Source organism: Strongylocentrotus purpuratus, unplaced genomic scaffold (genome assembly GCF_000002235.5).
Source record: "Strongylocentrotus purpuratus isolate Spur 01 unplaced genomic scaffold, Spur_5.0 spur5_scaffold_21, whole genome shotgun sequence".
Classification (NCBI taxonomy): Eukaryota; Metazoa; Echinodermata; class Echinoidea; order Camarodonta; family Strongylocentrotidae; genus Strongylocentrotus; species Strongylocentrotus purpuratus.
The window spans coordinates 31,809,836-31,881,924 of NW_022145607.1; the positions used below are offsets into that span (position 1 = coordinate 31,809,836).

Consider the following 72,089-nt stretch of genomic DNA (forward strand, 5'->3'; position numbering starts at 1 on the left):
ATAAAGTTATGTATGGGTTTCCACTCATCACTGTGAACTTCGATTAAATGTAACTTTTATTTACCTCCTGCCACAATCGTTTAACTCCATGACAATCTAAAAATAAATGTTGGTATGTCTCTACTTCTTGTCTCGAAAAGGAACAAAAATGGTCTGACCCAAAACCAAATTTAAAGAGCTCTCTTTTCGTACAAACAGCCTCTTGTAATTATTGTTTGTATTGAAACTCTCTTTTTTATTACATAACATTGCACATTTTATCCTTCAGAATGTATCTTTCAATTCCCTCAATCCAAGATTATGTTCACAGTAACTGTAACATGTGATGTGTTATCTTTTGGAAATTATTCAATAAAGTAATCATATTACTGAAATTTATATGAACGTCCAAACATCATCAATTCTATTTCAAAGTTTTCATAAAATCACTTTGTATCCATTCTTCTCTGATTGCTGAAAAGATCTTTTGAATTCAGCCTTTCAGTTGCAAAACCCAAATTATAAAAATGTAAGATTGGTTTTAAATGACCTCTGACGATTACATCTGATGCTTGAAGTATACCTTTCTGGAAAAAAATCTACATCGAAAAATGTTTTATTGCTGAGACATAGGCCTATACACTTATTATTAAAAAAATAAATATATTATTATTTTCTCCAAAATATCCGCACTTATCTAATTTGTGTAAGGCTTTCAACATGTCTTTATAAAACAATGGTAATCCATCCATTCAAGTCCATTTTATTTATATCATAATTGCAAAGAAATATTATTCTAAAAATGTTATTATTATCATTATTATTATTATTATCATTATTATTATTATTTTTATCATAACATTAACTTTGATTACTGTTATTATGATAATTGTTATAATAATCATCAAAATAATACTAGCACATTTTTGACGTTTGAATATGAAACCTTAACTTTTGGTTTCCTTACTAAATTCCTTGACAAGATTTGTCCTAGGATTTGAGAATATCGTTTACCATTATTCAAAACTGTATACCTATTGCGCTCAACTGCAGTACTCCCTATAGGTAAATTCCTGGGTAAAATGCATAGAAATTGCGTTTTTGATGGTTACATATACATGGAAAAAAAACCGCTCGGTCGCTTTTCTCCCTTGTTATTAACGTAGATATAATTCGAGGAGGGGGGGGGGGGGGGGTAATTCTAGCTTTCTTTTCCCCGGGTGCCTATATCGGGGGAGGGAGAGAGGGCGCGCCGCTCCGATGATGTGGTGACCCCGCCCCCCCCCCCCCAACTCCGAGAACGGACGCGTGTTACCAAAATGTCCTTTAACAAAAGAAAAGGGTCGACCCGTATTGACTTTACACATCGGACTTTTGCTGAAAGGGGGGGGGGGGGGGGGGGGAGGTGCTGAAAAAGGCTCGTATATAACAAAAGAAAAAGGTCGACCCGTATTGACCTTACACACGGGACTTTTGCTGAAAGGGGGGGGGGGGGGTCGCTTGGAACACGCATATGTACCCTAAATAACACTGAGTGGGTGGGGGGCGGGGTCGACCAGGGATTTTATACCTCTCATCTGTCACAGTGAAGGTTATTTGTGTTTCACTAGCTGATGATAACTTAACAAATAGATAAATTTTCGATTTTTGATTGGATATCAAACTTTCATTAATTTATTTAATATCTCTCTTTTATCCTGCTTTTATTATAGGTCATGAGAGGGTCATGATGTAGACAGAACGATCGAGCCCTCTATGAAAAATGGGCGCAAGCGCAGAACAGCATAGTGGGTTTTCCCCACTCCCTGGTTTTTCCCATTGAATGTTGAACACCAGCAATTCAAGTATGTGATCTCGCGCTCGCCCGCGCCGCCTGCATATCATCTGGACGAATGAAAGAGAGAGGGAAACAAGAGAAGAACGGAAACCATCCAGCCTTAAAGGAGAACAGTCCGAGAACGGTAAAACAGACATACATGAATTTAAAAACGAATTGATGTTGATTTTACTTAAGAAATTAGATGTATACATGCAGATCGATATAGAGTCTACTTGCAAAAGAGTGGCATCCATCCATTCATTGGATCTACAGACTACTAGGTACATGTAGTATGTACGCACACGTTGCAGAGAGTCGATATAGTCGATCTACATGTAGGTTGGAGACAATTTGGGAAATTTTGGACAGTAAAGTGAGTGAGACTGTCAGAGTTGTGGAACTGCATGATCAGCACAGTCTGGAGAGAGAGAGAGAGAGGAATATTTTGAATCTGAAAGTAATCTTTAAAAAATGTATGGGCCATGGCTCCTAGCTTGACTTTCAAATTGTAATTGTGTACGTTTGATTAATTTGATTAATTTGATTTGTTTGTTTCGTGCGTTGGACATAGTCATGTACTCACTGAAGAGTGAAGGAAACCGTCCATTATAGACGCGTCTTCTCATTCATTTTAGATATATAAAAATGACTGTTTTCCTGTTGTTAGTTTGCATATGACAAGTTTATTTCATTTCCAAGATTAGAACTTGTCACTCAAACATACTTCAAAATTCATTTGGACTTTCCTGTACTGTAGTGACCTTTGACCAACAGCCACACCAATGGACTTGTTTCGGGCTCGGCTCATTCCTGCATGCATGTACAATATTGTACAATATTTTGAGCTGTTTAAGTCTAAAATCTCTCAAGCAATTTGCAATTGTTTTTAAGAGAATCATACTTTAGAATCATTATATTCATTTTATCTTTGTGTAATATCTTCTTCTTCTTTAGTCAGGTGGTGCTAGCTGCGCTGCTGTGGCTACAAGTTTACGCCATCCTTCTCTGTCAGCTGTTGCTCTCGTTGCCTCTGACAGCTTTGAACCAGGAAATAGCAGGTCTGCCTCTTCTTCGCTTGGCTTCTACTGTTCCTGTTATAAGGGAATTTCCAAGACCGTCTCTCCTTACTACATGGCCAAAAAACTGCAGTTTCCTTCTGGCAATACTCTTTCTGAGCAACATCTGTGTATCCAGCTTGTCCAGTACCCATCGGTTTGTTCTTCTGTCTGTCCATGGAACCCTGTGTGTTCGCCGATACACCCACATTTCAAACGCGTCTACTCTCTTTTCATCTCTTTGGTCATGGCCCATGTCTCGCTTCCGTATGTAGCAATGGGAAATATAGATGTCAGTGCTATCTTTAACTTTAAACTGTTATTTATTCCCCGGCTTCTCCAGATCTTTACCATTTTCTGAGTTGCATTCCTTGCTATAGCTAATCTCCTTTTGATTTCTTTCTCACTTGATCCTTTAGCGCTAACAAGTGATCCCAGGTATATGAAATCCTGGACTTCAGCAATTTTTTCTCCATCCAAAATTAAATCATCAAAATCTCTTCGATTCCCGTCTATTACTAGTATCTTTGTCTTTTGTGTGTTTAAGAGGAGATTCTTTTCATAACTGGCCTGTTTTGTTCTTCTCAGCATGTCCAGCAGCTCTGGAGCCTTCATAATATATCAATTCTCATGCATCGTATTGACCTTACACACCAGATCGAGGTATGGGGGTGGTTTCAAAGGAAGGGAACATGCATACCCGTCCCCTAAATAACACGGAGGGGGGGGGGGGGTGGTGGGATTGATGCGAATGTGTCATGAGAGAGGCCATTATTGTATAGTACTGCTCTCGCTGCTCAATCTTTTTTTATATGATCATTTTTTCAACAGGAACTCATTGTTTTAATTCATTCTAAATGGGCGGTAACGTAAACAAAGACACTGTACACCAAATTTTGTCTCTGTTACCAGGGCTGAGAGGGGGGGGTAAGCATGCCCCCCCCCTTTTACCCCTCCCCCCCCAAAAAAAAAAAAAAAAAAAAAATCACAATTTTTTAAAAAAAATATTCACCTTCCAAAAACAAACAAAATTCACATAATGTTCAATTTACTCATTAAGAAATGCCTCAAAATGTACCATAGAGCATCTTAAGGTTAAGGGCCCCGGACATATCCCCATGTCGTAGAGGCTTAGCGCTTCCAGCTTGCAATTTCAGTTCCACTTCCAGTAAATAATAGGAAGAGCGGTCATGCGCTAAAGGGTTACTTTCATGAGCCCAATAGTTGACACAATTGACCTTCCTGTGACTTTCTTTTTTTATCTATTAACCTTTGCAGAGCTCTAACAATTGCCACTTGAGCCATCAAGGCAGCCTTTGTTTCAAGTGCGTCATCAATGGATACTTCAATTACCAAGAGTCTAGGAATTCAGGAAGCAAAGGTTTAGCGTGTATTCCTGAAGATTCAAAGTGATCACATTCCATGTGGTCACCATGCCTAAGAAGAGGGTTCCACACAAGAACAAGAAAGGGGAACAGTTATCAGCAAAGGACAGCCCAAGAAACACCAAAGATGAGAATTCAAAAGAACCCAGTACCGATCCCCAAGGGACACCAGGAGACGAAGAGAAAGCACGGCCCATGATGGATGGAGCCACAGGTTAGTTTCAATCGAGATGACATTTAATTTTCAGGCAAACATTCAGTCCTGTGACCCATATATGAGAATGTGGATCCACTTTTTCCTTTAAATGATTTTCGTTTACTCTTGTATTGTGAGATGAAGTCAATTGACATAATTAGCAGAAAACTTCAAACTATTGGCAAATCGGTTGTCGAAGAGGTTGGATGGTATCTGAAAAGTGTGGTATTTTAAACTGAGAGCGTAGGGGAGGGTCAATGTCGCTATTCATAAGGTCCGCTATTCATAAGGTCCGCTATTCATAAGGTCCGTTATTCATAAGGACCGCTATTCATAAGGACCGCTTTTCATAATTGGAGAAAAGGGTCATTATTCGTAAGGTTCATTATTCATAAGGGTCGCTATTCATAATAGGAGAAGAGGGTCGCTATTCATAATACGAAATGAGGTTCGCTATTCATAATAGGATAAGAGGGTCGCTATTCATAATACGAAATGAGGTTCGCTATTCATAATAGGAGAAGAGGGTCGCTATTCATAATAGGAGAAGAGGGTCGCTATTCATAATAGGAGAAGAGGGTCGCTATTCATAATACGAAATGAGGTTCGCTATTCATAATAGGAGAAGAGGGTCGCTATTCATAATAGGAGAAGAGGGTCGCTATTCATAATATGAAATGAGGTTCGCTATTCATAATAGGAGAAGAGGGTCGCTATTCATAATACGAAATGAGGGTCGCTATTCATAATAGGAGAAGAGGGTCGCTATTCATAATAGGAGAAGAGGGTCGCTATTCATAATACGAAATGAGGGTCGCTATTCATAATAGGAGAAGAGGGTCGCTATTCATAATAGGAGTAGAGGGTCGCTGTTCATAATACGAATGAGGGTCGCTATTCATAATATAGAGTTAGGGTCGCTATTCATAATACGGGATGAGGGTTGTTATTCATAAAATGAAATAGGCCTAAGCAATATCCAAAATGCTCATAACAAATGGAAATATTGGACGGATGACACCCCCAAGGCGACACATGGCCCTGAATATTTGTCTTGTTTTTAAGTAGGTTTGACATTTGTGATGACGACTCAGACATTCAGGTAGCGGACCTTAATATTTATTTTCGGGGGGGGGGGGGGGTGGGCTGAGGTGGTTTCCTTATAATATATATGGTCTTGTCACCAAAGTAAATTTTCTTAAGTTTGACTATCAGTTGAGGGGAGGGGGGAGGGGGAGGGTTCGCACAAGGGGGACAAATTACGATAGGATTATGTGTGTGTTATGTTTCCCTTTTTTGTCACCACTGGAGCGGGGGAAATGTATTAGCTAGATTAGGGGAATGTATTTTTATATAATTATCAAAGCTTAAAAGAAAATATAGACCTACTTTTAAAAAAAAAACATCATAAAGGGGACGCCACCGTTTGCTTAATGCTTTACGGTCGCAAAATCGTATCTTATTTGACTTTAAATCTTGAAAATCTTACTTCCTTACTTATGAGGAGAACAAAAATAAATTGGTATTCTTGCTCGATCTTCGTATACTATATTTATGTAGAAGTTTGAAGTCGGTGAGATGTATTATGTCGGTAATTTTTTTTTCCCCTACGAAGTGTGACTTTTTATCGAATAAAGAAACCTTTTTGAGAATTCAGACAATGATTAAGAGTCGCCCGAATCGTTCGAATCGTCTTCTTTGTCTAATATTTTAATGAAACGTTAAAGCTTCCGCGCTTTAACGGGTTATTTTCGTGTGTTTTTTCCTTCATTTTCTGAATGCATTTCATGAACTGAAATGTAGATGAAATGAAATGTAGATGAAATTAAATGAATGAATGTTGATGATGCAGATGAAAATGAAATGAATGAATGTTGATGATGTGGGAGGAAAAAGGAGTTACCTAAATGTAGATGAAATGAAATGAATGAATGTTGATGATGTAGATGAAATGAAATGAATGAATGTTGATGATGTGGGAGGAAAAAGGAGTTACCTAAAAGTCATTTCGAATATACTGAAATAACTTTCCATCTATCACTGTACGTCCCATATAATGTACACTAAACACTCATTACATGCCGTGGGAAGTTTAAAAAAAAAAGTAGAGCAGCAAGCCACATTCCCCAATACACGCATACCTCCTAGTTAATTTCAAACAGCTCATCAATATGTAAGACCTGAAATGACCTCAATGCAAGCAAGCACATGCATCTTACTAGGTAAACCATTTGCAATTAAAGCATTATACAATGTACTAGGTCATCATGGAAGTTCTAGAAAACAACAGGGGAGGGATCAAAATAAGCTTTGAAGGGCACTTATACGGGGGAAAATGAATTCAGACAAGGATTAAGAGTAGTGAACGGTACAACGAATCGTCTTCTTTCTCTAATATTTTAATGGAACGTCGAAGCTTCCGCGCTTCGCACGGGAAGGGGGGGGGGTGAAAATAATTTAGCTTCTGGCCCCGGATTTATAGGGTTAAATTTGTAGACATTGGGACATTGGCATTAACATAATATGTTAATATATAATTGGTAGCTATTTTTGTCGGTATTCGGTGGCCTCTTCACCCCCCCCCCCCCTCAAACTGAAAAAGGTCTAGCGACGCCCCTGCCTACAACCCCCTTTTTGTCGCTTCCATCCTTTGCTGAAGGTAAGGGACATGATAGATCAACCCCTTGATGGCAACACTGCTACACCCCAACCGCACCCCTCCCCCCCCCCCCCCCCCCGTAAAACACAAACAGTCTACGCCATCTATGAACTAATTGGACGAGAATTGTCAGTAATACGTACTTGTACCACGAAAATACTGCAGGGAGGGTAGGCTGAATGGTCGGACTGATGGGGGGGGGGCACGCCTTTTTCTTTTCTTTTGTACAGAAATGTTTTCAATATGTTTTCAATAAATGTTTCTACAAATATTCGGGGCCATGTGGCCCCCTCCCGCCAACGCTATAGCCGTGGGGTATCCCCTATCCATTATTTCGCCTACTGATGTTTATTGCTTATTTAATTTACATTTTTTTTATGAATAGCAACCCTTATACCGTATTATGAATAGCGACCCTCATTTCGTATTATGAATAGCGAACCTCATCTCCTATTATGAATAGCGACCCTCATTTCGTATTATGAATAGCGACCCTCTTCTCCTATTATGAATAGCGAACCTCATTTCGTACTATGAATAGCGACCCTCTTCCCCTATTATGAATAGCGACCCTCTTCTCCTATTATGAATAGCGACCCTCTTCTATTATGAATAGCGACCCTCATTTCGTATTATGAATAGCGACCCTCTTCCGTGTTATGAATAGCGACCCTTATAAGTAATGAACCTTATTTCGTATTATGAATAGCGACCCTCTTCTATTATGAATAGCGAACCTCATTTCGTATTATGAATAGCGACCCTCTTCTCCTATTATGAATAGCGACCCTCTTCTATTATGAATAGAGACCCTCATTTCGTATTATGAATAGCGACCCTCTTCTCCTATTATGAATAGCGACCCTCTTCTATTATTATGAATAGCGACCCTCTTCTATTATGAATAGAGACCCTCATTTCGTATTATGAATAGCGACCCTTATAAGTAATGAACCTTATTTCGTATTATGAATAGCGACCCTCTTCTCCTATTATGAATAGCGAACCTCATTTCGTATTATGAATAGCGACCCTCTTCTAATATGAATAGCGACCCTCTTCTATCATGAATAGCGACCCTCATTTTGTATTATGAATAGCGACCCTCTTCTCCTATTATGAATAGCGACCCTCTTCTCCTATTATGAATAGCGACCCTCATTTTGTATTATGAATAGCGACCCTCTTCTCCTGTTATGAATAGCGACCCTCTTCTCCTATTATGAATAGCGACCCTCATTTCGTATTATGAATAGCGACCCTTATAAGTAATGAACCTTATTTCGTATTATGAATAGCGACCCTCTTCTCCTATTATGAATAGCGAACCTCATTTCATATTATGAATAGCGACCCTCTTCTCCTATTATGAATAGCGACCCTCTTCTCCTATCATGAATAGCGACCCTCATTTTGTATTATGAATAGCGACCCTCTTCTCCTATTATGAATAGCGACCCTCTTCTCCTATTATGAATAGCGACCCTCATTTCGTATTATGAATAGCGACCCTCTTCTCCTGTTATGAATAGCGACCCTCTTCTCCTACTATGAATAGCGACCCTCATTTCGTATTATGAATAGCGACCCTTATAAGTAAAGAACCTTATTTCGTATTATGAATAGCGACCCTCTTCTCCTATTATGAATAGCGAACCTCATTTCGTATTATGAATAGCGACCCTCTTCTCCTGTTATGAATAGCGACCCTCTTCTATTATGAATAGAGACCCTCATTTCGTATTATGAATAGCGACCCTTATAAGTAATGAACCTTATTTCGTATTATGAATAGCGACCCTCTTCTCCTATTATGAATAGCGACCCTGATTTCATATTATGAATAGCGGTCCTTATGATTAATGACCCTTAATATGAATTATGAATAGCGACCCTCATCTCACGTTATGAATAGCGGTCTTTATGATTAACGAACCTTATTTCGTTATGAATAGTGACCCTCTTTTGCCATTATGAATAGCGGACCAGGAAGTACGGGAATTTACACGTTATGAATAACGGTCCTTATGAATAGCGGACCTTATGAATAGCGGTCCTTATGAATAGCGAATAGACCCCGTAGGCCTACTAATGAGCAAAAAAAGGATGATCTACAAAAAAAAGTCCCAGAATATCACTCATTTCAGCAGCGTTTGTAATTAAATCTTGGTCAAATCTACTCATCTTTGGTGTTTGGTGATGCTGCTACCTGTGTACTTCTGTTATGGGGTCAAAGGTCATATTTTGGTGAGTACATGTCTAGCTAGGTGTGTGCTCTGCAGGTCATATTTCACGACAGATATCTTACAAATTTTGTATGGAGATGTATCTTGGTACAATCTACACATCTTCACTCTTGGGCGATGCTGCCCTCATTGTTCCGTCCTTAATAGGGTCAAAGGTCATTTGTATCTCATGCGCTCATCCATAGATTTCTTTCAAATTTTCTACAGAGATGCATTATAGTCTAATGTACACACACATTGTTTTGGTGATGCTGCTCCTAGTGTTGACAACAGTCCGACTCACTATAGGCGATCTCAAAGTCTTCCTTTTGTTTCAGGGAGGGGAGAGAGGATCTTTCTCCCTCCTTTGAACATAAGGATGACACAAAAATCGCTGCAAGTGCCGGGGCATACATATTGCGATATTTCTAGTTATTATACTGTGAGGTTTTGGAATTGTAAAGAAATTGACCCGGTCTTGCTGAAAGTCGCACCACCCCAAGACGAAAATCCAATTGAAACCAATTGAACACCAATTGAATTTTCAATTGGTTTCAATTGGTCTCAATAGGTTTTAACAGGTTTCAATGGGACTTTAATGACTTCAGATGGTTTCAATTGGTCCAGATTGTCCCTAATTGGACCAATTAGACCCATTGGCTCCATTGGCCTAGGCCCCATTAGACTTTAATGGGTCCCCAATTGGTTTCAATTGGACCAATTGGCCTGAAGTTGGACTTCAATTGGTCCAATTGAAACCAATTTAAAACCTTTTAAAGTCTTATGGAGCCGATTGGTCCAATTAAAATCCCATTAAATTCTAATAGGGTCAATTGAAACCAATTAAAACCAATAGGACCAATAGAAACCAATTGGAAAAATAGAAACCAATAGGACCAATAAGACCAATAGAAACCAATAGGACCAATAGAAAGCAATAGAAACCAACAGATCTATGCATCTCATGCATATTCATTATTACTTTACACGTGTGACAGAAAAATACATTTATCATGATTTGTTAAGCAAATTAAGACAATGCACATCATTTTTGTTATTTCTATTTCCTTCACTATTAACCAATAGATTATTTTGTCTGATCATGTTACAATTACATTCACGTTTTAGCAATAGATATATTGATTATATGATTACTAACCAAGAAACAATATACAGTGTACATATTTAAAAATTATTTAGTATATATATGTGTACGAGCCTGTATGTTTCTCTTGAATACACTTCAATTGATCTATGTGATGAAGTTAATACAATTGAGAATAGAATATACCTAATTGGTGGACAGTTGCCAATATCGATTATGAAGTATTAGTTTATCACTGAATCGATTTACCAATTGAATCCCCATTGATGCCCCCATTGAATCCCAATTATAATAATCCCTGCATCTGCTGCATCTACATGTAATAAAGCATTAACAGAATTTCTTCTTACTGGGTATCTCTCCTGGTTGGAGATTGGCAGAAGGAGTTTGAAGGGGGTGTAGCATGGCAAATTCTGGTTAACACCACCTCCAACTTCTTTTGGACGACTGCATGTAAATGAATGGACTTAATTAACGGTCAGCGCGCACTAGCGTTCGCTAAACAGACTAAAATTCTCCTCACGCTTAGGCTTTGCGTATTTTTCGCGCACGTGAATACTGCGGCCGCGTCGTCCGTAGTCGTATGATACCCGATTGGTCCCGAGTTGGGCGACGGGAAAACAAGTAGTCTCGTCATGCTACACCCCCTTTAATGTCTTGCCAAACCCTGTCCTACTTGAATCATTAGTTCATTACACCTCTAATAAAAAGGTGATCTGTATCATATAGTTAGTGAAAATTTGGGTAGTTTTCCGTAATTGCCATGCCGAGTCATTATTTTCATCTCTTTTTTTTAAATCTTTCTTCAAAGCAATAGCTGCAATGCGACTTGAAGAGGAAGACGTTCAACGAGACAGCATGGCTCTACTCCAAAACAGCAGCCGACTGGTTGACCAACCTTCATGCGATGTGGAAGTACAAGAGAACTTGCTAGAGAATCTGCCAGGTATATCCTTGATTAAGTTATCGTTTTTAATTATGTCACACAGATTATCTCCCTGTCCAACATTGTATTTATCATAGGATAGATACAGTATATGCGAAGGCTACAAGACTATCTAACTGTTTCCAGTGAAAGATTAATCTATACCTGTGTTTAAAAGGCAATCATGGATCTAACCAAGACTGGTATGTGTTTTTGGTGTATAAAGCCAATGTGTTGACATCTGTAATAACTTTTTTTTTTTTTTTAACTTGGTGGATCCATAAGGGTTGAAACGACACCATGCAATTTTCAGGAGGCCCACTGTAAGTGAAGAAATAACTTCAAACCCAAAGAGAAGACTATCTTGAAACCTGTTTCAGCTTAATATGAATAAAAGACAAAAAATTGATTGAAATCCGAAAAGGTCAATTTTTTGCAGTCACAAAGATGATTACAAGTATCATCAGTTCTGTATCTTATTTTCCTTTTGAGCTACACTTTCCTTTCATTTTTAAACATCCTTCAGAGCTCACCGAACTCACTCTGTGGAAGGTCAGTGAGGTCATTTCACCGCACAGATTCATGCCATTGGGACTGAAGCTTGGTCTACCTCAGATAAAGCTGAAGATCCTGCTTGATGAAAGAAGCCCCATGTGCCAACAGGAAGAGAAAACCTTCATGATGCTCTACCAGTGGTACAATGACCAAGGAGGTGACCTGTCCAAGTTCTTCTTCAAGGTTCTGACAACAGATGAGGGTCTAGACCAGGAACAAGTCTTCAAATTGTGTAAGTCCAAGCTTGGTAGTGCTACAATACTGTAAAAAATAGATGTAGAGCTAAACAGGAAATGGGGGTAACAAGTTTCTCTTCAGGGCATTGAATGGTGTTCCTAGACTGTAAAGAAGGTATGTAAAACCAACCTTGCTAAATATGAGAATGGGTGATGGTGATCCTGATGACCGATGAGGACCTAGACTGGAAACAAGTCCTCAAATTGTGTAAGTCAAAGGGTAACTAGATTATTTAGGAAGCATTTCTGAAAGACTGTAACGCTGTGATGATTGACCAAACATGGAACATGAGAATGAGGATGACTTTTTGTTAAAAATGTCATGTTAAATATACGCAAACAATGCTCCCTGCTTTGGTATTTAGATTGAAAGTGAAACATAATCCATTGTGTTTTGGTTTCTTTCAGTTTTTGAGCAGCAGCACACATGCAACAGCTTTTTTGGAAGATCTTTCCAGGATTTGCAGCTGTGGGATATAGCAGAGGAACTCCATGTGGCTAAGTTGATCCCATTGAGTCTTCGACTAGGTCTGACCTATGCGAGGATCTGCAGTATTCGAGAGGACAGCAACAGTCATTCTGTAGATGTTCGCTACAACGTCATGGTGAAGTGGCAAAAGGAACAAACAGCTCAGATCGACCAGGTCGAAACTCTCGCCAGGATTCTGGAGGCATGCCGTGAGAGAAGAATAGCATATAAGATCCGTAAGTTTTCAGTACATTCATGTTCTTCAGATGTTTCCTTTCTTTCTTTTTTCAGAAGTGCAACGTCAAGAACACAGATGTAATTCATGTTTTCATTTGAGACTTGATCAAAATATCTCAGAGAATCTACATTTCACTTTAGGTAGCTATTTTGTTTGGACCAACGTAGACAGAAAAAGAACAAACATGTTCCTCTCATCATAGTGGACAGAGTAATTGTAGAATTAGACTGAGCAAAACAGGAAATAGATAATGCAGGAGATGGAAATTGTATTGGCATCTACTGTACCTGAAACTAATTCAAAGCTTTTTCTTGTAATAACCAGGCCAGAATCACTTGGGTGTCACCAATGAGGGGAAGACTTTGCTTATCAGTGAAGACCAGCCTATGGAGGGAGTGGCAGGTATGATATTTTACATTCACGCTTTCTTTGGAGTACGAAATTTGCTCCTGGAACAATAATTACTCAGCATCACTGACCAAATTTTTACTTTCATCCCTGGACCCAACATGATATACCTGTCCCTAATCCTAGAACCCAAAACCTAACTTAAAGTAAAAACCCGCTTAAAACCCTAATGCTGTAAATGTGATGAAGTAAAATCCAGTGCAATTTTAGCGGGTTACCATCACCAAAGATGGGAAGACATCGCCAATGTATGAATATCAGCCGATGAAACGTGATGCAGGTATGACATTCTATATTCACCAACACTTCAGAGACGATTCCAAGTCAGGATGTGATTCTTAGATGTTTAGTTCACCTAGCAGGATTGTTGTTGCTTCTGTTGCATGTCCGATAAGATATACATTAGTCCTCAAAGCTTTTTAATAACTCCCATCAATGTTCTAGTTTTTGTGTCGGTCTCTGTTTTGGGGCCGTAGCTTTCTTCTTTTCTTTTTTGTGGAGAAGAACAAAGCAATGTCCTCTTACAACTAAGCTTATTTTTATACCTTGTTCTTGTTCATGAATGGTTCATGTTGTCTCTTGTTTCCACAGAAGTTCAGCTCAATGTCACCCATTCCAACCAGTTGGTAAGGGAAGAAGCACAAGGTAAAATAAAAGCTCTCCTAGATGCCAGTTCCTCAGAGGTCAGTCTAGTCCCATCCACAGGAGTAGCAGCAGATTTTCTAGAGGGGCTGAAGACATTCAGCAACTTGTGCAAGCGTCACACAGACTTGGTGAAGTGCTTGGAGAGGAGCATAGGGAGGGATGGATTCTACAAGCTCATTGGATTGACTCATGATTCCATTCATTTCCATGTGAAGGTGTACACCATTGAAGGGCTACGTTGGCTTCAAAGTGATGTCCAAAGCGGCCGCATCGGACATCAGCTTGGAAAGGTGCTCGTCTCTGAAAAAAACAAGCAGCTAGTTCTAGAGGACATCGTTCTAGATGTTGCGCCTGAAGGAAGTGGTGCTTGGGATCTACTTTCACATGCAGTCATTGACCCAATCCTTCCAAGCACTAGTCTGTCAATAGATTTTGAGAATAGGGAAGCGTTGAATGAAGACAGAACATCATCGTCAGATCTCATGGCCCACCAAGGACACCCAGTTGTCCCGGAATCCACAGTCAGACAGCAGATAGTCACTCATGAGGAAGAAAATTCTGGTCACCTAGCTGGTAGTTCTTCTCTGGCAACACCTGGAGAAGTTGCTTCATTGGCATCACATGTATCAATGAGCCAGGAGAAATGTAGGCCAGACGATGCTGTGGACAAAGAAAAAGATTCTGCAACAAGCACAGAGAAAGCACATCCAGGTAAGAACAATTATATTTACATTGAGCTACTTGTACTTCTATATCTCAAAGATTTGTCCTGATGAATTTTTCCTGGCTAAATGAAATTATTAATATTGCATTATTACCAAAAGAACAATGTATATTTCTGAGACAGCATTGTTGATTATGTGAACAAATGTCTAGTAAAAGTGAATATGTATTTTTTTGTTATATATATATATATATATATATGATAATATTTAGGACTTTCTAAATTTGACACTTTTTTTCTTAAATATTTCAGGTGAAGCATCAAAAAAGATGATGGACTGGACAGAAGAAGAGGTGGCCATCTGGCTGAAAAGTAACGTACATCTCTCTGATGAACTTGTCAGTAAGTTGAAAGGGGTGGATGGTTTCATGTTGGTAAGGTATACAAAAGCTGAACTGATAGAAGATTTCGAACTCTCTGCAACATATTGCAGAAGGTTGATGTTAAGGAGGGAGCATTACCTTGAAAAAGAACGAATGGGCATGGTGGCAACTCAAGAATCTGAATCATCTGACAGAAGGGATGGAAATTCCAAGGTAAGTGCAATGGAGAGTGTGAATACACCCAGTCAAGAGCCTACCCCACCACCAGCAACATCAGCAGATGCAGATGAACCTGTAACACAGGTAGAAAGTATGCAAAATACCTCATCTTCTTCACCTATGGGTAACATCCAATTAGACTCTAGAGGTGTAGAGGCTTCAGGTAAAAAACAAACTACAAGAGCTCCTTCTCTAAGCGAAGTTCCTGTTACATCGCTGGAGATGGAAAAGGACACTGTTGAATCTACTATAGACAGGGAGACAGGATACGGGTCATCCTATACTTCTGCCACACCAAATCCCTCTGAAGTGGATTTAATATTGCCTCCGTTTGATCATCCAGAAAGGCAAAAATCACTGTATCAGGGATCTGGGATTGGAGGTATGGACAGTGACTCACATACAGAAAGGAAGCTTACTAATCTTCTTCTTGGGTCTGACAAAGGTGAGCTTGATTCATCATATTACCCAGTTCTGGTTGTCAACACACCCGCTCAACAGTTGAGTTCTGCAGAGTTGGAGGAACGGTTTGGTTTCATGTCTTCTGTCAGTTGGAATGTTGTCTTTGACTGCAATGCAGATTCCAACAAGACAGGGCTCTGTCAGTATGTGAATCAGAGGAAATCAATCAAGATCTTGAGTGCAGATACATTCACAGTCGAGACTGAGGATGTAAATGCCCTTAGAGAAGGAATTTACTTTCCAGAGATTCCTGTTTGGGTGTTCCCTAATGGTCGGAATGATGTGAATCTGAAAGGAAAGGACAAGATGTCAGATATGGACTGGATGAGAGAGCGCTCACATGCAGTCTTGAACACTGTCCGGTTCTTCTCTCACCCTGGTGTCATTCCGCCAGGCAGAGCAGTCGTTGTGTTGTTCCTGCTTTCATATTCAGATATCATGGTCATGACTCAGTTGTTCAGGGAGTTCTACACTTCCAAATCGTTTCAGGATCTGAAACGTTTCACTGTCATCGCAGAGAATCAAGGTATACTGCACAAATGGATACAGCATCTTGAAAGTCAAAGCATCGTTTCAAGCAAGGATATGAAAGATAGATGTCTTGGAGGAGTGCCATGGCAGGATATCAACACATACATGTTGAGACTTCTAGGGTCCTGTGAGACACGTTTGCCAGTACTTCCTGTGGCTCCTAAAGGACAGTGTGACCTAATGAAGAAACACCAGAGTCAGTGGACAGACATATCCATCCTAGCAAAGAATGAGTGTGAAAACACTTCTATGGATGAGAGTAACCCCAAATTCTTGGACTTTGTTCAAGAGAACGAGCTACGATACTATCAAGGTCATGGAGTTGACTGGTGGAATTTCTATCTGTCAGAAGAGAGGTTGAATGGAGGCAAGGGCTACAATCATGTTCTGAAGCGTCAGAACTACAAAAGGCTCTATTCTGATGTTCATAAAGTACTCACCTCTCAAGGCAAGAAGGTCCGCCACATTTCCATGGCAACTGTCTTTCATGTAGCAGGTTCAGGAGGCACAACGGTAGCAAAGAACCTGTTGTGGGACTTGCACCGCCAATACAGATGTGCAGTTGTCAATAGGGTTACTAATGACACTGTGAGTCAGCTTGTTGCCTTGCACAAGTATGGCTATGAGGAAGGACAAAAGCCAGGGCCAGTTGTCCTCCTCTTGGAAAACCTGGATTCTGAGACCATGCGATCATTTCTAATAAGCCTTGAAAGAGAAACCAGGTACTTAGAAAACAATGGATTGGCTTTTGTTCTTATCCATTGCAAAAGAACCTCAGAGCCGGAACGTCATCAGCAGAAGGAAGAATCAAAGCCAAGCATTTGTGTTGAACATACACTAACAGAAGAAGAGAATCAGTGGTTCACAAAGAAGACCAAAGATCTTGAGCAGAGAAATGTGTTCAATGAAAAGGAGTCTCCCGAGCTCCTTCTTGCTTTCATGGTAATGAAAAAAGAGTGTAATCCTGAATACCTGAAAAATGTTGTGAAAGGCATTCTTCCACCAGTTGACAAAGAACCCAAGAAGGCACTCCTGAATGCAGTCAATCTATTGAAGTATATCGCTGTAGTGCAGATGTACAATCCTGGATTTGCAATGCCTGTTTCTGCCTGTGATGGTTTTATGCAAAAACAACATAGAGTGATGTTGAGTGGTCGCCAACAGACATTTGGACCCTGGGAGAAAGATAGGCAGCCATTTCTAAACCTACTTCTCCTTGAAGAATTCATTCAAGATATTGATGGCTGTGTGAAAGGCCTTGCAATCGTCCATCCTGTTATTGCAACAGAGATTGTAGATCAGCTTGGTGAAGTCTTTCAACAAAAACCTGCTGATATGATCCTTGAACTTCTTGAGAAGTCAACAATTCTGGACACCTTGTCTTACAGCAAAGGCTACATTCAGAAGGTTTGCAGAGATTTGATGGTAAGGAGACTGAAGAAAGAGTACGGAGATGATAGAGAAACTGACTTTGCCCCTTTCATTGAAGATGTATATGCAGAGGATAGGGCAAAGGCATACAAGATCATGGAAGTTGGCATCAAGAAATTTCAAGATCCATACATAGCACAACAGAAGGCTCGACTTCACAGCAAGGGAGAAGATGATTTTAATAATGCAGAACAAGCTATCAATATAGCACTTGGCATTGTTAACAACAACTCATACTTGTGGGACACAAGAGGAATCATCCTTCGACAGAAGATGATGACACTGTATGGGGGCAGGGTAGACCAAGAAGTTACCAGTGACAGTGAAATGAAGGAGTTGTTGGACACCTTCCGTGAATCTTGCGCAGCATTTCAAAATGCTCAGAAGGCTATGGTAGAAGAAACAAGAAAAAGGAATTATGCTGGCTTTGTGGGTGAAATCATCACAATTGGTAAATTCCTGGAAATTGTACAGAAGAGAGTGAGACCTTTCCGTTACAGGAATGAAGGATTGGAGACTTTGAGGAAGTATCTAATGACAGATTATATTCCTCCTGAAATCACCCTACCTTCACTCCTTGAATTCAGTGATACCATGAAATCATTGTCAGAGAGGGTTGATGAAGTACTTGGGCGTTTCACTGACTATCTTGTTCACTGTGCACAGCAACGATTTGGTGGAGCCTCGTACAGAATCTATGATGACAAATTGGAGAAGATCTACACTGCCAGACAACGCTTCTTCGCCTTGTCATCTCCACCGCTTGGAAAGTACCCAGTGGAAACTGCTTATGCAATGAGACGATCTGAAGTGAAAATGCTGAATGCGGATGGATACCAACAGATCTTTGACATGGTTTCAAAGACAAAAGTGGCTGATCTCAAACACGTTCAATCTTTGCTCAGGCAAAACCTTGGTAGTCCAAGTCTTTTTGACATCAGGAACTTTGTGTTTACCCTCTTTGCCTTGTCAGTCTGTTCCGATGAAGGATTAGATGAGGAAAAGGCCAGAAAGTCAGTGAACACCTTGAAGATGATGGAGGAAAAAGACAATGGGTTCTATGGCTTGTTCTTTGAGATGCTGTTGAATTGGCCCGATGGCACACCCAAAGAAGGAAGCACACCAATCGGAGAGACAATTAGGCAACTGAAGGCTAAGTGGGATAGTAAATACCGCAATAAGGTGTATGCAGAGTCTCGACACGACCTGACCAAACGATCCAAAATTCGTCAACATTTCAGCCCCATGAAGCCTTCCACAGAGTTCTATCTTGGATTTCAGAGTAAGAAATCTCCATTTGTCCATCGGAAGTCCATTGGACGAGTCACGTATGACATATGGAAAGAAGACTCCATCAAGAAGAGACTCAGGCGGTTGAATGGTGTCCTAGACAGCAAGCACTTTGTCTCGTATAACCCTGATGGAGAAGAACCAGTTAAGATCACTCTGTCTCTTCCCATCAAGGGTCTACCTAGCCAGGAACCTGTTCAGTTCTACCTAGGGTTCTCATTTGCTGGCCCTCTTGCATATGATGTAGTCTACAAGGACAACAGAGGAGAGACCCCCTTCATTGCAAAAGAAAGTTCTACAAACTACCCTTCCTATGTCAATGAAATTGATGATATTGATGAGCTATTGATGTAAGCTATGACTTCTAAAATGCTATGGAACATCACGAAGCTAGTTTCTACAGATTACGGTGCTTAGCAAATACATACATGCAGGTGTCCTTAGTTATATGGATAAAGTTTGTTCAGAGTGCTCCATTTCGATCCCATTAATCATCAGACTAGCAAGTTTGTTTCTTGAGAATAGTGAATATTCTTGGAATTCCAACGGGAATAATTGTATTGTTTTCTGATGAATTCCTGAATGCTTGCCAAGTACAATAGAAGGAAGTCTAAACACTTACACTTGAAATTATTTCTCTTAAATATTTGTAGCTGTCAGACATAAATTCAAGAGATCTTTATTTCAAAGTATGCTTGTCATCATAAAGCGGGACTGCACTACTTGTAGCTACTCCCTCTATATACATGTAGCAAACAATGCCTTAGCGGTACACATTGGTCCCCCATAATTTCCTCTTTCTTATGTTAATTGAGAGCCGATTTGATGAGATAACCAGATAATGAGATAATTAAAGGCTGTGTATATCTTGGCAAATACTGGTTAACGCAAGTCTTTGTGTTTGGCCAACTGCACGTAAACGAATGGGAGTCGGCAACTTAATCTCTACATGGTCAGCGTTCGCGAAAACAGACCAAAGTTCTCCTCACGCTTCGCTTTCGCGTATGTTGCACGCACGTGATTGCTGCAGTTGCGTCGTTCGTAGTCGTATTATACCCGATTGGCCCCGAGTCAGGTCACAGGAAAGACACGTAGTCTTGTTAATCTACACTCCCTTTTAGCAGGTGCATTACTTTTTTAGTGTTATGTAGCTGTGTTATAAGAGCGGCCAAATTTTATCTATGCGAATTGATTATATGACGGAAAGTGGATGTTCCATCTTTAAAAAGTTCTGTGAAATAGTCACACATGTTTGTCGCAAATAATAATATTTTCCTGCATTCATTCATGTTAAAATAATGTATTAAACTTACATGTATCTGATGTTAAAACTGCTAAAGTTAGTATCATATGATCATTTTTTTTCTTTACAATGAGATGTAACCATGTTCATTTAGAAGTAGATTTATATATGACGTTCAAACATGATTTTCTTTTAAAATCGTTGCCATAGATGTTCCATTTTTCAACTTGAATTACAGTTATTGTTCAGTGGTGCAGGAAAGGTATTGTTTGTACTTTGCTTCGCTTAGCAGTATATAATCATTTTTTTATGAATAATGTCACCAAGGATTTGCGTGTGCTGAGGTTGCAAGGCAATCTTGTTTAGAGAGAAAATCGCTCAGTGAGAGACTTTGAGCAAGCGTAAGATTATTTGCCATGATATGTCTTTGGGATGTTGATTATCAGTCAGTGTTTTCCATATGCTCAGGTTGTATGTTTTTTGCTTTGTACTATATTCCCCCAAATAATATATGAATCAATATTTTGAAATACCGGTACAATCTTTCTTTGGAGTAAAGGAGAATGAGGTTGTTAATATGAGGTCTCTTATGCGTAGGCAGAATACCATTGCTGTTGATTTGCCATTGTGGCCTTGTTTACACAATGCAGATCAAATTGTATCTGCTTTCAACTATGTAGCTATGTATGATAACACACTGTTCTGTATCACTTAGGGAAAAGGAGCATGATTTGCTGTTATATACTTGTATTACTCGTGTTATTTTCATAGAAGCTGTAAATAAAAAGCAATTTCAATGTTTGTGTATCATAGGACATAATTCATATATTCTTGTTACTGTTGAAATATTTGATTTTGGTGTGTTTCCTACTGCAATTGACACGATGACTCAACATTTTCTGTGATTTTTGCTATTTCCGCTCATGTATGGTGTGATTTCTGTTAAATAAGTTTAACAATCAGTAGAATAGCATGGGCAATTTCAGGTGGAAACTTTGAGACTTTTGTAAAGTAAATTTGTTACCCTCTCTTGTTAATTATTATACTCTGATTGTACATGATAGTTTGTTTATTTTCTTCTTCCTGTATGCGTGTGTTTAGGGATAGGCTTTCACATAACATAAGGAATCCTTCCTTTCTGCCTATCCCAAATGCTTTCAAAAAGTGCCATTGCAATTTTTATCATTATCTTTTTTTTATTTTATCATTCTACCCTGTATTTGTGTGTTTTTATGAAGACTGTTTGATAAACTTTGAATTTGAATTTATGTGTAATTCCCAGCATTCTGGACCAAAAGATATTGCATAAAAAGTCGCTAAAACGAGACACAGTATATGCTAGCTATGGTAATGAGTTTGTGATAACCACGTCCTTTATATCGAGGTTTCACTGTATTGTTTTGTTTTCCCCGTATGATATATCAAGGAATTGTCTCCTCTTTTAATGTGTTTTGGCATCATTGCAGTGCCTAACGTATTTTAGATATGAGCTCTATTCATGTCTCCTAATGTAATATATTGTTATATTCCTGAAATCTCATTGAGATGCCTCTTCTTGGTATACAGTACAGTAGGAAATGTACATTCCAATGTAGGAAGTGGTGTAATGTTAAGATGTAACGGTGAGATGGTAGAAGTGTGTACTATCAACTTGAACTTTAGACTTCATATATTTTAATGAATTTTTAAAGAATTATACCGTTATTTTGACTCTGTATTAGTGTCACTTGTTTTCATCGTATTTGAACTGATTTATATGATATCTAATAATTATCTCGTTCAAAATTTGTTTCCACATTGATAATGAAACGAAACGGTGTAAACGATATTTCATTGATGCATAATTCATATAAAGATGTCATGATTTTGAATGAACAAAACTATCATCAACCATGTATATAAGATGTTTTCTAAATGCACTTATATGTTATAGATTTTAACATCATGGAAAACTTATTTTATGTACTATGGGCAGGCACTTATGCCCTGCTGCTCAACATCCATGGATTTTATAATTGAAAAATGCAGCTATTCCTTTCAAGTGGCTCGCATTTCACTTTCCTCTCAACTAGTGTTATTTAATATTTGAATATCATTCCAGATACATTTACATGTACAGTGTACACAGTACTAATACACATTACATTCTTTCTGACAGCTATGCGACCAGGCATCACAACCGTCTACATTTATATATGTTTATGGGATTGTAAAATGTATAATAGTTTATTTGCGCAGTTCAAATTGGTATTTTACCAAGAAGGTAATCGCAGAATAAATGTATTTTAAGCTTTATCTACGCAAGGTGTGTTGATTTAAGGGTGTTGTTGTTGTTGTTATGATAGAAATGGTCTACATGAAGACTAGCTTGTACACTTTCAGAAAATAATGTAGAATTTCTTTTAATAAAGAATTTGATACCAGATTTCCTTGTGATTTTGTTTATTTTAAAGTTCAATTTTAACTGCTTTGGATGTGTTGCAAACAAAGGCATCATCAGGATCTCAAACTTGGAGGGTGGGGGGTAATAAGTGGGATAGGGGACGGCTTTCAAATTACAAGTGTTAAAAGACATTTTGATATTTAGTTAGGTATTAAAAAAAGAAGAATGCCTTTAACATTTTGAGGACTGATGATATGATGTCCCCCTAATTTTGGTTGGGATAAGGGGGTATATTCCCCTCTCCACTGCTTGTGATCAGAATTTACATTTTAAAATACCAATAAACTTCAGCTACTCGAATCTGCGTGGGATATACATTGTTTCTTCAAGTTAGAGCGTATGTGTTGGTTCAAGTACAAAGTCAATGAGTTATTGTTCTATAAAAGAAAGCAGAAAATCAGACGTGCAGATTGGTGGATGTGAACCTAAGAGAGCAAACAAAAAGAGAGTTGTAGATATAATCACCATACATAATATGGGAATTAAAATATAACACATCGATATTCTTCGAATTTGACAAGTCAAGGTGATTCATAAAGATGAAATATAATGCGCAGAGGGTCAGGCACGTAGCCACGGGGGGGGGGGGGGGGCACGTGCCCCCCCCCCAAATTTCCAAGATCGGTTGAACATTTTTTAACCTCGATCGATTACATGTATGTGCCCCCCCCAAAAAAAAAACAACACAACAACAACAATAACAACAACAACATCAAACTCTGGCTACGTGCCTGCAGAGGGTAGGGCCTAACTATGTATTTTACAATTTCAGCTGCAATATTTTGGTTGCTGTTGTTGTTTTTGTTTGCCTTTTTTTTCCCTATAATGTAAATCTTTAATCATATTATTGTTAGGCCAACATGGCCATTGTGGTAAGTGGTTTTGTAACGTACAATGCTACCCTGTACAAATAAAACTACAAATAATCAATTAATAAAAAATGTATTGTGATGACAACAGAGATTGAGTTTCATCCCTATACAAATAGCCCCCCCCCCCCCCCCCCCCCACGCTCTACTTACAGCATCCCCATTTATTTTTCTTCAATGTCAAGAACCAATCCTTCTAGTTCTATACAGTGCGTTTTAAAAACAAAGTGTACCCAACTGTGAAATCTTCTTATCACAGAATTATAACTTATGTGACCTTTAATCATATTTAATTTTAAAGAAGAACTAAGAACATGTCTATAATGATACCATTTTCATACCATAATGCTGCCAAGGATGACTCAACAGCAGGCTTAATTTTTAAAAAGTATTGTCAAAATCCGCTTGTACCAAGGTTTTGGGTAAAGGAATGAATGTGGGTCAGTAGCCATTGTGTGTGTGTATTTCTACAAAAAGTACGCTGATACCCGGCCTCTCCACTCAGTGTTATTTAGGGTACGCATAATGTATGGTGGCCCTGAAGGGACATCGCGAATAGACTAAATCGTGAAAAATATGCGATAAAATTCACGATATCGTCAATTTTATCGCATATTTTTCACGAAGAAATTCACGAAATTGACGATATCGTGAACTTTATCGTGAACTTTTCACGATGAAATTGACGATATCGTGAATTTTATCGTGAGAAGTTCACGATATAAAGTTCACGATATATCAATTTTATCGTGTACTCTATCGTGTACTCTATCGTGTACTCTCCTGACGGGCGCTTCGTAAACAAAACCAGCCCTAGCTGGGGGAGACAGAGAGAAGGAAAAAAGGGAAAGGGAAAGAGAAGATAAAAGGAAAGAAAGAATAATAAGAAGAAAAGAGGGAAACGGGGGGGGCGAAGGGCTCTTGCCTCCTCCTCACTCCCCCCCCCCCCCTCCCCGCCAAAAAATAAATCAGAGAGAGAGAGAGAAGGGAAAGGGAAAGGGAAAGAGAAGATAAAAGGAAAGAAAGAAGAGGAAGAAGAAGAAAAGAGGAAAACGGGGGAAGGGCGAAGGACTCTTGCCCCCCCCCCCCGCCAAAAAATAAATCAGAGAGAGAGAGAGAAGGGAAAGGGAAAGGGAAAGAGAAGATAAAAGGAAAGAAAGAAGAGGAAGAAGAAGAAAAGAGGGAAACGGGGGCAAAGGGCTTTTGCCTCGTCCCCCCGCCCCCCGCCAAAAAATAAATAAGAGAGAGAGAGAGAAGGAAAGGGAAAGAGAAGAAAGAAAGAGAAAAACGAAAAAGAGGGAGAATAGGAAAGAAAGGAAAAGAAAGAAAAGAAAGGAGGCAAGAGCCCTTCGCCCCTGTTTCCCTCTTTTCTTATTCTTTTTCCTCTTCTTTCTTTCCTTTTATATTTTCTTTCCCTCTCCCTTCTCTTTCCCTTTATGGCGGGAGGGGGAGGTAAGAGCCTTTCGCCCTTCCCCCGTTTCCCTCTTTCCGTCTTCTTCTTCTTTCTTTCCTTTTATATTTTCTTTCCCTTTCCCTTTCCCTTCTCTCTATCTCTCTCTCTCTCCTATTTATTTGTTGGCGCGGGAGGGGGGAGGAGGCAAGAGCCCCTCTTTTCTTCTTATTCTTCTTCCTTTCCTTTTTTATTCTCTTTCCCTTTCCCTTTTCTCTCTCTCTCTCTCTCTCTCTTATTTTTTTTTTGGGCGGGGGATGCAAGAGCCCTTCGCCCCCGTTTCCCTCTTTTCTTCTTCTTCTTCCTCTTCTATCTTTCCTTTTATCTTCTCTTTCCCTTTCCCTTTCCCTTCTCTCTCTATCTCTTATTTATTTTTTTGGCGGGGGTGGGGAGGGAGGAGGCAAGAGCCCTTCGCCCTTCCCCCGTTTCCCTCTTTCCTTCTTATTCCTCTTCTTTCTTTCCTTTTATATTTTCTTTCCCTTCTCTCTCTTATTTATTTTTGGCGGGGGGGGGGGAGGAGGCAAGAGCCCTTCGCCCTTCCCCTGTTTCCCTCTTATTCCTCTTCTTTCTTTCCCTTTCCCTTCTCTCTCTCTCTCTCTCTCTGATTTATTTTTTTGGCGGGGGGGGGGGGGGGAGGTAAGAGCCTTTCGCCCTTCCCCCGTTTTCCTCTTTTCTTCTTCTTCCTCTTCTTTCTTTCCTTTTATCTTCTCTTTCCCTTTCCCTTTCCCTTCTCTCTCTCTCTCTGATTAATTTTTTGGCGGGGAGGGGGGGGGGGGGTGAGGAGGAGGCAAGAGCCCTTCGCCCCCCCCCCCCCGTTTCCCTCTTTTCTTCTTATTATTCTTTCTTTCCTTTTATCTTCTCTTTCCCTTTCCCTTTTTTCCTTCTCTCTGTCTCCCCCAGCTAGGGCTGGTTTTGTTTACGAAGCGCCCGTCAGGAGAGTACACGATAGAGTACACGATAGTATGGAAGCTTAAAAGTGCCACCCAGATGTTGAGATAATTATCTTCGGAAGTCGACATCTTGCTAGCGAAAAGATCAGATGACGAGATCTCGGATCTCATCATGTCGACATCCTGTAGAAGAGATGATCAGATGACAAGATCCCGGATCTCATCATGTCGACATCTTTTAGAAGAGATGATCAGATGACAAGATCCCGGATCTCATCATGTCGACATCCTGTAGAAGAGATGATCAGATGACAAGATCCTGGATCTCATCATGTCGACATCTTTTAGAATAGATGATCAGATGACAAGATCCCGGATCTCATCATGTCGACATCTTTTAGAATAGATGATCAGATGAGAAGATCCCGGATCTCATCATGTCGACATCCTGTAGAAGAGATGATCAGATGACAAGATCCTGGATCTCATCATGTCGACATCTTTTAGAATAGATGCCTGCCGTAGCAAAAAGCAGATTTGACAAAAGACTTTAACTCCGTTTCGTTGACAATCAGCCATGCATGAAGACTCTCGTCTACGGCTGATTGTCAACGAAACGGAGTTAAGTCTTTTGTTAATTTCGTGTATTGATACGGCAGGCAGCCAGTGAAAACGAATTCGTTTAATACAATTATGGAAATGCAAGCACTACTTTAAACAAACAGAACTTTGTCATTCCTCGCTCATTTTTCCTGATTGAGGTGTCATATGAAAGGGCAGAAACTCAACTTTCTAGAAATGTGAATTTTTCTTCGAAATTCAGATACTGCCCGCCAAATGTCTTTTTGGTTTCCTTCCTTCAAATTGCTTTTAATCACTCATGTGTGACATATGCATCATCTGAGTATCATCACACGAAAGAGGAGACTCTAAGCTTTCCAAATATGTATCATTCATTAATTATAGTTGTGATTAAGTTATGATAGAACATCGATACTTCTCGGTTTCGTTTTTTCTGGGACGCACTGTAATAGGCCTAACCTAAAAGATGGCATTAGTCTCAATCGTTTGAAATATGAAAAAAAATACAGTTCAGTAATTCGGTCACTTTTCTCTCTTGCTTGTAATAGGTATAGGCTAAAAAGACCCAATTTTTACAATTTTCGGGTGTTTTTCGGGTGTCTGCATGGCAAAAGCCCGAAAATTTTGGAAATTTTGGATATTTGAGAAGAAAAAACGGACCAATTTCAGGTATTTTTGTTAAAAGTGGGAGCATCTTTTGGGATTTTTGTGTGAAAAACGACCCATTAGAGCGGCACACCCCCGTATGTCCTAATATGTGAGTCCCCCCTCTCCCCGGATATAAGTCGAGGGAAAGGGGGGGGGGGGCGAGGGAGGGGGTAATTCCATTCTTTTATGCCCCCCCCGGATCAATAATCCCTCGATATATCAGATATTTGGGGGGAAAGAGCGCGCCGCTCCATGTGGCGATAAAGGATTTATTTACCTCTCGATCGTCCGTCACATGCAGTGTTGGTCAGGGTGTCGATTTGTATCCGTGGTTGGGGGGGGGGGGGGGGGGGATGATAGGTGCCAAAATATTTTCGGCAATGGATCAAAGCAACCAAGAGGTAGTAAGCGTGTGGCAGGTTGCACCCCTACCTTCCAAGTTATTAACTTTTTCAAGTCACCCTCAATAAAGATAACATTTCAGAGAATATGGGACTCATGTGGGTTCCACATGGGCTTGCTACCTGGGTTATTTTCCTCTCAAGCGCGAAGCCAGGATTTTATTTTAGGGGGGCGGTAGTGAGCACGCGAAGGGCGCTCCCTAGGGGGGAGGGGTGCAGGGAGGGGAAACTTTGACGTTTCTTCAAATTTTTAGAAAAAGAAGACGATTTGTTGTACCGCTCTCGACTCTTAATCCTTATTTGAATCAAGCTCGCCTTCCTCCGCGCGTAGCGCGGAAGCTCTGACGTTTCATTAAATTATTAAAGAAAGAAGACGATTCGTTGTACCATTCTCGCCTCTTAACCTTGTCCGAATTCAGTCCCCCCTCCCCCTACCCGCGCGAAGCGCGGAAGCTTTGACGTTCATTAAATTATTCGAGAAAGAAGACGATTCGTTGTACCATTCTCGCCTCTTAATCCTTGTCTGAATTCAGTCCGCCCCCCCCCCCCCTACCCGCGCGAAGCGCGGAAGCTTTGACGTTCATTAAATTATTCGAGAAAGAAGACGATTCGTTGTACCGCTCTCGACTCTTAATCCTTATTTGAATCAAGCTCGCCTTCCTCCGCGCGTAGCGCGGAAGCTCTGACGTTTCATTAAATTATTAAAGAAAGAAGACGATTCGTTGTACCGCTCTCGACTCTTAATCCTTATTTGAATCAAGCTCGCCTTCCTCCGCGCGTAGCGCGAAAGCTCTGACGTTTCATTAAATTATTAAAGAAAGAAGACGATTCGTTGTACCGGTCTCGACTCTTAATCCTTATTTGAATCAAGCTCCCCTTCCTCCGCGCATAGTGCGGAAGCTCTGACGTTTCATTAAATTATTAAAGTAAGAAGACGATTCGTTGTACCATTCTCGCCTCTTAATCCTTGTCTGAATTCAGTCCGCCCCCCCCCCTACCCGCGCGAAGCGCGGATGCTCTGACGTTTCATAAAATTATTAAAGAAAGAAGACGATTCGTTGTACCGCTCTCGACTCTTAATCCTTATTTGAATCAAGCTCGCCTTCCTCCGCGCGTAGCGCGGAAGCTCTGACGTTTCATTAAATTATTAACGAAAGAAGACAATTCGTTGTACCATTCTTGCCTCTTAATCCTTGTCTGAATTCAGTCCGCCCCCTACCCGCGCGAAGCGCGGAAGCTCTGACGTTTCATTAAATTATTCGAGAAAGAAGACGATTCGTTGTACCGCTTTCGACTATTAATCCTAATTTGAATCAAGCTCGCCGTCCTCCGCACGTAGCGCGGAAGCTCTGACGTTTCATTAAATTATTAAAGAAAGAAGACGATTCGTTGTACCATTCTTGCCTCTTAATCCATGTCTGAATTCAGTCCACCTCCTACCCGCGCGAAGCGCGGAAGCTTTGACGTTTCATTAAATTATTCGAGAAAGAAGACGATTCGTTGTACCGCTTTCGACTCTTAATCCTTATTTGAATCAAGCTCGCCGTCCTCCGCACGTAGCGCGGAAGCTCTGACGTTTCATTAACTTATTAAAGAAAGAAGACGATTCGTTGTACCATTCTTGCCTCTTAATCCTTGTCTGAATTCAGTCCGCCCCCCCTTCCCGGGCGAAGCGCGGAAGCTTTGACGTTTCATTAAATTATTAGGGAAAGAAGACGATTCGTTGTACCGTTCTCGACTCTTATTCCTTTTTCTTCCAACGTCCTCTGCCTTTCTTGTTTTCTCTCTCTCTCTCTTTTTTTTGGCCGGCGTTTTTTTTTTTTTTTTTAGGCGACCGCCCCGTCCCCTGGCTACGCGCCTGTACCGTCTCATTCCCTCATTATCTATTTCTCCCACTCTCTACTTAGCTCGTTGCTTTTTAACGCTGCGGCTTTGCATTTGGCGCACTGCATTTCTATGATGCTGTTGATTAAATAAATTGAATAAACCCATCAATTCCTTTTGAAGCCGTATGAGCGAGAATTCAATTATTTTTGTCTCATATACGGTTGTCTCATTTACTTCGTTTTCTATGTAATTAATATCAGGGGCGGATCCAGCCGGCGTCGAGGGGGGGGGGGGCCCAATTTGTGAGAAAATATTGAGCGGCGCGTCAGCGCCGCGTTCCGCGCTTGCGCGGACAGGGGGAGTCTGAGGGGGGATGTGTCCCCCTGAAAAGGTGAAGAAAATCGAATTTGTAAACTCAATTTGTGCGATTTGGTGTATACTTTTTGCCAGGATATCATTTAAAATCTGTGACTTTTTCCAGCATAAATTTATGATAGGAGGAAAAGACTGGAAACACAAGAATCGGGACTATGTGTGCAGTCCGCATAGTACCCTGTTGTGACAAAAAGTCTTTAGGACACTGGTATTCATGGCACCGGTACCTCTAGCCAGGCGCGTACGCAGGGGGGGGGGGGGGGGGTTAACCCCCCACCCCCCTTTAGTTGTTTTTGTATGTGTGTATTTTAGAACAACCCCTCCCCCCCCCCCCCCCCCCCGCTTATTCAGCGGCTGGCTGAGTCGTTGCGAAATTTTTGGCCCGATTTCAAAATGTTAACCCCCCTCCCTTGGAAAAATCCTGCGTACGCCACTGCCTCTAGGTGTAAGTGGTTAAGATCAAGAGTCCATAAAGTATATCTTTTATCCTTTTTATTTCATTTCTAAACAAGATCTTCAATTGCAACAATGTTGACAACCACAATTGACATGGTACAGATTCCTAATACCTCGGGTATCACTTGATTGTCAAAATCAGTCAGTACAAGACTAGTGCAGCAGTTGTGATGGGCAGACAGCAATAACTTGATTCGGGCTGCAGCTTTAACACCTCACATCAGGCCCCGGTGAACGTTTTTCAAAGTAGGGGGGGGGGGGGCTAAAGTATTTATGAACAGGTAGAGCGTAGCGTAAAGTTGGCGTAGGGTCCAAGGGGCGGTGCCCCTGGAAGCTCGGAGGTTTGAGCAGGCCAGGGGCAAATGAGGTCATTCAAAGGGTGTGGGGGGGGGGGCATCATCAATAAAGGGCACTTTCCGGGAGAAAGGGGCACCTACTAAGGGAAACCTCAAAGCGAAAATTTACAGTTTTTTTAGACATTGGTATATACCCATACAATGTGATTACAGGGATGATTTCAATGTCTGTTACTCTCTTAACATGGTCCATACTGTTCAAGCATCACACATTTACTTTGTATAGTTGGTTTGTGATGGTACGAATAATTTTTGCGAGCGAGCGAAGCGAGCGAGCAAAAAATTTGGATTTGTGAGGTCGCAGTGAAAAAAATTACATCTTATAAAGAAGAAAAAAAATCCTGATGGGGTTTTAAGCACAATCTAATCATGAAAGACTGAAAAGATCTATTATGAACCATAATTATATCAACTTTAAATACGAGCGAGCGTAGCGAGCCACACTTGGGTGAAATTAAAGAAAAGTTCCTCTTAATCCCTTTAGATTAGGAGCACTTTTTATGGGGAGTGGAAAATGGGGCACATATCCAAAGGGGAAAATGACACTTATTTGAAATGAAAAAGAGCACATGTCAAAGTAAAAAGGGGAATTACCAGAGGTGAAAATGGGGCACTCCTCGCACTTAATAAGAGGCACTCACCAGAGATGAAAATAGGCACTTATGACAACGGAAAAAGTGCAATTTTCAGAAGAAAAATGTCACTAATCTTAGATGAAAAGGGGCACTTATTACAGAGTTAAAGGGGGCACCTCTCAAATTTTAATAAGGGCATGCACTCATCGGAGATGAAAAGGGGCACGTATAAGAAAGAACCAAATCTCACGCACACATTATGCAAAAGAGGTGAGTAATTACGTCCTGCAGGACACAACACAAATCCCGGCTCGGTGTAAAAATGTCAGAGGAAAAAATGTCAGAGGTAAAAATGTCAGAGGTAAAATGTCAGAGGTAAAAATGTCAGAGGTAAAAATGTCAGAGGAAAAAATGTCAGAGGTAAAAATGTCAGAGGTAAAAATGTCAGAGGTAAAAATGTCAGAGGTATAAATGTTAGAGGTATACAATAAAAACAAAAGCATGTGACAAGCTTGTTATAATTACACCCGGGTTATATATTTAATTAGGCTTATCGAAAAAGAACAGCGAGGGATATTCTGCAGTCGTTATTTCACCGCTTCTTTATTTTCCACTTTCCCAGTTTAAATTTATTTACCTTTCGGCCCAAAATTGTGACTTTTTGCCCGATTATTGCCGAAAGAAGACGGGGGGGGGGGGGTATTCTTCTTCTGGGGCACGGTGACCCGGCTGCTCTCCCCTTCCTCTTATATATATGCTTTGCTTTATATATCCTTCCGAACAGTGGTCAATGCCTAGGCAGAGCAGGCAGACCAATGGGACATGGTTTCTACTCCGAGTTTCGCGCCTTGCAAGCAGTCATCAGGCAACTGATAGCATTCTTAAAAGTACATGATTATCCTACAACCTTGGTACAAATACCTCTAAAAGACTAAAGACTTAACTAATAAAAATACAATTGGAATTACTCATGAGTATTCTTATTGCATTGTATTCAGGTATTGTAGTCTTATTTTTCATTTCATTTCATTTATTTTCATATTTCTCATAAACATACATTTATTTCAAATGAAGTACAAAATTGTTTTTATTTTAATAACAAATAATAATAACAAAGATAAGTGGTCAATATGAATTTGTGATTTAACTAAGAGAAATATGATGGGACCTACATGAAAGCAAGCTTGTAAGGCTGTAGGCCCCAGTAAAGTAATTGTGGTAATAAATGGAGGACGGATATACATGTATTGTATAGCTCTTATTTTGAGCGTATTTGTACCAAGGTTGTAGAGGAATCATGTACTTTGATGAATGCATGCTATCAGTAATTTGTCTGATGATCGCTTGCAAGGCATGAAACTCGGAGTAGCAACCATGCATGTCCCATTATTCTGCCTAGTTCAATATTTATTTACCGGTATATTATGCTTTTGTATAAGCAAATGGTACTGGTACACTGAGCAAACTTCCGGGGGGAAAGATTTCTAAAATCGAGAAGTTTGGCCATGTTTTATAGGCTGAGTTGTCGCTCCATGGTGTAATCATTAAATAAAAAGAAAAGTCAGTACAGCCCACAAAATAGGATCAGATATCTATGAACCTCCCCCCCCCCCCACTTCTCCTTCACTTTTGAAGATTGTTGGACATTTCAACTGCGTGGCAATGACTACTATTATATGTAATTTCCAATAAATGCATATTTCCGACAATTCCACTTTCTTGTGGGCTTGGTATTTTGATACTCTGAAAGTAGGGTCCATGCTGAAACAAAGCAGAAAGCCATGTTATCAGTGCTAACCGCACCATCACATTCCCGAAGTGCGCACGTTGCAATAAAATATTGTCGATTACTATTGCGGTATAAAATAGTCTGGGAAAAATCAATAAGCAGCTTTGTTACTCCGATACAAAGCAGAAAGCCGCCCACGTTACATCAATTAAAGAGAAGGTTGAGTTCTGGGGAAAAGTGAACAATAATGTGAGCGTTTGTTATCATTCTTATTATGCAAGTGTGGAAGAACATCAAAGAAAAAAGTTATTCCTTAAAAATCTATTTCAAATGACTTCATATCCCAGATATGACAAGTAACAGCTTTAAAATGAGGCCCGATTTGTATGCCATATGTTTGTGTAGTCCCATATCAATATCTTTCTGTGTACAGTGCTTGTTACTTTACCAAGACTGAGCCAAAGATTTTATCATTTTGATGACTCCAAAACCTTGCACTACACACCAATACTTGCATGTTTATGCTAGATGATCAACCTTTTCTGATTGCTTCCACACCGTTTCTTTCAGAATGCAACTTCGCAAGACCAGAACTCAACTTTATCTTTAAATGCCAACCGCACCATGATCACATTTTAGAGAAGTGCGCGCTTTGCAGAGGTTCGGTTTAAATGACATCGTTATTTATAATTGTCGGAGAGTTTAAAATGGGGATGAGCTTCTGAATCGAGACAGTCTTTTACTTTTTGGAGCGGGTTTTTAGTTTTCGGAGAGACTTTTTACTTTTCGGAGCGACTTCTTGATTTTCTTATTCTTACTCCACTTCCTTTGCCGCCATTAGGTGCTAAAGCTTTAGCAGAGTTCGGGGCGCCCAGCCCTTATATGTAACTTTTCGTGAATCCTCGGGATTATGTAACTATTTTGTACTAAATGCACTACTCACTTTAACACTTGACTTTTGTCGAGAATTTTCATTTCTTCGTTTGGACTTTGTTCGTCTCTGGAACGTTACACGGGCTATGTTGCAGGCTGCCACCGGCCAAACCGGTCCGTTTCACAAACATTAACACATCAACCAAATCAAAATATCAAAAAATGTTAGACATTCATTATATGCAAGCCTGATCACAACAAAATAAATTTCAAAATCTATTTTCCACATTGTATTATCCTCAGGACATGTACGAAACACTTTGCTAATTTTTTTGCTTGTACCTCTGACATTTTTACGACTGACATTTTTTCCTCTGACATTTTTACTTCTGACATTTTTACCTCTGACATTTTTACTTCTGACATTTTTACCTCTGACATTTTTACCTCTGACATTTTTTTCCTCTGACAATTTTACCTCTGACATTTTTACCTCTGACATTTCTACCTCTGACATTTTTTCCTCTGACATTTTTTTCTCTGACATTTTTTCCTCTGACATTTTTACCTCTGACATTTTTACCTGGCACCCAAATGGCAGGTTGGTTTCCGGAAGCTGGAGAAGAATCCTTTTCGCATCGTATACTGATTTTAATTTTTAATGATTTACGCATCTATCCAATCTGTCCATATAATGTAACAGTAACAACCCATCTGTGACACTAATAAACTAGAGACTAATTTTATTCGGTACAATTTACATGTAATAAATATTATGGGCAGATTGAAAAAGAAAAATTTAGACTGACAGGTCGTCTTCTGGGCACCTGTTCAACTGAATGCAGTGTTTTTACCCAGATTCTGGCGATAAAAATGAGTAATTTTCTGAATAAATCAGGCTTTTACGACCACTTTTACGGAACTAATTTCATGAATCCGCGAACTGCCGAATTTGGAAGCTTTACCGACATGCTTCACGATGCCTCCGTGTTTTTACTTTTCGCATTTGCTATTTTTCGTGCTTTTTTCCTTAATTACTTTTGCTAAGTCGCGCTTTTATGTAGATAATTTTTTTTTTCCGGGGCCTTACCCTTGGTTGGTTTCATTCTGTTTCTCTTTAAAACACTTTTTCAAATAAGAGGGGGGGGGGGGGGGGGGGGGGGAAGGGGAGGCTCGAGCCCCGCCATACCGCGGACCCTGTACACTGTGTAACTGCATGATGATTTGACAGATGGACCTGAAGTTAGCCGAGTCCTGAAATACTTTTGAACGTTGTAACTTGTACGCCCTAGTGTAGAGAGATCATCGGCATTTTGTTTCTATCATAATATATAAGCCTTAAACACGAATTAGGCCCAGAATTAGAGCTAGTTTTGACCTGAAAACAACCCAAAGCTCGGCGCATGCATGTCCAGCTGAACCGCGGGAGCTTGGCCTGTATATACGAATAGGTGCGGGCCCTGGGTCCGGCACTCCTAACTCGTGTTTTAGCCCTTCTTTCTTCCCTTTTCCTTTCCTTTCCTTTCCTTTCCTTTTCTTTCCTTTCCTTTCCTTTTTTTTTCGGGGGGGGGGGGGGGGGGGGGGGGCCCGTCGCCCCCCCCCCCCGTGGATCCGCGCCTGACTCTGTATGTATTATGAAAATGAGATAGCAAAATGTGTATATGGATGGTCATCTTGCGAGTAATAACCATTAACTACTCTCATCGGGCTCTCATCCATATGGAAAACTTACGCGCATCTGCTCTGCGCCTCGTCGCTTATCCTGTTAAGCACGGGGAACGTACACCAAAAAAGCCATGTTTTGATATAATTGCTGGTATTACGGGAAAATGGAAATTTAAAAAAAAAATCTTCGGACGGTTTCTTATAATTTGAAATGTCGTCTTAAAAATGATACTAAATTTGGGATTATTCTTTCAGGGGAAACGGTTGCCATTTTCCCCTAAAAGTTTTGACTTTTTCAGCCTGCCTATGGAGATTGCACTGTTTTTCCCCTTTTTTGTCGGGTTTCGCTCAGTCAACCAGTCGGCAAATCTTACACGAGTGACGTATAAAAAATCTTCGGACGGATTCAGAAACCTTGACATCCCACCTTTACGTTGGTATAACGATTGTTTTCATTTGTGGAGGGGAAACGGTGGCAATTTTCCAACAAATAAAAGGTAGCTTTTCATAGTAAACCAAGGTGACTGGGATAGTGTAGCGCTATAGCTACTCACAACGAGTGCGCCCGTACCGTACAAACAATACACCAGTTTACAGTTGTTTCAGTGCGCATGCGCAGACAGTTGACCTCGGGTCATTGGCCCCAAAATTGGGGCCAATAACCTCTGACCTCTGGTATTTATGCGTAAATTAAAATTGCGCCCATGCAAATGATGATGTGCGCGCACAACGCAGCGCGCAGGCAGTGATGTCATCATTATTTGCATGGGCGCAATCTTAATTTACGCATAAATACATGACTCCTAGGTCATTAGCTTTGTTTAAAATGGCGCACACAACTGTAAACTGGTGTATGCACAGTTATAGCTTCCGTGCAATCGCTGTAGAGATAGGTCAGTGTGTGTATTTAACGCAGTGCGTACAGAGTGTGTGCGTTGCGCTCAAAATCTCGGAGACCGCATTACGCGCATCATGTCTATACATGCGCACCCGAATGGGTCATTGCACTCCAACTAGAGGGAAGTCAGTATAATCATTGGCAAAGGGAATGAGTTCGATTTCGTCTACGGTGTAATGGCAAGCCTCTGCTGGTGTAGTCTACCGTAATTTTGCATTTATTTAATAGTAGGTGAGTTTCATTTCTAATTCTAGTTTGTTAGTGTTAGTAAGTAGTCAACGAGAGCAAGCGCTCGCACCCCTGCTTTGTCGCATTGAACTAGTCCGATCAGTGTACTTTCACGCAAGAGTGCACTTGAGCGCGTTCTCTTCGTTAAAGCGGTTGTTTAGTGCTGTATTCTTTTATGCGCGTTTAGGGCTAAAAGTTTTCCATATGTAATTTTTCTCTACATTTTTTTTGTGATTGTGAATTATTGGGGGGGGGGGGATGATTGTACAGGCCACCCCCCCCCCCCCCCACCTGATCCCCCCGGGATCGACACGGTCCATGGTGTTGGTTATTTGTGTTTCACTGATCATTTGTGATGACAACTTAAAAAGATGATCTCGATCTGCAGAATATGATTAATGCAATGCGGAGCGAGCCCTCTATGAGAAACGGCACGTCGATCGCAATAATGACCTCTACCAGGTCGATCATAGCAGAGTGGATTTTCCCCCCACTTCTACAATGCATGAAGTCAAGGTAACTAAACGGACCAACGGGATGCGAATTTTTTTTCCGTACTCGAGAGGGCAAATACCCCATGTGCGCATGCGCGTGGACTTGTGATTTCTCTGCTACTTCCCATACGAAATGTACATGTATTCGCATGTACTGTGCACGATTCGCGTTCTACGAGTAAACGATGGCATAGTAGTCTTCAAACACAGACTCTGATTTGCCAGTTTGACAAATCAATATGCGTATGTGTCGCGATGTGCTTATTCAAGTCTGTGTAGTTGTATGATTCAGACCCAGTAGTGCATATGGAAATACATTGCAACTTGTATAGAATGGTATAGTAGTCTGCAAGCACAGACGCTAATCTGACAGTTTGACAACATACTAGTAGTGTGCTGAGAAGTACTTTATTCAAGTCGCCAACTTGTATAGAATGGTATAGTAGTCTGCAAGCACAGACGCTAATCTGACAGTTTGACAACATACTAGTAATCATAAAACTACTCAGACTTGAATAACACTATTTTGTCAAACTGTCAGATTAGCGTCTGTGCTTGCAGACTACTATGCCACTCTGCAAGTTGAGATGCCTTTCCAATACACGCACCAGTAGGGTCTGAATCATAAAACTACACATATTTGAATATAAAGCACTACTCAAGACACTATGTTGTCAAACTGTCCGATTAGCGTCTGTGCTTGCAGACTACTATACCATGCTATTCAATTTGGGATGCATTTCTGTAAGCACTAAAATGTCTGAATCATACAACTACTCAGACTTGAATACTAGTACTATTGCTACGCACGATATATGCGTAATTGTTTTGTCAAACTGGCAAATCAGAGTCTGTGTTTGAAGACTACTATGCCATCGTTTACTCGTAGAACGCGAATCGTGCACAGTACATGCGAATACATGTACATTTCGTATGGGAAGTAGCAGAGAAATCACAAGTCCACGCGCATGCGCACATGGGGTATTTGCCCTCTCGAGTACGGAAAAAAAATTCGCCAACGGGATGGACGGGTTTTCCTACTCGCTGGTTTTCCCCATATAGCACATACATTGTATACGGCATGACCGTGCCTGCATCGTATCAGCAAGGCGAATGAAAGAGAGCTAGAGAGGGACCGACTGAGCAAGCCGGGAGCAAGAGACAAAAGGAAACCATCCAGCCCAGCCCAATTAAGAACGGTAAATCAGACATAGTCTAGACTAAATTACATAAATTTTAGAAAGTCTAACTTAGTCTATATGATTTTTTATTTTGAATGTTCATTTGACTTTAAACTAAAAACTGATACTGATAGTGATAGAGTCTAGTTTAAAAATTAGATGTAGATCTAGATCTAGCCTGATTGAGTGTTTTGAGAGCTAGCTCCGATATGCCGACGCCTTCGAATTCGGCGTCGGAGCTTCCTGGAGATAATGAGACGCATATCTTGCTGAGAGCTAGTGAGAGAGTCGATATAGTCTAGATCTAGACCTAGGTAGTAGGTGAAACTTCGAGTTACAGACAATTTGGTTAATCATGTTAATTCTAGACGGAGAGAGTTGTCAGTTGCCAGCACAGTCTGCATGGAGAGAGAGGGGGGGGGGGGGGGGTTCGGAAATATTGGCAGTCCTCAGGGAGTGCTTTCAAAAAGAGGGAACGAGCATATGCGTACCCTATTATAACATTGAGTGGGGGGGGGGGGGGGCAGGGTATGGGTCATGGCATGCTCCCAGTGACTTTAAAATCCTAATTCCACTAATAACTATTTAAAAAAAGTATTAAACTCTTTAGCGCTAGCTACGGTCATAGCCGCCGGAAGTGGGGCAGGGGGGGGGGGGCACTCACCCCCCTCCCATCCCCCCTCCCATCCCCCCTCCCCCCCCCCCCCCCCCGAACCAAAAAATGGGGGGGGGGGGGCAAAACGCATTTTTGCCCCCCCCCCAAAACGCCCCCCCCCCTCCAAAAAAAGAAAGAAAAGGAGTAAAAATGGTTTGTATTTTTAATCCAAAAGAACATAACAATAATAAAAACCTGAATTAAATCACATATACAATTCCATTCCAAGAAAAGGAAAGTTAAGCCTATAACAGGAACTAAATTCCCTAAACATTTCTCATGCCACCTATATATATCAATGGAGGTTTTTATAATAACGATACGCGCATATCGTGGAAAAATTGTGAGAATATGGGAAAGCGTGTGTGTTTTTTTTATATGGAGGTGAGAATACATGAGCCCCTGAAATGACATGATTTTTTGGTATTTTTTCTCAATTTGTTTGTAAGTCATGCCTTTTTATGCGTTTGTTGAAAACTAGAAATTCCTAAATTTACAGTCGGGCTAACAATATGCTTATTTAGAAGCCTTCATGTCAGGGCCTGCAGAACGGCTGGGCTCGGGGGCTGGAGCCCCCCTCAATTTTTGAAAAAGTATATTACAGAGAAAAAGAAGGAAATTAGAGAGAGAGAGAAGTGACCTGCCAATGTCACAAATGATGTATCAAAATATTCTCATCTGACCGTAATGAAATACCTAAAACCCTGGAGCTTAATTACGGGGGCCCCACCAACGACCCTAAGGCGGTCCCCTGGATGGTCATCTGACCGTTATTAAATACCTTAAACCCTGAACTTCCGGGGGCTCTGCCTCTGGACCCCACCAAGGGCCCTAAGGCGGTCCCCTGGATGCTCATATGACCGTAATTAAATACCTAAGATTCCCGAGCTTCCAGGGGCTCTGGACCCCACCAAGGGCCCTAAGACTGGCCCCTGGATGCTTATCTGACCGTAGTTAAACATTAAAAACCCCTGAGCTTCCGGGGTCTCGGCCCCCTGAGCTCCCCGCCAATTAGTGACCTGCTAGTGTCACAAATAAGGTATTTAAATTTGCTTATCTGACCGTAATTTAATGCCTAAAAACCCTGAGCTGCCAGGGGCTCAGCCCCTTGACCCCCTGCCGGGGCTCAGGCCCTTGACCCAACGCTCTACCTGATCATTAATACTCCACCTGGCTACAGCCGTGTTTCATGCTGTATAGTCTTGATCAATTGCACTGAACTCTCACTCTGTCTCTGAAGGAATCATCAATTATACTGGACAACTTTTGCATTCCTTTTTAGAAATGTCAAAATAAATCTTTTCCAGTTGTTAGTTTGCATGAAAAGTGCATAGTTCTAATTTAGAACTCTAGAACTAATTGTCAAAATCCATTCGGACTTTCCTGTAGTGACCTTTGACCTTGAAAAATTTAGTAAACAACATCCGTACAGATGGGCTTGTTTCGGGCTCTGCTTATTCCTATGCGCGCGTTGTACCTCGATCATTACAATAAGTTAAGTGACATCCATAGAGACTCGACCGAGCGTATTCAAAACGCACCACACAGGGCCCGCAATCAGGTATAGGCTTTTACACACACTCTCCATTTTACGAGCTCATATCTCCCAAAATATATCTTTCTGTACAGAAAAACCTGGTTTTAATGATAATTTAGGATTTAGACTTGCTGTAGATATGAGTTATGACTATATATCGTCCCTTTTTTCACGAAGTGACGGTAATGAGGAAAATCGCATATCATTTTATTTTTGGACATCATTCACTAACATCGTAAACCTCACAAAATTTCGAACCACAATAATATAGAATTATGTCACTATGACAATGACGTAAACAAGAAAATACCTGGTAAAAGGATTTCCTGTTTTCATGAAGTGACGGCTAAGTTACGCGCTGCGCTTACAGCCGGCCGTCACTTCGTGAAATTCTTGTCCGCTCTTGTTCTGCTCTTATTTGTTTCACGAAGTGACGGGAGTAAAATTTTTCGCAATTTGGAACAGTGACAGACTATGAAAAGGTGAGTTTGTTATAGTTTTTTTTTTAGGTAAAGTAATATGATACACTCTTTTGAGTCATTCTGATTCTTTGTAAGCAATAATTAATATGTCCATGAGCACAGAAATGTATACAAAATGCACCGCCGTTCCACACATCGCCCCACTTATTTTCATGTAGGTGAATAAAGGAGTGAACTATGTGATGCAAAACTAAAACGACCAAATCATGTCTGAACAAACATACATCTAGATTAAATACCTTAATTGGAGGGTCTTTCTTATCTCATTTCACATCAAATTTTGATATTATAAGTTTTTTTTTTTTTTTTTACATCTGCTTAAGTTAAGAATAAGAACGAAGTTTTACATTAAACGAAAGTTAGACTTAGATTTTAGACCCTACTTGTGTTTTAGTTTTAGTTTTACTTGTACTTTTAGTATTAATAGTTTAGCTAATTATACACTTATTTAGAGTCTATAACTCTAGATCATCATTTCATAATTATCAATTTATGTCAGCCACTAGTCAGTAATCTAGAGGTGAGTAGATCAGGATCTAGACAAAACTGAGTCACTGTGACTTTTCTTGTAAAGGTGTGCTTGGGGTGTAAGCAGCTTCAGGGCTCCAAGCCCGAGGCCAACATGGCCAAGGGCAAGGGGAGTATTATCATCATGCTGAGCTGAGATGGCATGGGATATGGAGACCCTCCTGTTTAACTGATAGGGAATAAGTTGCCTTTCAAGCAAAAAGGGACGTGAATGAACAGTTAATGAACAAATAGACTACGGTCCTACCCTGAACATGACTAAATGGCACCATCCGGAAATGGGATACTTTTGTTTGGAGACTGAAGTAATCTCATGAGTAGTCTACCAGTTGGGGAACAGTGTACACACATTTAGCTTATTTTCTTCCATTGTCTGTCCTCAAGGTGTGTTTTAAAGGCAGCACTTTAGTATCCTTGGTCCCTCATCCTATAAAATAATTCTTTTTAACAAGTGTTCTTGATACCAGCAATTGTTGCCCAACTCCACTCCGTGTTTTAAAGAATTTTCCAAGCAAGCACCATACCAGATGATGTACATGTCACAACACTGCACAGGAGAATCTACAGGAATAACCTACACTTCAGTGGTAATGATTATGATGATGTTTTTGCTTTCACTTAGTTTCAGATGCAGTAGATATAATTTGCGCTTATATGAAGGAAGCACTAGAACTGGTACATCTGCCACAGGCCAGATACAAATCCAGGTGAGAATAGTTTTCATGGTCACATAAGCAGCATATAGAGAGTTATGATTAATCATGACCGGTCTGTGTAATGCCATCCATTGATTTGCGCTCACTACTGAACTTGCGATCGATATAAATCTTTGAAATACACTGCTATTATATATGATGGCTACATAAGCAATTAAATATTAATAGGGAAATATAGATATGGAATATGTAACGCACTTAGCAAACATAGTACAAAGCTGGACAGGAACGTGTTTCTAATTTTGGTGAAGGCTATATAAGTACATGACCATTGGTACATAATATTTTCAGCTAAAACTTCTATGAACCAAAATTGGAATATTTGTTGTAAATAGGGTGTATAGAGTCAAGTCTTGATCATCAAGTACCAAGCACACTCACTGCATATGTGCATTGGGGGTGGTAGTTGTTTGGTAGGGGAAAACGTCTGTTTGGGGTCATTTATGCCTAGTGATTAATTTGATGTTTTATTTTGATGATTAATTTTCTCAACAGTTCAACAATACTTGTATTTTTAAAAGCCAATTTCATTTATGTTATAAATGTAAATTACCTTGGAAATATATTTTTGTATGTGTTTCAAATGAAAATCAATAAAATCCCTGTGGAGGGAAAAATATGGAAAAAAAAAAAAAATTAATTTGATGTACAAAAGATAATATTAGATCTATTTCTTAACCTCTGCTTGCAAAAAAAAAGAAGGAAAATAACTTGTACTGTATTTATTTCTTTTATTCTACAAAATTCGATTGGATACAGGGACCGACATGCTGGTTAGATGGGTCCTTGATAATTCACTGAACACAGAGCTGCAGATGTGACTTGGCATGGTGACCTCAAAGTGGGAACGGAATGGAATTGTTGAAGCAATTCATTGAATACAGTCAGAGCTGCAGATGTGACTTGGCATGGTGACATCAAAGTAGTTCAGATGGCTTCGATGGCGATTCTGATGATGAGCCACTGTCTATGCTTGTGAACAAGTCAAAAGGTATCTTCTTCCCTTCTTGATCGTTTCAAAATAGTTGAAATGTGAGATATTCCTAATCAATTGTTTTTAATGTTTAGGTCTCTTAGTTTAAGGGAATGAGTGGCCCAATCGATATGTCCATCGCATTTATGTTTTTTTTTAATCCTTAACAAAAATTGCTAATTTAAGAGCCTCTCTAAAAGTTGGTACCAAAACTACACAAAATAATTTCACCTAATCATAAATATAATGCACTGTAAAGTTCCCTTTCATAATTGACATTCTGATATTGATTTTCTATTGATTTTGACTTGGAATTTTTTTATTATGATTTTTCTTTCTCTTATTTCCTTTTGCTTTCAAACAGTCTAGATCAAGAATCTTCGCTGCTTCAACCACTATCGTGTGACATGGTCCGCTGATCGCCCATTGACTCGCATTGTTATTCTGCGTGGTGAAAATGCACCTTAATGTATAAAACTCCTCTACAAAAAATGCAATATCCTGATTTGTTTCACTCATTGAATCAAATTGTTGTTTACACTCAAGGTAGCCACAAATGCACTGGCCGGGTCACTAAACTTTTTGTTACTCTGAAATACAGTCCCTGTGGAATGTTATGGCCTGTTGAATGGTTTCTCGGAAAACCGTCAAAAATCCTAAAATCTGACATCTTTTAAAAAGAAAAGTATACTGTGATGTAGCTGAAAGTCTGCAAATTCTTATCATATGATCGGTTTTTCTGAATAATTTGTGAAACACATGAGGAAATAGCTGTGACGGTGATCCAAGTGATTTTCATCGCCATATTTTATTGGCATTGCAAAAATATTTGGAATTTAAAGTTAATATTTGGTGTTAATATGATCTATGTATATATGATTAAAAAAATGCCAAAAAATGAACGGTTTGACTTTCCTAATTTGCATAATGAGTGCGCGAATATTTTATTAGCTGAAATGACCTAATTTGCATATTTGATGAATATTCATGATTTTTTAATATTTCAAATCAAATATATTTCCATACCTGTCTGATATACATAGCTTTCACCGATGTTTCATGTGCAGTTTTGATTTGATTACATATGCGCATATTAATTAGGCGGACTTAGTTATTTTCACTACTTTTTCATATCTGCAGATTCGCAAAAATGGCAAAAATGACTTATTTTGTTGGCTTCTGTTTTCAAAACGGTAATAGGTATATGAATTTTCTTTTTTGTATATTTTACCACAAAGATGATATTTTAGTGTCTGATAATTTTATTTATTATGTGGGTCCAAGAAAGTGATAAATAAAGTTGTCAACTTTGTCGAATTTTGCCATTTTTGCCAATTTGACCATTTCTGGCAGGTTTTTCGGTAATTTTGCGATATCAAAAAAATGGTATAAAATCACAACGCATTGTCCGATTTCATTTTTCATTTCATTTCATTTATTTTCCACATTAAAAACCAGAAGAATATACAAGGTAAGAAAGTACATTTTATACATTTGACACATAGAGCAAATGAAAAACAGATACATAAGCATAAAAGAACAATGAAAATCTACATCAGTTAACAAACATCAACATTAAAACATAAAAAGGTGAGTAATGTAGATGGGGCTAGAAAAAGCGAAGCTTATCGAGTCTAGCCCCGGTAGCAATGAAGGGGAAGTCCACCCTGAGAATGTGTGTGGCCAAGTAAAGGCGGAGTAAAACCCATCCTCAGGGTGGACTCTCCCTTCAAATGTCTGGTTTTATAATTAGATTAAATTGACCCGATGAAAACATAATTGCGATTTGAAACATAATAATAATTATTTTTTAGATTGATATGACTATTTAGAATTGCAGAGGTATTTTTTTATATTTCAACTTAAATTGTCGTAATGATTTCAATTCTGTTTTTTGTTTTTTGAAGCTTTCGTAAAGCTTGATCATTTGCACTCATCAGATAACATGTGTTTGTCTTACTTATTTTTGGTGTGCTATACCTATTACTAGTTCACATTTAATGGTTTTATTTTTACTTCCCTAGTTATTCTCATCATAATTGTATTTGGTACATGTACTTCAAACTATCCTATAATCATACAATATAATGTTGCTGTTTTGAATTTATCTGTATGATGAGAAATGAAATTGTTTAGTCAAAATGATATTTCCATGTTTATCATGCATTGTTCAGTTGATAATTGTTTAGTCAAAGATTAAGTGTTCGCCTGGTTGAAGATAACCTTTTAGCATTGGTAAACTTTGTAGCGTTTGAGACTGTGTACTAAATTGTATTGAAATACCCTACAAAGAGATTGTGTAAACTGACTTGCTTCTGATACTCTACTCACAAAAACATTTATGAAAAACAGTGATGAACAAAAAAGTAACGTTGATGATGTCATATTTCCCAATGAAAAACTCCACCATTTTTCTTCTTCTTCAAGAACTGCCTTGTTTCGTTACGATTAATCCTTTCAGCTGGAACATGATAACCATGGCGTGCAAGAAAGAGACTATACCACACAGTACTGTTTTGAATACCTCTTTTGTCTTCAGGTAAACAATCTATGCAGATGATGAGGATGATGATGTAAAAGATAATAAAAGATAATAAAAGATAATAAAAGGTAATAACCTTCATATTCCGTGGATGTATACCGGATGAGTCTTTTCCACAAAACCCTAAATGTACGTTTCAAAATGCAATACAGAATTGATGATGATTGATGAAGATATGTTTGGTATGAATTATTTGATATTTTAAATTTATATTTACCTCTTTTTTGTTTATTGTTGTAAAGAACTTATTGGCATGCACCCTGTAGATTTTAATTATGTGTTTGATCTTCTTATCGAAAACAAGATTAAACACATCATTATAATCTACAGAGTGTAACCAAAAATTTCTTATCACTATTGATTTTTTCTTTCTTCAGGAAGCCTAACAATAAAAGCTGTTTTTGATTCCAATCGAAGAGACGATGAACAAATAAGTATAATAATACAATGTCGTTAAGCGTGAGACCGTTCATTTCTATCTCTCCCCGCCAAATAATCCGATCTAAAGAATCAACCGAGGGTAATCAGCTGTTAAACGAATCTATCATGAGTCCTTGAAAAATTAATTAATACTGCTTGTCAAGTATTATTGAAGAGCAGCAAAGGCGAACGCGATTGTCGCTACAATTCAGAAATAGTTGCTTCGATTGCTTTTCTCTCAAAATTACCGTGAGATGTCAAGCCACATAGAACTATGATCGACAAAAAAGATATTGTCTTGAAAACAGTCAGAAACATTAGAACTTGAATGAATAAAACTCAACTCAATAAGACTAGAATGAATAGGACACAAGTTCATTTTTACCATTTAAATAATCCAGTCAATTGTCATGAGTTTATCGTCTAGACGTATGGCAAAAGATAATTAGATAATAAGGATCAGAATGATACCTATAATAATGATATGATAACAATTATAATAATATACTTATAGTAATCGTCATCATAATCATCATGTTCATCATAATGATAACAATAATAAAGATAATAATAATGACAATAATAATAATATTAACGATGAGAATCATGAAAAGGATAATAATTACAATTATAATATTAACAATAATAGCATTAGTAACACCCACCAACCATAATAATGGTTATAATAATAATTGTTGTCATTATTATTGTCTTACTGCTGCTAATACTACTCCTACTACATGGACTAGGAAGAAGGAGGGGAAGAGGAAGAATCTTATTGTTTATTTTCTGTATTATCGAGGCATACAAATGCAAAGGGAGCTAAGAGATGGAAAAGTAAGTCGATAAAGAGGAAGGGAGGGAGAGGGAGAGAGAACGAGAGGGGGTAGCCTATGGCCCAGGGTTCAAATTAAGTTCTCTTTTATTTATTAGACCCAGTACTGATGATCATAATGTTATCTACCATGTGATTGCCATGTGTACGCCACACCGAATACCACCTCATTTGTGTGTATTGTTGTAAAGAACTTATTGGCATGCACCCAGTAGATTTTCATCATGTGTTTGATCTTGTTATTGAAAGCAAGATCAAACAAATCATCATAATCTACAGAGTGCAACCAAAAATTTCTTAACAACACTTGAATTTCTTTCAGGAAGCCTAACAATAAAAGCTGTTTTTGATTCAAAGAGCATCGAAGAGACGATGAACAAATAAGAATAATAATACAACGTCGTTAAGCGTGAGACCGTTCATTTCGATCTCCTTGCCAAATAATCTGAAAAGAATCAACCGAGGGTAATCAACTGTTCAACGAATTTATCATGAGTCCTTGAAAAATTAATTAATACTGCTTGTCAAGTATTATTGAAGAGCAGCAAAGGCGAACGCGATTGTCGCTACAATTAAAAAATAGTTGCTTCGATTGCTTTTCTCTCAGAATTACCATGAGATATCAAGCTACATAGAACTATGATCGACAAAAAAGATATTGTCTTGAAAACAGTCAGAAAAATTGGAACTTGAATGCATAAAACATAATGGCAAATGAATAAGACTAGAATGAATAGGACACAAGTTAATTTTTACCATTTAAATCATTAAGTACCAAATACCTAAGCAATTCGAGCCAGATGCATATAATGGTAAGCTTAAAGACAATGATTCATGACAAATTGTCAATTGTCATTCCTTTAAAAAATAATCAGGATATAGGGAGCAGAATGATACCTCTACTACATAGGAAAGAAATGAGCCTGCCGCATACTCCTGCGGCAGACCTGCCGCAGACAGTCATCTTTTTCACATGCAAATTAGTTTTGCCGCATACTCTTTCAGTATGATGAAGAGTCTGCGGCAGGTCTGCCGCAGACTTGCTGCATACTCTTTCAGTATGATGAAGAGTCTGCGGCAGGTCTGCCGCAGACTTGCTGCAGACTTGCCGCATACTCTTTCAGTATGATGAAGAGTCTGCGGCAGGTCTGCCGCAGACTTGCTGCAGACCTGCGGCATACTCTTTCAGTATGATGAAGAGTCTGCTGCAGACCTGTAATCTTCATCATGAATATTCATATCTCATATAGACCTGCTGCAGACCTGCCGCATACTCTTTCATATCCAGTACGTGGCAATAAAGTATGCATGTAGAAGAACCAGTGATAAACTGATTGATACTTCATAATCGCTATTGGCAATATCGATATAACCAATTAGGTAATACCAATATAAATCGATATTACCAATTAGGTATATTCTATTCTCAATTGTATTAACTTCATCACAAAGATCATTTGAAGTGTATTTAAGAGTAACATTTAAAGTGACACAGGCTCGTACACATATATATACTAAATATGTATATTGTTTCTTGGTTAGTAATCATAGTTTCTTGGTTAGTAATCAATATATCTATTGCTAAAACGTGAATGTAATTGTAACATGATCAGACAAAATAATCTATTGGTTAATACTGGCAAAAGGAAAATAGAAATCACAAAAATGATGTGCATTGTCTTAATTTGCTTAACAAATCATGATAAATGTATTTTTCTGTCACACGTGTAAAGTAATGATGAATATGCATGAGATGATTGGTTTCAATTGGCCATATTAGACTTTAATGGGATTTCAATTGGACCAATCTGCACCATTAGACTTTAAAAGGTTTTCAATTGGTTTCAATTGGACCAATTGAAGTCCAACTTCAGGCAAATTGGGGTCCCATTAAAGTCTAATGGGGCATAGGCCAATGGGCCCAATGGGCCCAATTGGTCCAATAGGGACAATCTGGACCAATTGAAACCATCTGAAGTCCTATTAAAGTCCCTTGAAACCTGTTAAAACCTATTGAGACCAATTGAAACCAATTGAAAATTCAATTGGTGTTCAATTGGTTTCAATTGGATTTTCGTCTTGGGACAAAAAAGTGAGTTAGTGGGGCTGAAGATAAGATCACATATGGCACAACAAAAAAGTTTGAAACAGTCCGTTAATTCCTCAGTCTCCTCTTATGTAATAAATTCCTCTTATGGTACCAGTTGAACTTGAAGCAAATTGTTTGGTTTGACAGAAGCTAAAAAGACAATTAACAGTGATAGTTAACACAGGAATTTACAAGATCATGGGCTCAGCCTGCAACCTCATATGGTACTGCATGTCCTACAAAATGGCCGCCTATAGCCTTGCTTCAGACTGTATAATTTCCCACTTTTCTGTGGCAGACCTGCCGCAGACTGTTCCTGTGGCGTACTGGTATGCGGCAAGTCTGGAGCAAAGTTTCGCCCTGCCGCAGATCTGCCGCAGACTGTTCCTGTGGCATACTAGTATGCGGCAAGTCTGGAGCAAAGTTTCATCCTGCCGCAGATCTGCCGCAGACTGTTCCTGTGGCATACTAGTATGCGGCAAGTCTGCAGCAAAATTTCATCCTGCCGCAGATCTGCCGCAGACTGTTCCTGTGGCATACTAGTATGCGGCAAGTCTACAGCAAAATTTCTTTCTGCCGCATACTTCGGCATACTCTTTGCCGCAGACTTTTAGTCTGCGGCAGGTCTGCGGCAGATCTGCAGCAGGTCTGCGGCATACTTTTCACTTTCCTAGGCCTACTTCTACATGTATTATACTACACTACTGCCATTGTTGAGTATCATGAAATTGTTTCACATAATAAAAATGTTTTATACGCGCGCTTCATGAAAACAAAATTACAGCGCGTCCTTGAATTTCGTGTTTTCACGACGTGAGGGTTATGTTTACAGCTCATTTGCCCCAAAAATATACGAAATTATGGAAATAATTAAACATAGAACTATCCCAGGATATAACATTTATTTGCCCTTGATACATTAAAGAGGTTGAGATTATAGTTTGAAAGTTTGAAAGCGATTCATTCAAAACTAACTTTCTTTTAATTGAGGGCTCATCCGTCACTTTGTGAAAATAGGGACGATATGTCTACTTTTTTTAGTTTAAAACTGTCTAATGGTATAAACTCTTTTCTTTTTTTTACACAAAATTACACAAAAATATTTCCACAGGAATTGCACATTGTTCTCAGTCTACATGGGCTGTATTCATAGACACTACTTGCCAATTTTATCTCTGTTACACTGAACATAGTTTACATGCAGTCTTGGATTCAGTAAATAATAGGAAGGGCGGTCATGGGCATTTCAGTGTACTCTAAAGGGTTACTTTCATGATGCTAATAGTGAACACAATTGACCTTCCTGTGACTTTCTCTTCTTTTTGTTTAACCTTTGCAGATCGAGCTCTATTAATTGCCACTTGAGCCATCTAGGCAGCTTCTTTTTTTCAATCGCTTCATCAATGGATTTCTCATTTACTGGAAGTCTAGGAATTCAGGAAGCAGAGGTTTAGCGTGTATTCCTGAAGAGCCGAAGTGATCACCATGCCCAAGAAGAGGGTTTCACACAAGAACAAGAAAGGGCAACAGTCATCTAAAAAGGACAGCCCAAGAAACTCCAAAGGTGAGAATACGGAAGGACCCAGTACCGATCCCCAAGGGACACCAGGAGACGGAGAGAAGGCATGGCCCATGATGGATGGAGTCACAGGTTAGTTTTAATCGAGCAGATCGACGAGTGATCTACATGTATATATGAGAATGAAGATCTACTCTTTCTTTTAATTTTTGGTTGTTTACATCTAATAAAGGGTAATTGTAATGTAAAACTGGGATAAAGTGAATTGATATAATTACCTGAAAAATTACTTTCTGTTGGCAAATTTTCAGCTGACATTGGTTGTCAAAGAGGTTGGATGGTATTTGAAAAGTATGTCATTTCAAACTGAGAGGTATATGTGAGTTTATTGTCATGAACAAAGCTAATGTTAGGAAAGTCATTGGTTAGTTTCTGAGCGTAGCCACTAGATAATTACACCTCTAATAGAAAGGTGATCTGCATCGTATAGTTGGTGAAAATTGGGTAGTTGTCCGTGAGGTGCTAATCGCCATGACGAATAGCTATTTTCATCTCTATTTTGAATCTTTCTTCAAAGCAATAACTGACATGCGACTTGAAGATGGTATGGCTCCACTCCCAAACAGCAGCAGACTGGTTGACCAACCTTCAGGTGATGGGGAAGTACAAGAGAACTGGCTTGAGAATCTGCCAGGTATGTCCTTGATCAACTTATCGCTTTATATAACACACATTATCTCCCTGTGCAGCATTATACTTATCATGGGATGGATACAGTATATTTGAAGGCTTCAAGATTATTTAAATGTTTCCAGTGCAAGATTAATCTAAAAAAAGGCAATCATGGAGCTAATCAAGACTAGAATATTTTGTTTTGATGTAAAATCAATTAGTGTCTAAGGTTTGGTGCAAATAATGAGCGACTGTTCATAGATGCGAAGAAAGCAACCACAGTGTTATAAAAGTAATTTGCTCCTCAATCCATCGAAACAATTCAGCTCAAGCTTTTCATAAAATTAGAGTAGTTTTTCAGAAATTCTCTAGAAAATGGTCAGAGCTCTAGTAAGCTCCCTGTTTCCAATAGTAACTTTGTCATAATAATATTGATGATATTAGTATATTCAATAGTAATGATAAAGATGATGTGGAGCTGAAGTTGAGTGCCTTCTTTATACAGGTCCAAACCAAGAAGATATAATAGCTGAATAACAAAGAACATATAAACGTAAGGTACAATACAAAATATACAAACAATAATAACTTCATGTTAATTTTTTTGTTTACATATGTACATATAATAACGGAACTTAATATTTCTATACCATATTATGAATTTAAAGTATTATCCAAACTATCTGTTGAAAAAGTGCAGAAGACCGCAATCACAAGCGATGCTTGACTAGGATGGCGGCCTCAAAACAAAATCTTAATAAACTTAAAATGAAAAAGGGTTTAAACGATCTTTGTGTATGAGTTTGTGAGTGTGTTCTGCGAGTGTATATATTGTGTGTGCGTGTGTGTGTGCGTAGGTAAACGCCATCAACCGCGGACCACTCCATAGAAAACTACCTCAAACTGCGGACGTACCTGCAATGGGGGACCGTCCACGGTTGCGATACCGGTTCCGCCATATAAAATTTACGACGTAGGGGGTGTGTGAATATTAGATGTCACAGCGTGTAGGCTAAATCGAGTGGATCAGTCCTATGTTTATCGCGAAATGTCACAGCGCCCCCTTCGATGACTGCGCGGGAAAGGCACGCTACCTGCTATCATCCCATAGCAGGTACGTCCGCGGTTTGATGTAGTTTTCTATGGAGTGGTCCGCGGTTGCAGGTGATTACCCATGCACACACACAAAAGTACTAAACTTGGTCCACGTTTGACGCCATAAACGTGTAGTGGTGCGTGCGTGTGTGTATGTAGCGAATAGTGGATGTGCACGTAGCTCTGTGTTGTATGGTTGAGTGGAAAAAAATAAAGGAACCAAGAATGTTCTGTTTTAACCATCTTTCAGAGCTCACCGAACTCATCCTGTGGAAGGTCAGTGAGGACATTTTACCGAGTAAAATCATGCCATTGGGAGCGAGGCTCGGTCTATCTGGTATACAGCTAGAGAGTCTGCTTGAAAGAATCAACATGTACCAACTTAAAGAGACAACCTTCAAGATGCTCTACCAGTGGTACAATGACCAAGAAGGTGACCCGTCCAAGTTCTTCTTCAGGGCTCTGACAACAGACGCTGGCTTTAAACAGGAACAAGTCTTCAAGTTGTGTAAGCTCCAAGGGTAGCGCTATAATACTGGAGAGAATGGATGTAGGACGAAATTCGCTAAACAGGGAATGGGGGTAACAAGTTCCTCTTCAGGGCGTTCCTAGAATGTAAAGAACATATGTAGGACCAAGTTAATTTGCTATTAGAATATGAAAATGGGGTGACAAGTTTCTCTTGGTGATCCTGATGACTGACAAGGACCTATACTAGAAACAAGTCCTCAAATTGTGTAAGTCTATGGGTAACTAAAGATTATTTAGAAAGCTTTTTTGAAATAATGTAAAGATGTGATGATGGATCAAATTTTGCTCAATAGAGAAAATGAGAATTGGGATGACAATTTGTTATAAATGCCATGTTGAATATTCACTCTGAAAACAAAGCTTCCTGCTTTGGAATTTAGATTAAAAGTGACTCCATTGTGTTTTTGTTTCTTACAGCTTTTAAGGAGAAGCAGCACACATGCACAAGCTCGTCTGGAAGTTCTTTAAATGATTTTCAATTGATGGAAATAGCAGAGGAACTCCTCGTAGAAAAGCTGATTCCATTCAGTCTTCGATTAGGTCTGACCTATGCAAAGATTTGCAGTATTCGAGAGGACAGCAAAAATCATTCTGTAGATGTTCGCTTCAAAGTCATGTTTCAGTGGAAAAAGAGACAAACACGTGAGATTGACCAGGTCGAAACTCTCGCCAGGATTCTGGAGGACTGCCATGAGAGAAAAAAAGCATACCAGATCCGTAAGTTTTCAGTAGATTCATTTTGTTCCAATGATTTATTTATTTATTTTTTCAGAAGTGCAACGCCAAGAACACAGATGTAATCCTTGATTTTATACCCATTTTAATCATTTTAGACTTGATCGAAATATCTCAGAGAATCTACATTCACTCTCGGTAACATGGTTACATTTTGTTTCACCAAACGAGACTGAAAAGAGCGAATATATTTCTTTTACCATAGTGGACAGAGTAATTGTAGTATTAAAATGAGCAATACAGGAAATAGATAATACCGGAGATGGGAATGACATCTACTGTACCTGAAACTAATGCAAAGACGTGTTTTTTAATCTGTAGGCCAGAATCACTTGGGTGTCACCAATGAGGGGAAGACATTGCTCATCAGTGAAGAAAAGCCTATGAAAGGAGTGGCAGGTAAGACATTCTATATTCACTTTTGCTTCGGTGTACAAAATTTGCTCCTGTAACAATAACTGTTCAGCATCACTGACCAAATTCTTAACTTCAGCCCTGGGCTCGACATGATATACCTGTTCCTAACCCTATAATTCAAAACCTAACTTAAACTTAAAAAATTAAGACCCACTTGCAACCCTAACCCCAATGCTATACCTGTGATGAAGTAAAGCCTGGAGCAATTGTTGTGGTAGCAAAGTCTGGTCACCGTCACCAATGATGGGAAGACATTGCTAATAGATTATTATCAGCCTATGAATGGTGTTGCAGGTAACACATTTTATATTTACCACTTCGGAAAGGATTCCAAGTCAGGATGTGCTTCTTAAATGTTTGATTCACTTAGCAGAACTGCCATGATTGCTTCTGATGAACGTCCAATAAGATATACATTTTATGGTCTTCTGTGCTATTTAATGACACCATCAATTTTCAAGTTTTTATGTTGGCCTCTGTTTTGGGGCCATATCTTTCCTCTTTTCCCTTTTTTGTGGAGAAAAGAAAGCAATGAATTTGTCCAAATTATGTGTTAGTGATGAATCTTTATATGTGTAAAAACACAGTTTATGAAATAGACTGTGACATAAGCAATGTCCTCTTTACACCTAAGCTTACACCTAAGCTTACACCTATTTTGATAACATGTTCTTGTTCACGAATGGTTCATGTCGTGTCTTTGTTTCCTCAGAAGTTCAGCTCAATGTCACCCATTCCAACCAATTGGTGGAGGAAGAAGCACAAGGTAAACTACAAGCTCTCCTATATGCCAGTTCCTCACAGGTCAGTTTGGTCCCATCCACAGGAATATCAGCAGATTTTCTGGAGGGGCTTAACTCATTCACCGAATTGTGTATGCCTCATTTAGACTTGGTAAAGAACTTGGAGAGGAGCATAGGAAGGGATGGATTCTACAAGCCCATTGGACTAACTGTAGATTCTATTCATTTCCATGTGAAGGTGTATACAGTTGAAGGGCTACGTTGGCTTCAAAGAGATGTCCAAAGCGGCCGCATCGGATATCAGCTTGGAAAGGTGCTCATCTCTGAAAACACCAAGCAGCAAGTTCAGAAGGAAATCGTTCTAGATGTCGCGCCGGAAGGAACTGGTGCTTGGGATCTACTTTCACACGCAGTCACTGACCCAATCCTGCCCAGCACTAGGCTGTCAGATTTTGAGAATAGGGAAGCATTGAAAGGAGACAGAACATCATCGTCAGATCTCATGGCCCAACAAAGGCACCCAGTTGTCCAAGCAGCCACTGTCAGAAAGCAGGTTGTCACTCAGGAGGAAGGAATTTCTGATCTCCTAGCTAGTAGTTCTCCTCTGGCAACACCCGGAGAAATCGCTTTAGTGGCATCTCATGTATCAATGAGACAGGATGAATGTGGGCCAGACGATGCTGTGGACAAAGAAAAAGATTCTGTAACAAGCCCAGGGAAAGCATATTCAGGTAAGAAGAATTATATTTACATTGAGCTACTTGTACTTTTACATCTCAAAGATTTGTCCTTATCCCTACATCTTTTACATTGAATTTGACTGGAGGGAAATTTGTGATTTGTTAAAAGGCAGAAAGTTTATTTCAAGCCTTTATCAAACCATGTGTGTTTAATCCGTCAACTAAAATATTCATACTCGTAGTGAAGCTAATTTTTGTGTGTGTTTTTCGTTACCTAAGAATGAAAATTGGACTAGTTGAAATAGAGCCTTTGTTGAATACTTTTAGATGTAAGCTTGAACATGTCACATTCTCGAGAAACATAAATCAGGACAAATAAATTTTGTCACATACTTACAATTGAGTTGTTAACTGTATTAATAATTATCAATAAAATATCAATACAATTATATTCAATATCAATTACACTCCACTTAAACTGACCCTAATGATCCTCATGAGGTCACACATTTAACATTAATCTATTCTAGAGTCTAGACAGAAGTATTGGCTCTAGTCGAAAATGTAATATTTTCCTATGGAAAATACCAGAATGATTTTCAATTCATAGGTTTATGTATCATTTTCTTTGCTTTTTCATGAATGATTAATAACCAGCATAACGATTACAGACAATTAAAGGTACTCAAAATTATGTATTTTACTTACATCATATTGAGGGTCCCTTAAGCCCTTTAAATGACATTAAAAGCTGCCTGGTTTATAATACAAAAATATCTCAGTGGTGGAATACATAATAATGCCACTTCTTACAGCTAAAAAAAATACAATCAAATAGAACTGTACCTGTTTATTTCTCTTTCAAATCTTTGGTAGGACCTTCCACATCCGTTTCTGACGTGCGATGTGAAATAGTACATGATTAAGCCATATGAGTTACACATCCTTTCTTCGTCCATCTGAGAAGCAAAAACATGATGAGAATGATAAGAATATATTGACGTACATACTCCAAGCTGTTCATACTCAAATATTACACACTAAGTATTACCTTTCGACAACTTATCTAGGTTTAGTCTAAAATCAAGACTGGATACAAAGTTCTTGCATTCCCATCAACATTGCTTTGCCGCCTTTTTCACACACCTCTCTAAAGTAAGTCCACTTCCTATAAGCCAGTTCGTAAATTGCTTCGGAGCGCATGACCCCAAGATATCTACAGATCTTTTACACGATGGATACATCCCACTTCTGCATTTTAGAATAATCACTGCCGAAGTGATGGAGGTGCTTCATGAATACCTTTTTTGCCTCTTGAGAAGAATACTTTCACCTGTGTATCAGATAAATGTACTGTCGGTGCGTCAATACTGATTACAAAACCTTCATGAGCACGATACCAGTATTCTTCTTGATGATTTTACAATTTGGGAACGGATGACCTTTATCTGCCCGTGCGCAAACCCTAATTATGAACTCGCTTATTCCATTTAATTGCTTACCTTGTTATCGAACTTCAGGCGTGGTTCTATAATTTCTTTATTTATTCATTATTATTATTATTTTATTTATTTATTATTATTATTATTATTTTTTTTTTTTTTTTTTTTTTTTTTTTTGGGGGGGGGGACGATTTGGATCAATGTCACTATTCAAAAGACGACAAGAGGGTCACTATTCATAATGCGGAATGAGGGTTGCTATTATAATATAATATATTGGCAAACCGTGGGAAAACGCTGTTAGACACCCTCCAAAGAATTCAAAACCGAAGTGCTCGCCTAATCAACAACACCATTATTATTCAGCAAATTGTCTCATCATTGACGTATACAATCCAAAATAATAAAATGCTCTTTAAAATTGTAACATGGGCACATGATTTGATTAATCCTAATAAGGCCCCTCCACGATTTTTCTGATTGTTCGGGATGGCGCCCCGCCGCTCGCTGCCTTTTTTTTTTGAGTCTGCTCATCTTTTTAAAAAAAAACAGAAAATCGGATCTACAGTTACAAGGTCATGTGACCTTTTGTCTTTGCATGTCAGCCCGAAAATCGCTCATTTTTGTGATTTGTGTACAAAACATATGGAAATGCCTTTTTTCCTAAAAAATAGATCAAACATTGGTTATTGGGTCTTGTTTAAAGTTTAGGTGGTTATTTAGGGAGTCAAAATAGTTGAATTGTAGTAAGAAATGAAATAAAAACAACAAAAACAATAAAATACATATGTTAAAAAAACAATGAAATACATAAGTAATGATAAAAACAAGAGATAACGTATGTAATAAGCTGGCTCTTCCGAATTGTTTTGTCGTATTATTATTCCAAATGAGTGAATTGCAGAGAAATTAGATGCTCCAGGTGAGATGAAGGAGGTTGGAATTTAGATAGAAGAAGTTTGCTCCCAGTGAATGCAGGAAACAAATTATGATGTGTAAACATGACGTTCTCAAATATACGTGTTGCCTCATTGAGATAACTTTGAGAAGTGTAGTAATGAAGAGAGAAGTGAGGATGAGAAAGAAGATGTTGTTCTGATGATCTGATCCTTCTTGCAAAGCAGGATTGAAACAAAGAGAGTATTGATACCAGTTTTGGGAAGTAAGGGTGAGTCACTGGTGATAACTGCAAAGTACAGGGAAATTGGCGCCATTAACATGACACTGTCTTGTTGATAAATATATAGCAGTGGTAGTGCCTGGTATATATCAGAGAGCAATGTCCTCCCAAATTATTCTACCCTGCAAATTGGTTTTGCAAAAAAAGAAATGAAATTGAGAAATGACGAAGGATGAAATGAGGAAAATACTACATATTAATAATTTTTTTTTAATATTTAGTAAGCCCGTATTTAATTTATATCCATTTCAACAACATGAAATTGTAGTTGTACAACGTTGATAGAAGAAGCAATAAAAATCGCAACTGATCTTCCCTTCTTTACCTTCTTTTCTTCTTCCTCTTTATTTTCTTTCCCTTCCCTTCCTTCTCTCTCTCTCTCTCTCTCTTTGTGCTGAAGGGGGGGGGGGGGGGGCAGGCAAGGGCCTTTTTTGGCCCCCCCCCCCCGATTTACACCATGTTCGCGGGAAAAATCGCAACTGATCTCTGATTTCTTCTTCCTCTTTTTTTTCTTTCCCTTTATCTCTTCTCTCTCTTTTAAGTTTGCTGGGGGAGGCAAGGACCTTTTGGCTCCCCCTCGATCCACACGTTGTTGGCGGGATTAATCACAACTGATCTCCCCTTCTTTTTACCCTTTTCTTTTGTTTTTTCCCTATTTTGTTCCCTTTTAGCTCTCTTTCCCTTTCCCTTCCTTCTTTCATTTTTTTTTTGATGGGGGGGGGGGGGGGAGGGGGAGGATAGCAACAGCCTGGGAGACGAGGCCCTTTTGCCCCCCCCCCCCCTGATCTCCTTCCTTTCCCCCTTTTCTTTTCTTCTTCTTCCTCTTTCATCTTCTTTCCCGTTCTCTCCTCTTTCCCTTTCTCTTCCTCTTCTTTTCCTTCTCTCTCTCTCTCCTCTTTTTTTGGCGGGGGGGGGGGGGGCTGTGTTTCTTTTGAATTTATCATGTCTCAAATTAATTAGGTCTAATGTTTTTTTTTTTTTGGAACCTGCATGCACGTTTATGTTTACATTTCGTACTTTTCCTGTGTTTATTCTGTATTTATCATTATATCCTGCCCCCTTGTTGTTAGGAGGGCTAGATATCGCGCCCCAAAATAAAAACAAAAACAAATTTCTCACAGCATTTTTTACTTTTATTTTGTTGCACTATGTAGAACTTATCAAGACCTCCTTACCCATCATCACCACCATTACCCTTACCCCCAACAACAAAAAAGACAATAAATGTTTGGTTCATATTAGAATTGCATTACCTCTTTGTACGCTACATGACGCGAAAACCTTTAAGGTCCGCAAGTGTTCAAGCCCCCTATCCCCCAAATAAACACAATGCTAAAGTGCCCCCCTCTCAGTTATCCTGACGTATTTGTTGTGTTTGCTTGATCTTCATTATTAAAGATGATACTGGTAACAACGAGGGGAACGACGACCAACTGACACCTCTCAAACATGACTCGGGGAGCAATCGGGATGATGTTTCCTTTGGTGGTCTTTCGGCACCCCCCGAGATCCTCGCTCGGGGGCAGAGAGCACAACAAGCGTATGCCGAAGTAGCTCAAGCTGGCACAAAGAAAGTATTCCGAACGCGCCTGATGCTTGTGGGACAAGAACGTGTTGGAAAGACAAGTCTAAAGAAATCTCTTACAGGAAACGGGTAATCTCTTTATTATCCATTTATCTCTTTAAATTCATTTTCCCCTCTCTCCTCTTTATTGTTCCTTGTGTATCTATCTCTGTATTACATATTTCTTCCATTCACTTGAGAAAAATAGACAACTTTATTACTAGTCATGTTGACATGAAATGTTATGTTTTGATACATGAAATCTTTGTCTAACGTAATAAAGGGTCAGGTAGCAAAATGATTATGATCTGGTTATCCTGACTTTTTGATAATGAAAATAGTTTCCTATGTGATTACTTTTCCTTTTTTAATCACATTTATCTCTTATTTTCTCTTTTGTTGGTAATAGAATCATTTCTAATCAGTGAAAATGTACATGTATTATACACTGTTTGTTTGTGATCAAATTCATGAATGTGCAAATTATGTCTACAATAATGTGATAACTATGATTTGTATACCATATGTACAATGTTTATAATCGTGCTGTGATGTCTATATTCATATTACTTGTTGATCACTTGAGGAAGAAATGACATGTCTCATCAAAACATTGTGCACAATAATTACACATAATCAGAAATATACTTCAATATACGAGGATCTATAAACAGTAATAAACATTGGTAAAGTCTAATGTAGATGAAAATTGTTGCTCGAAACAGACAAAATACATTATCAGAGTTATAGATATAAATGTGCAAATGATTTTAAGCAGTATCAAATAAATAAAGCATATACTTGAAAAAGATCAGAATAGTATAAGTTTACATATGTACTGCATAGGATCTCTATCTCTCTCTTTCTCTTTCTTTCTTTCTTTCCATTCTCTTTTCTTGTTCCATCTTCTTTACTTGGAGTACAACCCCATGGGACAAGATGCTATGGATAGAACTAAAAATTCATGATATTTGTATGTGGCAATATATGGGGGAGCTCTTCATCCCCAATGTCAAAAATTATTTCGCAATTTAACTCACATTATTCATCAATTTGAGATTTACATAGATCAAATGATTTTAACTTTGAAACATTTTTAATTCATCATGTATTTATCGGATTTTGTTATTTGTACTCGGATTTGTCTGATTTTACCCAATTCAGCTCATTGAACGTTTTGAATACTCTCCGTATTGATTTTACTTCTGTGCTTCTGTGTATATATCATTATCATTAATATTATTGTTATTTACATTTTTTATTATTATTATCAAACAAATGTTTATTAATGTTATTGTTATTATTGTTATCATTTTATTATTTGCTTCAGATTTGATCCAAATGAGGCAGTAACGGACAGTGTAGAAACAAGAAACGCATGTGAAATATGTATCGAGGTTGCAAAGGTTGGCGAGAAAATGTGGTCAATTCACAAGAAAGGACATGGAAATGAAGATACAAAAGGTAAGTAGAACTTTAACAAAGATTTGCTTTTACAATAAGAAAAATTATATTCTCTGCATAAGTATATCTTTAATTCTCACTTCAAACTGCTGGTGACAAATGGGGACAGAAAACATTTTCATTTGAATATCTTAATGTTACAATTTATAAGCACATAGTGGTTGTGGTTTATAAATGTCTTTTATTCTTATTTCTTTTTAAAAAATTATTATTATTGTCAATTTTATATTTATTATCATCATTATTATTGTTATTATTTTCATTATTATTGTTTTTTGTTATTATTATTGTTATTATTGTAATTATCACCAGAAAAATATCCTTTTCAGCCAAAGTTTTGAAGATAATTATATTTTAGGAAAGGTGTGTAAAACAATTGAAAGAGTTGTATGCACTATGAACATGACGGACAAAGAAAGAGGACAAAATATACAGTTCCTCATTCTACCCTCAACAACTGCTGTGGTAGACAAAGCAACCCTTTACTGCTATTATGTAAAAAATGTGTAGAACAGGTAAATATGCATGTGACACCTGTTTTACACATTTTTCCATAATAGCAGTGAAGGGATGTTCCTTTGCCTACCACAGCAATTGTTGAGGGTAGAATGAGGAACTGTATATTTTGTCCTCTTTCTTTGTCCGTCATGTTCATAATGATGACACCACATCATACTTCTAGCTATTCATTGCCTTGTTTTCGTTCACATTCTTCTTATTAATTGCAATGACGACCTTCGTCATTGCCTTGTTTTCGTTCACATTCTGCCCCATTAATATTCTCCTGGTTTTCCTTATCGTCCAGAAATCCCATTCGTTTTGCACGTAGTGCTTGTTATTCCTAGTTAGGTGCTTTTCTCACGCCCTTTTCCTTTCAAATTTCGTAAGCATCATTTCTAGCATCTCATCAAGGTCACTACATTCTTTGATTTTCGAAATCACTCATGCATAACAGTCAAGGCGCCATTTTGTCCGTTTCTGGTTCATTTTAAGGCCTTTCTATCTTCCTTCCTATCTTCCTTCCTATCTCCACTACCCTAGATCCTACAAACTTCTAACAAATTCCTCTAGATGGTCTAAGAGATGTTCTTTCATCTACGACGTATAACCTGCCATTCAAAATGCCATCTTCATACTCAAAATTCAAATCTGAAACCGATTCCGTCAAAAATCTCTCAAATTCTTGAAAAATGGACCCCTAAATAATCTAAAACTGCCATAACTTTCTCATAAATTCCGCTTTGTGTTTAAATCTCACATTATCCTTATCTCATAATCGCTAATTAATAGCCATGCTAAATTTCATGCTCCAATGACTATGCAAAACATAAATAGCGCCCTCTAAAGTTCTGGGAATTGGCTTTCTTTCTGTGGCCGTATCTCCATTATGGCTTGGCAGAACCGTACCCTTTTTTGGATTTAGATACTTGAAGATATGCCCTTTCCAGCCATATACAAAATTATATACCCTATCACTGACCAAATTTGAGAAAATTACCCTCCAAATTCGCCATTTTCAAGAAAATTCCGAAGTAACTTCAACTTGCTCTAAAATAGCGATCGTTATACCTACATCAATGAAACTTGACAGAAACATGTATCCATATACTGTACGTGACAACTGTTTAATAATTTTAGTAAAATTCAAATATGTCAGCGCAAAGTTATCGCCCAAAATGATGAATTTACTATGCATTACGTAATAGCTTATTTTGTGCGTGCAATACATTGCGCGCAAATGACAATGGTGTCGAACTGACCGCAATGACGTGCCCTTTCGAATGATACCAAGTATAGTATATGTTTACATAGAAAATTGTGAGTAAATCGCATTTGAACAAAGGTCACTATACGAATTCCGCCGAGTTTCCGCCCGAATCTACATGTAACACGTATCGGCTAGGACGTCATTTTTTCAGACTGCTTTTCGCCCCTTAAATGTCCTTTTTTTTCCTTGAACATTTGCAGTGGCATACCGAGTTCCAATACGCAGGGCACCTCATGGCCGGATTTTTGAAATTGGTCAAGGGGGCCATTCAAGACGCCATTTTGTTCTATAAATCTATTTTACATCATGTGTTTCGATAGGATTATCATAGAAAAAAAAAGAGTAGTTTACAATAACAACCATGAAATTCTCTTTCTAATGATACCAAATACGGCCCATAAAGAGACATAAAGAGAGAGAGAAAAAACAATTTAACTCCGGTCATAATACAGATCCTGTACGTTTTCCGCCCATGTATTACACGCATTGTGTATTGGGCATATCGGGTTCATGCTTTTGACCCCCAGAACGATCTTTATTGCAATGACGAACATACACCAAATCCCCTTGGTTTTTGCACGCAGTGCTTGCGAGCCCTTTCTACGTTCTTTCCCCTACCCCAATTTCTTTCAAATTTCGTAGGCATAGTCACTACCATCCCATCAACGTCACTGTTGAGGCCTTTCTTTCGCCCTACCTATATCTTTAATATCACAGAAGCTACATATTTCGTACAAATTGCTCTGGATATAGTCCGAGAGAAGCTCTTTCGTTTGACACGTAGAAACATGGCGTCATTGCACGCACATCGTTGTGACACGATTGCATTTCTAGTCTTCTTCTTCTTTGTAGAAAATCGCATTCGTTTTGCACATAGTGTTTGTTATTCCTAGTTAGGTGCTTTCCTCATGTCCATTTCCGTTCAAATTTCAAAGGCATAATCTCTAGCATCTCATCAAGGTCACCTATTTTTTCGATTTTCGAAATCACTCATGCATAACCATCCAGGCGCCATTTTGTCCGTTTCTGGTCCATTTTAAGGCCTTTCTTTCTTCCTTCCTATCTCCACTATCCTAGATCTTACAAACTTCTAACAAATTCCTTTAGATAGTCTGAGAAATGTTCTTTCATCTGCGACGTATGACTTGACCTTCAAAATGCTATCTTTGTACTTAAAATTCAAATCCAAAACCGACTCCGTCAAAAATCTTTAAAATTCTTGAAAAGTGGACCCCAACAAATCTAAAACTGCCTTAACTTTCTCATATAAATTCCGTTTTGTTTTTAAATCTCATCGTATCCTTATCTTACAATTTCGCATAGCCATGCCTAATTTCACGCTCCAATAACTATGCAAAACATGAATAGCGCCCTCTAAAGCTCTGGGACTTGGCTTTCTTTCTGTGGCCGTATCTCTATTGTGTCTTGGCAATCCCGTACCCTTTTTTTGGATTTAGATACTTAAACATATGCCCTTTCCATCCATATACAAAATTATATACCCTAACACTGACCAAATTTGAGAAAATTGCCCTCCAATTTCACCATTTTCACGAAAATTCCGAAATAACTTCAACTTGCTCTAAAATCAGGCCTGATAAAAACCCGATTTAAATCGGTTTCCCGATTTTTTTTTATTTTTCCCGATTTTTTCCCGATTTTTTTTTCTTCCCGATTTAAAAAAAAAAAAAAAAAATCCAGATTTTTTTTTTTTTTTTTTTTTTTTTTTACCAATTTTTTTTCTTCTTCCCTATTTTATCCTGGTTTCCCGATTTCCCTCTTATTTTTATCTATTCTTCCCTATTTTGCCCTTTTTTTTCCCTAATTTTGTCCCAATTTTCTTACTCGAAAGGGGGGAATGTTGTTAGATGCCGTTTTTTCCCCGCGAATCCTCTTTTTTTTTTTTACTCAAGGGGGGCGTGGTTGACGGGAAAACAAAAAACCTATTTTTTTTTTAGTGCTCACTATCACCCCTGTAAAATTGCCATCATTATACCCACAACAATGAAACTTAGCAGACACATGTATTAATATACGTAACAACTGTCCGCCAAGTTAAGTAAATTTCGATGACGTCAGCGCAAACTTATCGCCCAAAATGATGAATTTACTATAAATTAAGTAATAGCACGTTTAATGCGTGCAGTACATTGCGCACAGATGACAATGGTGTCAAACTGACTGCAATGAAGAGCCCTTTCGGATGATACCAAGTATTATTATGTTCACACACAAAAAAAACTGTGAGTTAATTCCATTTTAGACACTATATTATACTGTTGATAATGATGTTAGTATAGACGACCGTTAGTGCCTAATCGCCCGTCATTGCACGCATATCATTGTGCCATGATTGCAGGTCTAGTTGCAATGACGAATATCGTCATTGCCTTGTTTTCGTTCACATTCTGCACCATTAATATTCTTCTTGTTTTCCTCGTCAGGAAATTGCATTCGTTTTGCACGTAGTGTTTGTTATTCCTAGATAGGTGCTTTCCTCATGTCCATTTCCATTCAAACTTCATAGGCATAGTCTCTAGCATCTCATCAAGGTCACCTACTTTTTCGATTTTCAAAATCGCTCATGCATAACCATCCAGGCGCCATTTTGTCCGTTTCTGGTCCATTTTAAGCCTTTTTTTTTATTCCTTCCTATCTCCACTATCCTAGATCCTACAAACTTCGAACAAATTCCTTTAGATAGTCTAAGAGATGTTCTTTCATCTGCGACGCAACACCTGACCTTCAAAATGCCATCTTCGTACTCAAAATTTAAATCCAAAACCGATTTCGTCAAAAATCTTTAAAATTCTTGAAAAGTGGACCCCAATAAATCTAAAACTGCCATAACTTTTTCATATAAATTCCGTTTTGTATTTAAATCTTACAGTATCTTTATATCATATTTGCACATAGCCGTGCCAAATTTCACGGTCCAATGGCTATGCACAAAATAAATAGCGCCCTCTAAAGTTCTGGGAATTGGCTTTCTTTCTGTGGCCGTATCTCCATGATGGCTTGGCAGGTCCATACCCTTTTTTGGATTTAGATACCCGAAGATATCCCCTTTCCAGCCATATACGAAATTATATACCCTTTCTTTGACCAAATTTTAGAAAATTGCTCTCCAAATTCGCCATTTTCAAGAAAATTGCGAAATAACTTCAACTTGCTCTAAAATTGCAATCATTATACCTACAACAATGAAACTTAGCAGACACATGTATTAATATACGTGACAACTGTCCGCCAAGTTAGGTACATTTCAATGACGTCAACGCAAAGTTATCGCCCAAAATGATGAATTTACTGTGCATTAAGTTATAGCGCGTCTAATGCGTGCAGTACATTGCGCGCAGATGACAATGGTGTCAAAAGGACCGCAATGAAGTGCCCTTCTGAATGATACCAAACACGTTATACGTTATCACAGAAAATTGTGAGTAAATCGCATTTGAACAAGGATCACTATACGAATTCCGCCGAGTTTCTGCCCAATTATAACACGTATCGGCTATGACCTCATTTTTTCAGACTGCTTTTCGCCCCCTAAACGTCATTCTTTTTCCTTGAAAATTGGCAGTGACATTACGAGTTGCAATACGCAGGGCACCCCAAGGCCGGATTTTTAGAATTGGTCAAGGGGGCCATTTAAGACGCCATTTTGTCCTATAAATCTTTTTTGCATCTTTTTTGCGTCACGTGTTTCGATGGGATTATCATAGCAAAGAATAAAGTGGTTTACAATCACCACCATGAAATTTTCTTTCCAATAATACCAAATACGGCCCATAAAGAGACATAAAGAGTGAAAGAACAAAACAATTTAAATCCGGTCATAATACAGATCCTGTACGTTTTCCGCCCATGCATTACTCGCATTGTCTATGGGGCATATTGGGTTCACGCTTTCGGCCCCCAGAACGATCTATATTTTTCTTGAAATGTTTTTATAATTTGTCAAGGGGGCATTTTAGACCCCATATTATACTGTTTATGATAATGTTAGTATAGACGGCCGTTAGTGCCAATTCGCCCGTCATTGCACGCATATCGTTGTGCCACGATTGCAGGTCTAGTCTTCTTCTTCTTGTCGTCCGGAATCCCATTCGCTTTGCACGTAGTGCTTTTTATTCCTATCTAGGTCCTTTTCTCTTGCTCGATTCCTTTCAAACTTCGTAGGCGTAATGTCTGATATCCAATCTAGGTCACCTACTTTTTCGTTTTCTGAAATCACTCATGCGTAAACGTCCAGGCACCATTTTTTCCGTTTCTGGTCCATTTTAAGGCCTTTCTACCTTCCTTCCTATCTCCATTATCCTAGATCCTACAAACTTCTAACAAATTCCTCTAGATAGTCTAAGAGATGTTCTTTAATCTGCGATATATAACTTGCCCTTCAAAATGCCATCTTCATACTCAAAATTCAAATGTGAAACCGTCTCCGTCAACAATCTCTCAAATTCTTGAAAAATTGACCCCTAAATAATCTAAAACTGCCATAACTTTCTCATATAAATTTTGTTTTGTTTTTAAATCACACAGTATCTTTATCTCATAATTGCACATAGCCATGCCAAATTTCATGCTCCAATTGCTTTGCAAAACATAAATAGCGCCCTCTAAAGTTCTGGGAATGGGCTTTCTTTCTGTGGCCGTATCTCAATTTAGGCTTGGCAAACCCGTACCTTTTTTTGGATTTAGATACTTGAAGATATGCCCTTTCCAGCCATATACAAAATTATATACCCTAACACTGACCGACTTTGCGAAAAATGCCCTCCAAATTCGCCACTTTCAAGAAAATTGAGAAATAACTTCAAATTGCTCTAAATTAGCAATCTTTATACCTACATCAATGAAACTTGGCAGACATATGTATCCATATACGTGACAACTGTCTGCCAAGTTTAGTAAAATTCGAATATGTCAGCGTAAAGTTATCGCCAAAAATGATGAATTTACTATGCATTACGTAATAGCGCGTTTAATGCGTGCAATACATTGCGCGAAGATAACAATGGTGTCGAACTGACCGCAATGAAGTGCCCTTTCGAATGATGCCAAGTATAGTATATGTTCACACAGAAAATTGTGAGTAAATCGCATTTAAACAAAGGTCACTACACGAATTCCGCCGAGTTTCCGCCCGAATCTAACACGTATTGGCTATGACGTCATTTTTCAGACTGCTTTGCGCCCCTTAAACGTCCTTTTTTTTCCTTGAAAATTTGCAGTGACATGCCGAGTTCCAATACGCAGGGCACCTCATGGCCGGACTTTTAAAATTGGTCAAGGGGGCCATTTTAGATGCCATTTTGTCCTATAAATCTATTTTACATCACGTGTTTCGATAGGATTATCATAGAAAAAAAGAGAGTGGTTTACAATAACAACCATGAAATTTTCTTTCTAATGATACCAAATACGGCCCATAAGGAGACATAAAGAGAGAGAGAAAAAACAATTTAACTCCGGTCATAATACAGATCCTGTACATTTTCCGCCCATGCATTACACGCATTGTCTAAGGGGCATATCGGGTTCACGCTTTTGACCCCCAGAACAATCTTTATTGCAATGACGAACATGCACCATATCCCCTTGGTTTTTGCACGCAGTGCTTGCGAGCCCTTTCTACGTCCTTTCCCCTATCCCAATTTCTTTCAAACTTCGTAGGCATAGTAGTACCATTCCATCAAGGTCACTGTTGAGGCCTTTCTTTCGCCCTGCCTATCTCCAATATCACAGAAGCTACAGACTTCGTACAAATTGCTCTGGATAGGGCGAGAGAAGCTCTTTCGTTTGACACGTAGAAACATGGCGTCATTGCACGCACATCGTTGTGACAAGATTGCATTTCTAGTCTTTTTCTTCTTGTCGTCCGGAATCCCATTCGCTTTGCACGTAGTGCTTGTTATTCCTATCTAGGTCCGTTTCTCTTGCTCGATTCCTTTCAAACTTCGTAGGCGTAATCTCTGATGTCCAATCTAGGTCACCTACTTTTTGTTTTTCTGAAATCACTCATGCGTAATCGTCCAGGCGCCATTTTGTCCGTTTCCGGTCCATTTTAAGGCCTTTCTGTCTTCCTTCCTATCTCCCCTATCCTAGATCCTACACACTTCTAACAAATTCCTCTAAATATTCTAAGACATGTTCTTTCATCTAGGACGTATAACCTGCCCTTCAAAATGCCATCTTCGTACTCAAAATTCAAATCTAAAACCGACTCCGTCAAAAATATCTCAAATTCTTGAAAAATTGACCCTAAATTAATCTAAAACTGCCATAACTTTCTCATATAAATTCCATTTTGTATTTAAATTTTACAGTATCTTTATCTTATAATTGCAAATAGCCATACCAAATTTCACACTCCAATTGCTTTGCAAAACATAAATAGCGCCCTCTAAAGTTTCGGGAATTGGCTTTCTTTCTGTGGCCGTATCTCCATAATGGCTTGGCAAACCCGTACCTTTTTTTGGATTTAGATACTTGAAGATATGCCCTTTCCAGCCATATAAAAAATTATATACCCTATCACTGACCAAATTTGAGAAAATTGCCTCCAAATTTGCCATTTTCAAGAAAATTCCGAAAATTTCAACTTGCTCTAAAATAGCGATCTTTATACCTACAGTACATCAATGAAACTTGACAGACACATGTATCCATATACGTGACAACTGTCCGCCAAGTTTGGTAAAATTCAAATACGTCAGCGCAAAGTTATCGCCAAAAATGATGAATTTACTATGCATTATGTAATAGCGCGTTTTATGCGTGCAATACATTGCACGTAGAAAACAATGGTGTCAAACTGACAGCAATGAAGTGCCCTTTTGAATGATACCAAGTATAGTATATGTTCACACAGAAAATTGTGAGTAAATCGCCTTTGAACAAAGGTCACTACACGAATTCCGCCGAGTTTCCGCCCCAATCTAACACGTATTGGCTATGACGTCATTTTTCAGACTGCTTTTCGCCCCTTAAACGTCCTTTTTTTTCCTTGAAAATTTGCAGTGACATGCCGAGTTCCAATACGCAGGGCACCTCATGGCTGGATTTTTGAAATTGGTCAAGGGGGACATTTAAGACGCCATTTTGTCCTATAATTTTTCTTTACATCACGTGTTTCGATAGGATTATCATAGAAAAAAAGAGAATGATTTACAATAACAACCATGAAATTCTTTTTCTAATGATACCAAATATGGCCCATAAAGAGACATAAAGAGAGAGAGAAAAAACAATTTAACTCCGGTCATAATACAGATCCTGTACGTTTTCCGCTCATGCATTACACGCATTGTCCAAGGGGAATATCGGGTTTACGCTTTTGACTCCCAGAACGATCTTTATTGCACTGACGAACATGCACCAAATCCCCTTGATTTTTGCACGCAGTGCTTGCGAGCCCTTGCCACGTCCTTTCCCATATCCCAATTTCTTTCAAACTTCGTAGGCGTAGTCACTACCATCCCATCAAGGTCACTGTTGAGGCCTTTCTGTCGCCCTACCTATCTCCAATATCACAGAAGCTACAGACTTCGTATGAATTGCTCTGGATAGGGCGAGAGAAGCTCTTTCGTTTGACACGTAGAAACATGGAGTCATTGCACACACATCGTTGTGACACAATTGCATTTCTAGTTGGTTATTGTTAACTTGCTATAAAGGCAGGATTACACATTAAGTTGTTCATTTAATCATATATACATGTAATTTAAATTACACTGGAATCGTACAATCTTATATTACAATGTAATATATGATATATGATGATTTACTTTTAAAGGGGATGAATATAGGAAAGCTCTTGCGGATGTTATAGCAAAGAGGTTGATCGTGACCCCACCACAGGTAATTATTATCTTCATACAGATATTGTTTTTCTGATTCGGGATAAACCAGTAAGAGAGCATGAAATGGCTATTGTACGTGTTAGTCCAAATGAATATCTCTATGAAAGTAAATGTAGTAGTGAGTTATGATTATGATGGAGAAGTGAAGTTCAGCCAGAATAATTTTTTTTAATTTACGAAAATCATTCAAACAAATTTATGATATCGGAAATTGTGAGTAGTAAGTAAAGAATGATAATCATATGAGTTGTCCGACTGAGACTACAATGCACTAGGGTATATCAAGGTCGCTGTTTCCTTTGCATATATGCATTTCCTTCATGCTAATATATTTTGATTATTTTCATTACTGCAACACAAACTTACAATTAACTCAGTATAAGCCATTTAAAGCCCCACTGCACTACTTGAAGCTGCTTGCTTCCTCTATATAGAAAACAATGCTTAAGCGGTGCCCGTTGGTCCTTCATGATCCTTTTTTACTTATCTTAATTGAGAGCTGAGTTGATGAGATAACCACCTGTCAGTGACCACGCTGGGAAGTCTAATCTCTCCTGGCCAAACTAGTGCATATAGGCTTTAAATATTCATAAACCCTAGTACTTGAATTAGCTGTTTGCATCTGGAATGTCAAGTACATATAAGTCGATCATGCAATGACACAATAAATTGCTCTAGACCAGTCTGGAATGACAGTGTAAACGAATAAAGAGTGAAATCATCTTATCAGCTCCTTAAAAAGTATTTCTAGTTGCTAATTGTGATGCGGCTAGTGCAAGCTGCCTGATGACAATCTTGATACTGGTTTATTTTGTGAACAGAATCAAGAAAGTTTAGAACCACACAGCGATACTACTCACAGCAGAGGCCTGAATCCTGAAGAAACAGGTTTGTGTATATGTTTGTTTTATGTTAGCTTTATTTTGTTTATGTTGTTTATTTGTGGTGTTTGTCAGTTGTGTTTGTTTGTTTTCCTAGCTCTAGATCGAAACTTTAATTCATCGTCCATAAGATATAAAGTATAATAAAAATTGATGACAAATTGATATTTACTTGTTAAAACTCCTTTTAAAGTAATATCACATTATATTGTCTTAACTCAGTGCACAATTTATACTAGACTTATTAAATGTCAGTTACATGAAATATCATAATAATAATGATAGTGATAATAATAGTCCCATTTGTAGGCCTATAGATTGAAGAATGATAGTGCACATGCTCCAATCGTTGAGGATTATTCTGGCCAGGCCATTTTACTAATGCACACATGCCAATCCAGCCACATTAAGTTTTGCATTCTCTGCAATAGTACATGTATCTCTTTAATTCTGACATTCTAAATTTTTTGAACTGTTTGTGACAAAAGAGGACAGAGACTAAAAGCATATTTTTCATAAACTTTGTGTTACAATTTTAAAGCAAATGGTACGTGTCTGCAGTGCTTTATAAATGTCTATTATCATTAATATTCTTGTTATTATTATTGTCATTATTATTGTTATTATCATTATCATTATTTTTATTTTTTCATCAACATCTCGGCTTGATAGCTATGCTGGTTTTATCACA

General features: G+C 38.7%; 2 protein-coding genes across 2 annotated transcripts; both read left to right on the forward strand.

The window, feature by feature from the left end:
* Positions 1–1,838: 1,838 nt before the first annotated feature.
* LOC115918916 lies at positions 1,839–12,944 on the forward strand. The gene is made up of 6 exons (XM_030994326.1): positions 1,839–1,940; positions 4,132–4,452; positions 11,235–11,369; positions 11,875–12,135; positions 12,548–12,855; positions 12,900–12,944. Exons 2-6 carry the CDS (start codon positions 4,287–4,289, stop codon positions 12,942–12,944), a joined length of 915 nt encoding a protein of 304 aa, XP_030850186.1. The 5' UTR covers positions 1,839–1,940; positions 4,132–4,286.
* Positions 12,945–13,025: 81 nt separating this feature from the next.
* On the forward strand, positions 13,026–19,665 carry LOC100890281 (sterile alpha motif domain-containing protein 9-like). The gene is made up of 3 exons (XM_030994519.1): positions 13,026–13,248; positions 13,846–14,610; positions 14,876–19,665. Exons 1-3 carry the CDS (start codon positions 13,233–13,235, stop codon positions 19,231–19,233), a joined length of 5,139 nt encoding a protein of 1,712 aa, XP_030850379.1. The 5' UTR covers positions 13,026–13,232; the 3' UTR covers positions 19,234–19,665.
* Positions 19,666–72,089: the final 52,424 nt, after the last annotated feature.

Bases quoted from the DNA above. Each gene is read 5' to 3' on its own strand.
- LOC115918916 (XM_030994326.1), top strand. From the start codon at position 4,287: ATGCCTAAGAAGAGGGTTCCACACAAGAACAAGAAAGGGGAACAGTTA. The intron at 12,136-12,547 runs GTAAGTCCAAGC...GGTTTCTTTCAG, and splicing joins GGAACAAGTCTTCAAATTGT to TTTTTGAGCAGCAGCACACA. The intron at 12,856-12,899 runs GTACATTCATGT...TTCTTTTTTCAG, and splicing joins ATAAGATCCGTAAGTTTTCA to AAGTGCAACGTCAAGAACAC.
- LOC100890281 (XM_030994519.1), top strand. The intron at 14,611-14,875 runs GTAAGAACAATT...TAAATATTTCAG, and splicing joins CACAGAGAAAGCACATCCAG to GTGAAGCATCAAAAAAGATG.